This window comes from Glycine soja, chromosome 15 (assembly GCF_004193775.1).
Source record: "Glycine soja cultivar W05 chromosome 15, ASM419377v2, whole genome shotgun sequence".
NCBI classification, from domain to species: domain Eukaryota; kingdom Viridiplantae; phylum Streptophyta; class Magnoliopsida; order Fabales; family Fabaceae; genus Glycine; species Glycine soja.
Genome location: NC_041016.1, coordinates 46494827 through 46566915, shown reverse-complemented (window position 1 = coordinate 46566915; position 72089 = coordinate 46494827). Strand labels below are relative to the sequence as shown.

Sequence of the window (72089 nt, the reverse complement as noted above, 5' to 3'; positions counted from 1 at the left end):
CGTTGGACCTTGAATGAATTCAAGCGACTTTTGTGGATGAAAACTCAATTACATGTTGATTTCATCTTGGTTTCACTTATTTACTTTCAATCTCATTAAAAGGCGACTTGTGATGTAAATGATTAGTCAAAACTCATTTTACAAGAAAAAAAGAGATTACTGATGGTAGAGGAATGAGATGAAGATGTGCAATGCAACAAAGAGGACCCCTAAGGGTGCATAGATTGTATCCAAATACTTAAAATAAATACTAACTGGATGAGGAACGAAGAACACCGAATGAAGAATGATGTAGAAGTTGATTACGGTCACAATTCGGTAGCGCCTCGACCTCATTTTTCTCTTTTTTCCTTCAAATTTCACTGAAATCTTTCAATGTTTGAAAACTGAACCCTTTCTTCAACCCCATTCACTCCTATTTATAGGAAATGAGAAGGGTTTTGGTGTTCTGTAGTTCACCCATGCGAGCTGTTGCTTCATCCAAAAGTAACCTTGCTTGTCTAGGCGAGCTGGTTACTTCACCCCTAAGCTATTTGGGGGCCAGGCGAGCTATAGGCTAGCCTAGGCAAGCCGGGGGTTAGAAAAAGCTTTAAAATGACCCTTTTACCATATTTTTTGTGTATTTTCCGCATTTTTTTTACCGAAACATCGAATAATATTTCGTCTTGCGTAACAGCTGGTGTCGAACAACTTTATTCGGCTAGCAAGAATCAAAACGCTAGCGAGTGATAGTCCCCGGACAAAATTAGGGTCTAACAGTTGCCCCTCTTTACTTATCTTTTATTGAAAATGAAAAGGTAAGTAAAGATAAGGACTTTAATTTCATCCCAGCAATCTTGATATTCGGCCGGTAGTTGGCGAAAACCAAAGCAGTGAAATCTGTCAAAAGAATGAAATGTATGAAGTATCCAGAGTATCGAACAAAAGACCTTGAAGTCTTGAAATGTAATGAAGACGTTGAAGTCTCAACAAAAGACATTGAAGTTGGGAAATCTAAAGAAGACGTTGAAGTCTTGACAAAAGACATTGATAGTCTTTGAAAGGTAAATGAGACATGGAAGTCTCGACAAAAAACTCTGATAGTCTTTGAAAAGTAAAGGATACATTGAAGTCTCGAAAAAAGACTATGATAGTCTTCGAAAATTAAAGGAGACATTGAAGTCTCAACAAAAGACTCTGATAGTCTTTGAAAAGTAAAGAAGATTTTGATAGTCTTGACAAAAGACTTTGATAGTCTTTGAAATGTAAAGAAGACTTTGATATTTGATAGTCTTGACAAAAGACTTTGATAGTCTTGGAAAAGTAAAGAAGACTTTGATAGTCTTGACAAATGACTCTGATAGTCTTGAAAAAGTAAAGAAGACTTTTAGAGTCTTGACAAAAGACTTTGATAGTCTTGGAAAAGTAAAGAAGACTTTGATAGTATTGACGAAAGACTCTGATAGTCTTTGAAATGTAAAGAAGACTTTGATAGTCTTGAAAAAAAAGACTCTGATAGTCTTGGAAAAGTAAAGAAGACTTTGATAGTCTTGACAAAAGACTCTGATAGTCTTGGAAATGTAAAGAAGACTTTGATAGTCTTGACAAAAGACTCTGATAGTCTGGGAAAGACTTTGATAGTCTTGACAAAAGACTCTGGTAGTCTTGACAAAAGACTCTGATAGTCTTTGAAATGTAAAGAAGACTTTGCTAGTCTTGACAAAAGACTCTGATTGTCTTTGAAATCTTTCGCAAAAACATGAACACGCTTAGCAAAGAAACAAACCCCCAAACCGATCAGAACAACATACATTTTTTTTGAAGAAAAACAAATGTGACTAATGGGAAATGAAAGCATGCAGATATAATTTCTCATAACCACAAAAATGAGATTTAAGACATTAGCATTTCGTTTTTAAAAGAACATTAGAAGAAACACTGGGTCCAATCGAATAGAGGAAAACCACTCAAGGTGTATAAATTGAATTTGCAAGTCATTTCCCATCAAATCAAAGATAATATGCGTAATCATCATGGATCAATAGGACTTTATAAGGTTAGATTTTGGTAGAAAATTTGGCTTTGGTTGTTCTGGCCTTTCCCCTTCCTTTTTCCTTTTCTCTTTGGTTTGGTGCAAAACAAAAAGGGCATACACAAAGATTTGGTTTGTAACTAAAGTAGGCGATCACTTTACACATTCCCTAGGTTTTAACCAAGTTACTATTGCTTTTTTTTTCTTTTCCTTATATTTTTTCTTTTCGACAATTCTGCACATTGTTCAGATATTGTCTGGTCCAAAGAACTCATTCTTTCTTTTCTATTTTCCTTTGCTTTTCCTCTATCTTGATTGATTGATTCTTTCTCTTTCTTTTTTTCCTTTCTTTTTGATGAACACCTCTAACCCAAGATAATAGAAGCTTCGCTTGGAAGACCCTCCTACTTTCTCATCCTAAGGCAAGGTTGGAAATTTCGATCCTAGGTCAAGGTTATGGCAAAAAATCGATGTTTGGCTCAAAAGGCCTACAAATGGTGGGACATAATGTATGTCGGGATATTTTTTTAGCCAGTGGCTTAGAAAGAAGAGAATGCTCAAATCATTTCCACGAAACGCATATTATGACAATTAGAAATTCATGCAAAATTAATCATAGCACACATCCATGTGGACACTCAAATATAATGCTTTGTGGCCACGCAAACAATAAGGCTTAGGGTTCGTTTCCACATTTAGGCCAAGCCAGTGTTTCAACGATTGCACTTTTTATCAAGTAATACAAACATCCGAATCCATTTTGGCATTCAAAAAAATCTTTCATTGTTTTCACCCTCTAGGTGCACATTTCCTTTTTTTTTTTTTAAAAAAAAAACCTTTTGTGTTTTGATCCATGAATTTTCCAAAGAAAATTGGAGATCATTTATTTTTTTCAAAAGCGTGTTAGTTTTAGTTTTTTTTTTATAGAAAAAGTTCAAATCCTAGGCAAAGTTATAACTCGAGACCACACTTATCAAAGGGACAAAAGGACCCATGAAAGAAAGAAAACCATACACCAATCCCCTTTCTCTTTTTTCTTTGTTCAATTTTTTCTTGTTTTCAAAGCATCACAACGAAATAACACATCAACATATTGGAAGCGATAAAGTCAAGTTCTATCACAATGAGATAACAAACAAATACTGAAAGCGATAAAACAAAGTCAAGTTCCATCACAATAAGATAACAAACAATACTAAAAGCGATAAGAACAAAATAAAGACGAGTTCACAATTTTAAGCGATCTTGGTCAAATGGCTCAGCCTCCTCGAAGGAAGTAGTCCATCACATCGGCCATGTCATTGTCTTCCCGAGTTCCATCTTCATCTCTTGGGGTCACTGCGGGTCCTGCCCTTGCCTGAAAACTGGGCCTATCTCCAGGCCATGCAACTATGGCCCCGAACTGCTCGGGAGTAGGCCATGAGTAAGGGCTGGGATCCTGGCTTGGTTGATGCAAGGTGTACCGGTAAAAAATCTCATTCAATTGTGTCTGACCCTATGATTGGCCACTTGCTGGTCAGCCACATGCTGCATATAGAGTTCCATCCTTTGCATCTGAGCAAAGATGGACTCTAGGGATGGTGGCTGTCATAGAGGTGGTGATGGTGCATCTGCAGCTGGCTACTGCTGATGGTCTTGCCCCTGCTGCTGCGCTTTTCTTGGCATGCAGTACTTTTCTATGAAGGTCCTATTAATGGGAGGCCAGATAAGCTTTGTGGGTGTAACCGGCACCCATAGAACTGGCAAAGACCCATGATCAAGGCCGGAAACCCCAGTGCTCTGTTGGACTTTTTTGGGACCACTTGGAGGTGTGATCCGTGCAAATTGGTAAATGGCGTTCGAGATTAGCTGGGCCACATGAATACTAACCTGAGTCAAGATGGCATAGACTAGCTATCACTTCTACAAGGGAAGATTAGAATTATGATCGTCAGGAAGGATGTTGCTCAGGAGCAGCGTCATCCAGATCTATGTCAGGGTGGTCATGCTAGTGTGCATGATCAACACCTATCGAATTCCATCCAATTCTATATCCGCTTGTGGGAACGCAGTAGATCCTTCTCCCATGGCATCCTTCCTTGCCCTCTTTGAGAGAAGCTTCTTAGGAACTATTTCCTGTAAAGACACATCCATAAAAAGTTAGTTTGCACGAAACACATAACCATCATTTCACTTATCTTGAACAAGCAAAAGCCAACTAATTTTGGACGGTGTAAGTTTCTTTTTACTAATTTCAGGTGTTACCGTGCAACTAATTAAAACCAATCATACATTGGTGCACACACACACACACACACACACACACACACACATATAAAACATTTTAGCTACCTAGATGCAAGGTGCCTATCATAGTGTAGCAAGCTCAGCCAATAATTAGGCTAATTCCAACCAATCACTTTCACATATTTATGTAATTCATGTATTTTGCATTCAAAATAAAGTTTAGATTTCTATGCCTAGCTCATGCTCTTGGCATTTTGATCCAACCACTAAGTTACTCACACATTCTAAATGATGGTTGTACATGTGCCAACATCATTTCACCATTCAAATTTCACAACACATGCAATGGTCATTGAGGCATTTTATCGAACGATTGGTGGGTGCATGTTCAAGCATGTAAAAACGAGAAATGGAGAACAATATGGCATGCCAATCTACAATATGATCAAGGATAGGCCTAGGGCCATCCATTACAACCCCTAATCAAGTATTCAAGTCATGGATTCACAAACAATTTATCTCACAAAATTGCAAAGAACATAACAAATAAAGCACCAAGATACCACAATGGAAAGGTAAAATTTGAATGGAGATGGTACTTACTTGTATGAGATGAAAGAAATGCAAAAAAAATGAAAGCAAAAGTGGACAAAGGAAGCTTGGGGCTGCTGTCTATGGTGGCTCCCATAAGCTTTTGTTGGAGGTTTTATTTTAGGGAAGAATGGGGTGAAAATGGCTTCACCCCTCCCCTTTTATGTTTTTTTTTCTCATCGGACATGCTCGCCCAGGCGAGCTATTTTTTTTTTTTTGAAAAATGATCCTTTTCAAAGTTGTGATATTCATTGTTATACTTTCTCTCTTAAAATCCTATAACTGCATATAAACTTAGGCAAATTCAGGATATAATTTAAGAAAACGAACAAGTATGAAACAGGAAATTAAAGAGCAAAGTTAGAGATACTAGGCTGACTCCTAGGAGCGTTCCTTTAACGTCTTTAGTCGGACGTGGGGTGATGATCGATCAATCATGGGCCTAGCACCTGCTCGTACCTTCCTCTAATCTTGGACAAAGAAAGTGTCATCATGCAACAAGTGTGAAACAATACTACAAGATGCTTGTATTACCTTTCACTTCCCCTAGTGCTTACCCAAATTGGCGTCGTGTTGACCATCACTGAAAATGACTCTTTATTCATCTTCCGATTTGCAGGATCCCGAATGACAAGATGCAAATGTATGCTTGTTTATGATTGAACGTTAAATATAACAATTAAACACGTGTTATCGTGTGCAATTTTTACTTAAACGCTTATGACACCCCATTGATTGAGCCGGATGGCTCTGGATTTAGTGGGCAAGATCGAGATTGTAGTTCTTTAAAGACAATAAAAAGTAAAGGACACAACACTGGAGGTAGAGATGCAAATCATTAACCCATATTTATTAATTCTGCGATTTATGGTTTACAAAAGATTTCCAGACTTGGAGATTCCAATGAGTCCTTGAGGACGGTCAGAAGTTGAGCCTTCTGATTGCCCCAGGCATTATGCGTAATACTGCTTGATGATATCGAAGTTCGCAGGCAAAGGCAGCTCTTCGTCATCCATGTTCATAAGCAACAATGCTTCTCCCAAAAAAGCCTTCTTCACAACAAATGGTCCTTCATAATTCGGGGCCCATTTCCCTCTATGGTCCTTTTGAACCTGCGATACTTTCTTTAGGACAAGGTCTCCCACGCTGAACTTGTGCGGGTGCACCCTCTTGTCAAAAGCATTCTTCACTCTACTTTGATATAGTTGCCCATGACTCATGATGGCCAATCTCTTACCCTCAATAAGGTTCAACTGATCAAAGCGAGCTTGGGCCACTTCTGATTCTTCCAACCCCGACTCGGCTAGGATTCTCAATGAAGGAACCTCCACCTCAAATGGAAGCACAACCTCCATCCTGTACACCAAAGAGAAAGGGGTTGCCCCGGTAGACGTGCGCACCGAAGTTTGATAACCATGCAATGCAAAGGGAAGCATCGCGTGCCAATCCTTGTATGACACAATCATCTTTTGAACTATCTTCTTGATATTTTTATTGGTAGCCTCAACTGCCCCTTTCATCTTAGGCCTGTAAGGCGTAGAATTATGGTGTTTGATTTTGAAATCCTCACACATCTCTTTCACCATCTTGTTGTTCAGATTGGTTGCATTATCGGTGATAATTTTCCTAGGCAACCCATATCGGCATATTATCTCTTTCTTGATGAATCTAATCACCACACTCCTAGTCACACTAGCGCAGGAAACTGCATCGACCCATTTGGTGAAGTAGTTAATGGCGACTAAGATGAAGCGATGTCCATTTGGAACTTTAGGCTCAATGGCTCCAATCACATCTATGCCCCACATAGAGAATGGCCAAGGTGCTGCCAAGACGCTCAAAGGTATGGGTGGAGCATTAACATTATCAGCGAAGGCCTGGCACTTACGGCATTTCCTCACATGGATGCTGCAATCGCTCTCCATAGTGAGCTAGTAATACCCCGCTCTTAGAATTTTTTGGGCCATGGCATGTCCATTGGCATGAATTCCAAAGGATCCCTCATGCACCTCTACCAACATTTGCTCAGCCTCTCTGGCATCCACACATCGAAGTAGTACCATGTCATGGTTTCTCTTGTATAGGATGTCCCCACTCAGGAAGAAGCCAGCTGTCAACCTTCGCAACGTTCTCTTATCGTTGTCAAATGCCTCCTGTGGGTATTTCTTGTCTTCGATGTATCGTTTGATATCGAAGTACCAAGGCTTGCCATGCTTCTCTTCTTCTATTAAGCAACAATGTGCAGGCTTTCCGCGACATCTGAATTCGATGTACAACAAATCTCCGTGTGGGCTTAGCTAGAACATGGACGCTAGTGTGGCAAGGGCGTCGACCATCTGATTTTCCTCTCTAGGAATGTGATGAAAAGATATTTCATCAAAGAATTCTATCAACTTCCTGATGTAAGTTTGGTAAGGCACCAATTTATGGTCTTTGGTCTCCTATTCACCCTTGAACTGGCGAATTACCATGGCCGAGTCCCTGTATACCTTGAGCAACTTCACCTTGAAGTCAATTGCCATTTGGATCCCAAGGGCACAAGCCTCATACTATGCTATATTGCTTGTGTGGTCGAAACCCAACCTAGTCGTGAAAGGTATATACTGCTTGTCTAGGGAAACCAATACCACCCCAACTCCATGGCCTAGTGCATTAGACATGCCATCAAACCACATGATCCATTTGTCCTGGTCTTCATCCTCTACTTCCTCCTCAAACAAGGTCATGATGTCCTTATCAGGGAATTCTGGATGCATAGGCTGATATCCTTTGGACTGGCTCGGTTTAGATCCCGATAGTCTATGCACATTCGCACCTTTCCATCCTTTTTAGGGACCAGCATGATGTTGGCAACCTATTCCGGGTACCGAGAAATGGCTAAGAAGCCAACGTCGAATTGCTTCTTTATTTGTTCTTTTATTTTCAAGGACATCTCGGACTTCATCCTCCTCATCTTTTGCTTTATTGGGGAACACTCGGGATTTAGAGGTAATCTATGTTGCACGATGTTAGAACTCAAACCAGGCATATCTTGGTAGGAATAAGCGAAGATGTCTTGGTAGTCTCACAATAGAGCTACTAATTCATCTCGGATGTTTGCAGACATGCTAGTGCCGACCTTGACTTCCTTTCTTTCTTTGCTAACACCTAAGTTCACAACTTTCGTTTCCTCTTGGTGTGGCTTTACTTCCTTGTCTTCTTGCTCAACCATTCTTTTCAACTCTGGAGGAAGCCCCCAATCCTCATCTTCCCCTTTCTCGGCTTGATTTATTAGTTACTCAAAATCAGCATCCGGGTCCTCAGTATCACTACTTTCATAGGACTCATTGTTGGATATGTATCAAATCATTTAATCGAAACAAAAATAAATATGTAGAAGAACGAAAATAGACGAAAGTGCAAGATTAAACTCATCAAATGAAGAAGGGTTATGTATTTTATAATTTTGTGGGATAAAAAAGATATGCCCAAATAGAAAGCAAACCCTAAAGCCTAGAACAATAGGGTTAGAACTAACAAATTACATTGAATTTTCCATGGAAATCTCGGGCCGCTTGGTGACTTGCCAATTTCCCAATTCAAACTCTGGAGGACACGGTCGCACCCAAATTGGTTGGTCTTGAGGGGTTTTTTCACTTATCATGGAAACCCGTCCTTCGCACATCCACCCCACGCTGACGAAGCTTTCATCGATGTGACAAAAGGGGACTCTTCCACTTGTAGCCCTTGCGGCTGACCCATGCTTCTCTCCCTCCTTTCTAGGGCGATTCTCCTCATGTCAGCATGCATAGGCTCGTATCCTAACCTGAACCTTCTGCGATTCCCTATGAACTCCACCAAACTTGCTATGCCATTCCTGTTTTGGCCCAAACCCATTTTGGGCTCATCTCCGTGCCCCAACATCACCCGAGCCACCATCAACACGGCACCAGATAAAGGCAGCTGGACCCGGGGGAGACTCCATGTAAGCATTGCTCACAACTTCCAATTCCTAGAAGGATGTTTCCAATTACTCCTCTGTAGCCTCAACATAAGGCGTAAAAGATGTACAACTTACAAGTATGCCTTTTTCTCTCAAAACTATAATTAGCTACCCCTCCACCACAAATTTTAACTTTTGATGCAGTGTTGACGGGACCACCCCAATCGAATGAATCCAAGGCCGACCTAATAAGCAGCTATAGGCAGGATTTATGTCCATTACTTGGAAGGTAATTTGGCACACGTGGGGTTTGATTTGAATTCTGAGATCGATCTCCCCTCTTACATCCCAGTGACTGTCGTCAAAAGCCTGCACTACCATGGAGCTTGATCTTAGGTGCGATGCATTAAAAGGCAGCTTGTCCAAAGTAGCCTTGGGCATGACATTGAGGGAAGAGCCATTGTCGATAAGCACTTTGGCCACTATGTGGTCCAAACATTTGACAGATACGCACAAGGCTCTATTATGTCCCCTACCCTCGACGGGTATTTCTTCGTCGGAAAAAGTGAGGTAGTTGTTGGTAGTGATGCTATTAATTATATCCCCGAAACCCTCCACGGATATGTCTTGTGCTACATGGGACTTGCTCAAAATCTTGACCAACAACGCCTGATGAGGCTCGGAGTTCATAAGCAACCCCAATAGAGAGATCCTAACTGGGGTTTTATTTAGTTGTTCAATCACCTTGAACTCACTTTGTTGGATGATCATTAGGAACTCAGTCACCTCCTTTGCGGATTTTCCCTTCTTGCTAAAGTCGTCCCCTTCCTCAGCAATCTTTCCAACTGGGACCTCATTATTCGGGGTCAGGCACGCCTTATCACTCTCGCCCACATCCTTCTTTGCCTTTCTTTTTGGGTCTTTGGACCATATTGGTAGTTCGGGTGCCTCAAAGATCCATCTACTACGAGTCATGCCACTCATACCGAATACGTTTGTGACTTTAGCGAAGGATAGATCATCCTTAACATGCACAATAGACGCGTCTTTCCTTCCGTTAGGCCCTTATGTAGCGTACTTCCATGGCACCGCCTTATCACTTTTGTAAGGGAAAGGCGTAGGCTTCTTAACTGTGATGGGCTGGAAACCTCAAGGCTTTTGAGTGGTGACATCCCTAGTGAAGTGGATCACCAAAGGCTTGGGCTTGCTTGGTTTCTTATCATCTGACTGCATGCACATGTCCCCCTCCCATTTTCTAACATTGCTGACTTCAATTTGCCCTTTATCCATCATCCCTTGTAGCAACTCTTCTGCCATCGAGCACGTCTCCACATCGTGCGGTGCCCCCGAATGCATTAAATAGGAATCTCCCTTGTTCCAAAATGAACCTTCTAGAGGTTAACAAGTCTCCCATTTTCTTCAACCCCTGAGGCTCCCACTCTTCCACTACATTAACAGCTGAGCCTTCATGACTAGCGAATGGATTAGTCCTCACATTTGGACTGCCCTCCTGAAACGTCAGCCATCCTGCATCAATCAAGCTTTGTACCTTGTGCTTGAAGGCCACGTACTGCTCTATAGAACGCCCCAGAACTCCACCATGATAGGCATAGGTTGCATTGGGATTGTACCATTGGGGAAGGGGGATTGATAGATCTTACCGGGTTTCACCACATCCATTTGGCTGCTGATCAAAGATGGAAGTAGGTTAGCATAAAGCATTGGTATTGGAGTGAACTCCGAGGGCTTTCTTTCCGGGAAGTTCCTCCTCAGGTTTGTGTTTGTGTTAGGATTGGCGCTTCTAGCTGGTCGAGATTGTGTGGGAAAGGAATTTTGTGGGGGAGCCCTTTGTGGTTGAGTGGGCAATCTTTATTGGACGGGCGCCAGATTAAGAGGGGTTCCAACATTGGCTGAATAATTTGGTTGATGTGGGGAATATTGGTAGGTGGGGTTGTAAGGGGTTTGTTGGGATTTAGGCCATGTGGGAGCTGAAGTCATAGCATGGGTGTCCCCCTCCTTCTTCTTGGCTCCACCCGCTCCAGACCTCCTAATGCTTGTACTTGCTAAAGCGGCATAATCGAACTTCCCCATTCTTAAGCCCACTTCAATTCTCTCGCCCACAAACACCAAATTTGCAAAACTAGAGGGCATATAACATACCATTTTCTCATAGTAGAACACTGGTTGTGTCCACTATTAGGGTTATCATCTCCCTCTCCATCATGGGAGGTGCTACTTAGGCTGCCAAATCCCTCCACCTCTGGGCATACTCCTTGAAAGACTCATGCTCCTTCTTGCACATATTTTGTAATTGGGTTCTATCGGGAGCCATGTTAGTGTTGTATTGATACTGCCTGATGAAAGAAGCCATCAAGTCCTTCCAAGAACAGATCCAGGAAGCTTCCTAGTTAGTATACCACGTGATTGTCGTCCTGACCAAACTCTCTTGGAAAAAGTGCATCAAGAGTTTTTCATCTCTTGAGTATGCCCTATCTTTTGACAATACATCTTTAAGTGGTTCCTGGGGCAAGTGGTCCGTTTGTACTTGTCGAAGTCTGACACCTTGAATTTGGGAGGGATGATGACATCGGGTACTAAGCATAGCTCTGCCATGTCGAAAAATGGATAATCATTGATCCCCCAATGGCCCTCATCGTCTCCACTATGAGATCAAACTTCTCTCTTTCTTCTATGGCCGGAGGTAGTCTCCTTCCCGAGAAATGCAAAGGTTGCAGCGGGCGGGGTTGAATGGCTCCCACAACAATAGGCAGAGGCATGCCACCAAACATTGGTCCCTCAATGACATATGTAGGGTATGGTTCAAACTCACCCAGAGCGTGATCCCAGAGCTCTTTACGGGCTTCTTCCATAGGTTGAACAAAGGGTGCATGCCCCAACTGGGGTTGCTGGCCCTCAAGCAGAACGGGAGTGGAGTGGTTGGTGTTCTCGTTGGGCATGTGCACTGCATTGGGTGATGTATAATTAGGTGGAAAGCCATATGGTGGGAACAAATTTTTACTTTGCACCGTATGTACTGCCCAACCATGTTTAGGGCTGGATGAACTGTTTGGTTTATGCCAGATGGGTGAGTGGGATCCGCCTCATTGACGACTATTAGTCGTCTTATATGACTAACTTTTGTATAGAAAACTTTTACAAAATGCATATATTTTCCTCAATTTAGTGTCCTTTTTGTAGGATTGTAAATAAATTTTGCTTTGTTTTTATCTGTGCTCAGTAGAAGCCTTGCTCATGGAATTAATGTCAAATTCTCTTCAATTTCAGGCAAAAAGGAACTATTTTGAAGAAGTGCTAAAGTTGATGTCTCGCTAAGCGAGCTCAATGCGCTTAGCGAGCACCATCCGTTAAGCGAGGCATCAGTGCACTTAGTGAGTAGGAGGAATCTAGAAGGGAATCTGTCACGTAGGCACACGCTCAGCGCGTCATCAACTCGCTTAGCGAGTCATTTGTCTCTTTCCAGGCTTAGCGCGAGTTTGGCGTTGAGCGAAAATTCACTTACTTGCGCTAAGTAGGAAAATGGCGCTAAGTGCGACGTCGAGGTCAGAGAGCCCTTTTTAAGCCTGATTTGTGCAGAATGACAAAGAAAGAGGTCTGAATAAACTATGAAGAGACTTGTAAGAGCTTGAAGAGTGAAATACATAGAGGCAAAGAACAGAGCAAAGAAGCCAAGTGTTGATCTTTTTGGAAGATTTGTGAGTTTTTGAGTGATTGTGAGATTCCTAAAGGTCGAGGAGACATCCCCACTCCTTTGTAAGCAAGCAATTCCTCTTAATTCCTCTTCTTCAATGTAAAAGGAGCCTCCTTGCTATGGAAGGCTAAACCCTCAGTTGGGGATTCTTGTTGAGTAATTGATGTAAATTCTTTCCCTATCTAATTAAGGTTGTTTTATGTGTTCATTGTTTCTATCAACATTTTATTATTTCATTCTTGTGGCTTGATCACCCATATGTATGTACTGTTAGGGGCTTTAGCATTGAAAGATGTATTTTCTCCTTAGAACTTGATAGAGGAGGATTAGGTTATCGTATGTCAGGACACGGAGTGCGGTAATTTAGTTTTTATTATGTTGTGATCATAAAGCTGTTCAATTAAGCTAAGTTCAACAAGGGACATCTAGGAACGAAGTTTAATCATAATTAGGCTAAACTCACAAGACATAGATGTTTAGTACTTGAGCCTTCAACATAGAACACAAGAGCATCTTTAATTAGAGAAACATCCTTAATTGCATCAATTTGCTCAGTAAGAGGACCCAACGCCTTTAGATATCTGTTTTCACACTTCCTTGCTCACGTTTATTGCTTTGTAACTAGAATAGAACATACTTTTACTTTCATTCAAAGTAATTATTTCTGTTTGCAAATGCCTACTTATTGAACAAACCTTTACCAAATAAACAAGTTCCTTGAGTTTGATATGTTAGACAAGTGGCCTCAGATATCTTAAGAAGGGGGGGTTGAATTAAGATATTACAAACTATTTCTCCAATTAAAATTCTATCAAGTTATAAATTCCCTTAATAATGAACTTCTTAAATATTGATTCAAATAGAACAATTTGAATATGAATATAAAACAATAATAAGTAAAGGAGTTTAAGGGAAGAGAAAGTGCAAACTCAGATTTATACTTGTTCGGCCACACCCTTGTGCCTACGTCCAGTCCCCAAGCAACCTGCTTGAGAGTTCCACTATCTTGTAAATTCCTTTTAGAAGTTCTAAACACACAAGGACAATCCTTCATTTGTGTTTAGAATTCTTTTACAACAAGAGACCCCCGGTCTCTTAATCCCTTTTCAGAATAAAGAAGAAGAGAAGAAGAAATCTCTCTTGAAAGAGATAGATTGAACAATTTGAGCACTCAAATAATTCCTTATTGAATCACAAGTGTTTTGGCCAAGGAATTTGTAAGAGGATAAAACAATTTTGCTTTTTAAGAGGATAAGACCTTTTTGTTCAAAAAACTCTTTGTAAATTCGTGTCTCAAGTCACATATATATAGGCCTTTGATAGCCATTCAAGAACCAAATGAAAAGATGTGACAGTTGAGAATATTTTCTGAAAATCTCCTCTGGTAATTGATTACAGTATGTGTGTAATCTATTACTAGCTTTAAAATTTGAATTAAAACGTTCAATAACTGCTGGTAATCGATTACCATATATGTGTAATTGATTACACAGTGCAAATTTTGAATTCAAATTTTAATAGCTGTTGTAAATCATTTTTGGCCACTAGTAATCGATTACATCCTCTGGTAATCGATTACCAGAGAGTAAATATCTTGAAAAACACTTTTTAACTTAAATTACTTGGCCAAACCTTTTGCTACTTCAGTTAGGAATTCCCTTCCTATTTAATATACCCTTCCTAAGACTCTAGAGACTGTCTTGATCATCCATCTTGAATATCTTTAATTTCTTTGTCTTGAATAAAGCTTTGAGAATCATGTGATCCTTTGGCATCATCAAAACATTCAGCTTGATCCTTTGTCTACACGATACTCGGTTCACACCATTTTAATTATTTACTTGATGACCCGGTGCACTTGCCGATAGATTTTTCATCCACACAGACAAGTAGTACACCCAGAGTGAGAACAAGTATTTTGGTGTTGTTGTCGGGGAACTTCTTCCTTTTGGAAAGTTTAGTTCAGTTTGAAGGCATTAATTTATTATTTTTTGATCCATTGATTTTTGTTTTTGTTAATATTTGTTTAGTTCAGAATCATTGTTCTTTGGAATTGGTTAACTACTATTTTGCTTGTTTTGCATACAAAGAAGGTCTTCTGCAAGTGTTTTGATTCCCATAAACTTGGAAATTAACGCAACTTGCAGGAAAGGAACGCGAAAAGGAATAGAAAGTTTTTGCAGGACATTGAGGTAGCAACAATTCAAGAAGAACCTCTATCTTCTGAGGCATCTTATAGTTTTCCAAAACAAGGGGAATCTCACACAGTATTATTTGAAGCCAATATTATGGCTAATAAGCCAAGAAGAGTTACCCTTGAAGATTACTCTAGCTCAAGTATGCCACAGTTCTTTACTAGCATTGCACGACCGGAGGTTCAAGCACAAAATATAACATATCCACATTCATTAATTCAGTTGATTTAGAACAATTTGTTTCATGGTCTGCCCAAGGAAGACCCGTATGTACATCTAGCCACTTATATTGAGATTTGCAACACTATCAGACTGGCTGGTGTACCTGAGGATGCTGTTAGATTGAGCTTGTTTTCATTTTCTTTGTCTAGAGAGGCAAAAAGATGGCTCCATTCATTTAAAGGTAACAATATTAAGACTTGGGATGAAGTGGTTGAAAAATTCTTGAAGAAATACTTTCTAGAGTCCAAGACTGCTGAAGGAAAGCTGCCATCTCATCCTTTCATCAATTTCCAAACGAGTCCTTGAGTGAGGCTTTGGAAAGATTTTGTGGGTTACTAAGAAAGATGCCTACTCATGGATTTTCAGAACCAATCCAGCTCAATATTTTCATTGACGGGTTAAGGCCACAATCCAAGCAGCTTTTAGATGCTTCTCTAGGGGGAAAAATAAAATTGAAGACCCCTGAAGAAGCCATGGAATTGATTGAGAATATGGCTGCTTGTGACCATGCAATCTTGCATGATAGAGCATACATCCCAACCAAAAGAAGCCTGCTGGAGCTCATATCAAAAGATGCATTGTTGGCACAGAACAAGTTGCTATCCAAGCAACTTGAAGCATTAATAGAAACATTGAGTAAGTTGCCAACCCAATTACATTCTGGACAACCTTCACCCTCTTCTGCTTTGCAGGTTGCAAGTTGTGTTATATGTGGTGGAGCACATGATTTTGGCTGCTGCATTCCCACAGAAGATACAACACATGAAGTGAACTATATGGGGAACCAGCCAAGACCAAACTTTAATGCATGTAGGTATTCCGGATTTCAACATGGCCAACAATATAATCAGCAACAGGGACAGTGGAGAACTCACCCTAGTAATCAGTTCAATAAAGACTAGGGTGGGCCATCTAACAAGCCACATCAACAAGGGCCTAGTCTTTATGATAGAACGACGAAGCTTGAAGAGACACTTGCTCAATTCATGCAAGTATCCATGTCCAATCAAAAGAGCACAGAGTCAGCCATCAAGAATCTAGAAGTCCAGGTGGGATAATTGGCAAAACAACTGGCAGACCGATCGTCAAGCAGCTTTGGAGCCAACACATAGAAGAATCCAAAGGAGGAGTGCAAGGCTGTTATGACTAGAAGCAAAATGGTGAGCATGAACGAAGGTGAGAAGAGGATAGGTGAAGAAAAACAACAACTGGTGACTGAACTAGCAATTGACCCAGTGGTGGAACCTTTGAGTGAGACTGAGGAAGAAGTGGAAGCAGAAGATGATCAACAAAAGGAGATACCAATAATTGTGAGTGAAAAAGAAATAAGTGAGAAGGAAAAGAAAGAAAAAGAAAAAGAGAAAGAAAAAGAAACTGAAAAAAATTAAAAAATTGAGAAAAAAAAGAAAAAGAGAATGAAAGAAAATAAGAGAAGAAAAATACCAAGAATGAGCTGGCTAGAGAAAAGAGAAAGGAGGCAAGTCCAGGAAAAAGGGAGGAGGTGCCATATCCATTGGTACCAACAAAGAAAGACAAGGAACGACATCTGGCTCGTCTCCTTGATATCTTCAAGAAATTGGAGATCACTATGCCCTTTAGAGAAGCTCTTCAACAAATGCTATTATACTCTAAGTTTTTAAAAGATATGCTCACACGGAAGAATAAGTACATTCATAGTGAAAACATCATTGTGGAAGGAAACTACAGTGCCGTAATTCAGAAGATTCTTCCACCTAAGCACAAAGATTTTGGGAGTGTGACTATTTCGTGTGCAATTGGTGAAGTTTCTGTTGGCAAGGCTCTTATTGATTTGGGAGCTAGTATTAATTTGATGCCGCTTTCCATGTGCCAGAGGCTTGGAGAGTTGGAGATAATGCCAACAAGAATGACTCTTCAATTAGATGATCGCTCCAGAACCAGACCTTACGGTGTTATTGAAGATGTTTTGGTTCGAGTTAAACACCTTATCTTTCCTGCTGACTTTGTGGTAATGGACATAGAGGAAGATGAAAATATTCCCTTAATTTTGGGTCGTCAATTTATGGCTACTACAAGTTGTGTAGTAGACATGGGAAAGAAGAAGCTAGAAATGGGTATTGAAGACCAAAAGATTAGCTTTGAGTTGTTTGATGAAGAAAAACATTTGTCGAACCAAAATGTCTGCTTACAGGTGAAGGAGTATGAAAAAGAGGTTATGATGGAGGGAACCAAGTTTGATCCGGACCCATGAAAAAGCTACGCGTCAAGCTAATGACATTAAATGTGCGCTTATTGGGAGGCAACCCGACCCTTTTTAATTCTGTTTTTCTTGCATTTAGTTAAGTTTGATTGCTTGTAATTGTTTGAATTTAGCATGTTTAGTATTGGAAAAGGGGTTAAAAAGCTTTTGTGAAGTTGTGGACAGAAAAATAACTTGAAAATTTTTTTTTATTGTCCACTCGCTAACTGAACCACTTGCGCTAAGCGAGCTGTTGTTCGCACTAAGCGCATTAACCCTTGATAATTGGCTGAATGGTCACGCTAAGCGAGTGACTTGTGTGCTAAGCCCAATAAAATCTCTGTCCATTTAATTTTTGGAATTGGGCTAAGTGAGTCATCTCGCTAAGTGCACAAGTCTAGTCTCACTAAGCGTGCTGACGCGCTATTCTGGAAATCGTGATGAGCGCAATAAGCGCGGCTGTACGCTAAGCGAGTTCATCATTTTTGTTGAATATCTGGATTTCCAGATGAACTCGCTAAGCACAACCCTGTCTCACTTAGTGCGTTCGTCTTCTCTGATGAAAGTAATTTCTTGAACTTGCTAAGCGCGTCTACGTGCTAAGCGAGTGCTATGTTCTCAGACACTTAGAAATTTTTGTGTTTTGTTGTGCGCTAAGCGTGCCCTGTCACGCTAAGTGAAATTATCTCTCTGTTTTTCAAATTGTTGGAATTGGGCATAGCGAGCCTGCTCACTAAGCCAGTTCTGTACAGTAGAGTAGTCGCGCTAAGCACAAATCCTTATCTATTTGAAAATTTGTGAAATTGGGCTTAGTGAGCCTACTTGCTAAGCCCATTCTGCAAAAAAAATAGATTTTGTGTTCACTCGCTAAGAGCGTAGCTATCGCGCTTAGCGCATGAGTAGATTTTCCTAAGGCGCGCTAAGCGAGTCATTTTTGCTAAGCGCCCAGTCTGATTTAGTTTTATTTTCTGCTTTTCAATTTGAATAAATTCCTGTCTAATCTTGTGCTTTGATTATTTTGTATTGCAGATGGCTTCCCGTAAGAGAAAAGCCACAACTTCAGTGTCTCAGGCCAGTTATGATAGATCAAGATTTATATCATAGGAGGCTTGGGACCGTTACTCAGATAATGTGCTTGCCAGGAACATTTTGCCAGAAAGAAATGTCAAGCTGTATATCATAGAGTTTGATGATTTTAGAAGAGAATTGATTAGAAGAAATTGGCATAAATAGCTGACCAACTTGACTGAGGGAAGCATTGATTTGGAAATTATGAAGGAATTCTATGCAAATCTATATGACCCTGAGGACAAGTCTCCTAAGCAAGTTTGGGTTCGAGGGCACCTTATAAAATTTGATGCTAATTCCCTCAACACCTTTTTGGAGACTCTAGTGGTCTTGGAGCAAGGGGAAAGCTTACCTTATTACTCCAGGTTTGCTAGACTGAGGCCTGATCCTTAAGAGCTTGCAACTCGGCTGTGTATCCCTGGGAGGGGATTTGTACTTAATGCCGAGGGTCTACCGTGGAAGTTCTTGAGGAAAGATCTTACCACTCTGGCCCAAACTTGGAATGTTCTATCTTATTCTAACTTGGCCCCGACATCCCATACTTCTAATCTGAATCTGGATAGGGCCAAGTTAGTCTACAGGCTTGTAATGAAGATGAACATGAACTTAGGATCACTTATTTCTGGTCAGATTTCACTCATTGCTCAATCCAACTCCTCGCGGCATGGATTTCCAACCCTGATTACTACCTTGTGCAAGGCCCGAGGAGTCACCTCAGATTCTCTTACCTTTGAGTCACTCAGCCCAACCATTAATTTGGCCTATATTAAGAATAATCGTTGGAACCTGGATAACCCTTCGGTCACTTTTTTGAGGACTCGCAAATCTAGGGCTAGAGGATCTGAGGCACCATCTACCTCAGCTCCCTCTACATCTGCTCCTTCTACTTTTACTCTTCCTTCACCACCAGCAGCTCTAGTTCTTCCAGGTCTCTTCGCTCAGAGCTCATAGCCTTTCATGTCTATGCTACAGAGCCTGCATTAGGGTCAGCTCCTGATCATGCAGAGTTTGTAGGATGTGGTCCAACAACGACCAGTTATGAGCCTAGAGGAGTTTGTTCAGAAGGTGGCCTAACCAGGAGTCTAGCCTTCTCTTTTTGGAGGGGGTGAGGCCTCTGTAGCCTAGGAGCCTCAGCCGGACTAGGAGGAGGACATTCTTGAGGCCTCAGAGCCCATCCCACTTGAACCATTCACTTTCGAGTCTGATCTAGTTATTGTACAGGAGGATGTTGCAGCACCAGAGCCATCTCCTCAGCCTAAGCCATCTGCACCAGTGTCAGACCTGCCCTTTCCTCATGATTCATCAGTTGGCACTTTGGCATTGGATTTAAATGAGCATGCCATGGACCAGGATCATTGATAGGATCGGGATTTTTATTTCCTTGCTTTTTGAATAGTTTTATTATAATCATGTCTTTAGTACATTTTATAATTTAGATTTATGTTTATGTTTTAGTTTTTAAATTTCAGTTCAGTTTAAAATTTCAGTTTTTAGTTTTTAGTTATTTGGCAACTTGTATAAAGCTTGATTGAACAGTGCATTTATATTATCCAGTGGTTGATACTTGATTTTGGAATTCAGTGTTTGTTGATTGGTTTGAATTGATCAATTGTTTGAATTCAGTGAATTGAAATGCATAGATCATATGCCTAGAATGAGCATGCAATTATTAGAAGAGAAAGAACATAGAATTAGGATCATGATTGAAAATGTTAGTTGGTTTGTCAGGTTGATTGTGAAGGAACGCATTAGCCGCAACCGGTGAGAGTGTGATCTTTAATTGTGAGAGAACGACTAACATTGTGGTATTGTGTCCTAGACATGGTTTTTCACGTTTACTTGTAAGCAAGCAGTTATAGCTTACAGATTTTGTAGAATAATTGATGTGATTTCTGGTTTTGCAATGACTTTCTACACAATTTTAGTTGTATTTTCTTATTTCACAATTTCATACTTTTGCTTCATCAGTAATAGATGGCTTAACTCATATAAATAAGGGGAGGAAACCCCTTCACTTTTTGCCTCTGTTCTCCTTGATTTTTCTGGAGGGGTCTTTAATTATTCACAAATGCCTGTGCAGTCCAAAGATCAAGGTTTGTGAAGTAATTATGAGTTAGAATCTGTCATCAGATTTTATCCTTGATTTCAACTTTAATGATGAATTTCAACTTAATTATCTAAATCTAGGTTCCTGGGTGAACTTCTATGGAAACATTGGGAAAGTTTTATATCCTTGGTATGTAATCCCTCTCTCCTTAATTATTATATTTTTTCATAAATCTATTTTTTTATAAGATTTTTTTAATTTTTAGATGTATTAATTATTTTTTTCCTATATATCCTTATTTAATTAGTCACTCTCTAAACATAAGCAATCTGTAGATGGATAAATATGTATAAGATAGTTTTAAAATAATAATATAAATAATTAGCATATTTAATTTAGTTGAATAAATTAATTATTATTCCTGTAAATTAATTGAAATCATCTGAAAGAGATTTGTTACATGAGCTATGTAGTAAACCGTAAAGCCCGTTAAAGTTTGTGAGTTTCTTTTTATGACTATACCTAGCTCACTAAATTTAATAAATGAATTCTGATTTGTTTCCTTTTTTTTTTTTTTGGAAAAACTAAAACCATTGCAGGTATCCATATTATATGATTCTATTATAATGGGTCAACATTATGTAATATACCCTGACAACAAGAAAGGGCTTACTTCTATGTACTATTATGTCGTTTTATCTGATTTTTACCCCATCCTAGTGGTCTAAGACGGCTTGGGTTGTAATCTCATTTTGCTATTGTCTATATATGATTTTTTTTTTCATTTCAAAATCGTGTTTGCACCACTTCTTTTATTTGATATTTAATTTTATTAATGTGATTGCGGAAAAAATATTGATATTAAATTTTATTATGAAAATTAAGATTAAAACATATAACTTGTATGATTTTTTTAATAAAAAAAACATATAGTAATTTTCTTAAGTAATCATGTAATTTTAACTTTTGACCATTAATGTAGGAAAATATTGAATGAAAATTAGTTTTAGCATTAATTGTAAGCAGTAAGAATCAAATTAGTATTGAATGAAAATATTTTTTAAATTTTATTTTTAACAAGTGATATAATTGTGTATATTACAATGGCTTTACTGACCCTTACGTGTAGGAATAAAAAATATTTTTTTTATTAAAAATGTACTATTTAACGTTACTAATGTATTAAATATCATAATTTTTAATAAAATTATTAATTTTTTTAAGTTTTAATCAAATTTTTTAAAGATTTAGATAAAATATGTCCATGATGTATTTTTTATATTTTCACCTAATAATAAATTGCTATGTAATTAAACTTAAATTCATAGCATATCTGAAGTATTTTAAATTGATGAACAATAAAAATTTACAGCATATCAAAATTAAACTGAATTCTTAAAAATAATTAAGAAAATTGTAATTACAATAACGTCTGTCATTGTATAGTTTTGTACAATGAGACAAGGTCAATTGGTAGCCAATCCTAAAAGTGGAGTAAGTAGCTATCATGTTCTCATGCCAAATTAGTTTTCTTGGAGAGAATTTTGGCCTTGCCTTATCTTATTAATATTCAAGAGTGTATTTGGTACGATATTTAAATTAATTGATAATTTATTTGATTAGATTAAAAGTATTTGATAAACTAGCTTCTTTCACTAGCTTATGACTTATAATTAATTTGTTGAGAGAGACCAGGTTTGTGATAAACTCTTACATGGATATTGCCTTCTCCTCTTCTTCTCAAAAGAGCAGTGGTCAAAATTGGTTGAGAGAGACAAGGTACTATAGCAATTCCTATATTTTGTATTTTGTGCTCATAAACATTTCTTTGGAGTCCAATTAATAAGGTCAAATTTGATGTTTTCTAACCTGGTTGGGTTCAAGCCAACTTGAGAGGGTTTATTATTTTGTGAAAAAAGTTTTCTGTGAAAAAATATTTTGATCCCTTTATCTGTTGGGTAATAGTAAAAATATTTTGGTAACTTGTGCTGCTATTCAAATGTTATTCTTTTTTCATTTCATACTAAATTTACAAGTCACTAATACTGCTAGGTAAGGAATTACTTAAATTATAATTTTAGACAATGCCTCGCTTTCTATTTCCCTCCTACTATTTAAGCTAAGCCATAAGGCAATTTTTAACTAAGTACTAATAACAACTATAACTAATTCTACAACTGTTCTTACTACTTTACTGGATCCTATCAAATTATTTGGCTGTTCAATAAATTAAATTGACATCATATTATCACACAGCTCATACGGGAACTCAAGTACAATGTGTTTGGAGGATGGTCAGAAGGTGTGTTAAACTTTCCACCAACTTATAAGTATGAGGTTAATTCAGATAAGTATTATGGAGAGGATCCCAAGGTTGGAAAGTGCTCACCAGCATGGTATGCTTTTTTTCTGAGATTCTGCTTCCATGTTTGCTAATCCTGCACCATTATGTTTATTTATCTATTAAAACCATTGTTTTTTTATGTTTTCAAATTTCTTAGGAATATATAATATTAATCATTATCTGTATTGGTGTTTATTCTTGATTTTACTATATGTACTTTAAATACACACCTAAAAATAAAAACGAGGTGTTTTAGATCAGCTGGTATCTTGTGTAGGAAACAAGTTGAATGATTCAAGCTTTCCTCACAGGAGACAATTGGTATCAGATCCCGGTGCTTAAGGGTTAAGCGCTCCCGGTGCTTGCTTTTTTCATTTTCTAGGCTTATTATCAATTGATATCAAATCTGGTATTCTTGTAGATTTTTTTTCTCGATGAAAGAATAAATTCATAAAGACCGAATGAAATCAAATACGGTAAAAATATTTCTAGGATCATTTAATTGTTTATTTTTAGATAACCTTACTTAAAATTAAGCCTTGGTTGTTTATAAGTAAAAATATATTTCTAGGATCATTTAACGAAATAATTTAATTGTTTATAATTATAATTATATAATGAGAGCAAAATATACATGAATTGTTTAATTATAATATGATATTATAGAGATCAATTAGCATAAGGTAAAGAAGTCAAAATAGGTTGCTTAAATTTTATCCATTGAAGATGCTCTTAAAAAAGTCTAAACGAGTTTCTAATTCCATTTTCAGGTTTATCGCTTAAGACCCAAGAGCTCACAACTTTATTCCTAGCAGCAAGATTAAGTTGTAGCACCTTGACAGAGGCCAACATACACACCGTGTTAAATCTGATCTCTCTTTTTTCGCAACATTATTCCTTATATGGATCTTGACAACCTGTGTTTGTACTTTGTGGTAAATATAGTTAACTGTTGACTCTCGTGTTAATTTAGAACATACTTTGAAGTTTGCTTTGTTTGCATTCAATGAATATATTGTATGTCCAATTTGAGTAGGCTACATTGACTACTATGATTCAACGAATCAAAGTTTCCTTTGTATGTTTTCTTCCCAGCTTTGGGTCTGTTTCTTGTGGATCTTTGTTATGTCATTATATTTGTAAACATTAGTATTTCTTCTGGAGAGCAACATTAAAAAAAATGCAACCAAAGAGCAACACAAAAAAAATGCAATAAAAAACGCCAAAAAAAACCAAAAGAAAAAAAAAGAACATACTAAGACGGTTCCGAAAACTGTCGTAAAATGGCAATACATATTAAGACGGTCTTTGAAAATCGTCTTTGTATGTAATCTTCGAGCATGGTCTAAGATGGTTATCGAATAAACCGTCGTAAAAATCCAGCACATACTAAGACGGTTATGGATGACCGTCTTAGTATCCCATAGAAAATAATCACTTTTTAAGTCGGTTATTGCAATAACTGTCATAGATATACAGGACATGCTAAGACGGTTATTTCGAATTAACCGTCATAGTAAACAAGATAACATGCATATATAGAGATGATTTTGGAAACCGTTGTAAAAAGCTCCACTTATAAAGACGGTTACAAAAACCGTCGTAAAATCTATTTTATCTTTTACGACACTAGCATTTACGATGATTCAAAACCGTCTTAAAATGCTCTTTACAACCGACTTAAAATACGTTTTTTCTAGTAGTGTAAAGCCACATGATAATAGCCCAGGACCATACTTATGAGCTCCTCGTGATATTGTAACCACAAGGCTAGGTTGGCCGAAACAGCTCACTCGCAAACAAGGTATGTGACAGACATAGTTTAAGCATAATAAACTTCAACATAAGCCACATTTGATAAATCTACTCTTCCAACTTGTTATCATCAGTGTTGCCATAAATCCACCACCAGCAGTGTATCCGCCTATAATACATGAAGATACAAGCAGACCATCAAGAAGAAACAATTGAATTCCAAAATATGCAAATTGACCCAACTCCAGATTTGATAAACCTCCTATTTCGTACCACTACCATATACATATATAAGACATAATCCTGGTTGATAGACCACTGAATATATGAATAACTAAATCCCTTACTTCAGCTCTTCAATCATGGCCATGCATGAATTAAACATAATGTTCTGCACAATTAGACTTTTATCAAATGTCCCTCCCCTGAAAACACTATCATTCTGTCGCACCCAATATACTTCACACTATGACACTCCACATCACATACCACTTTTCGATGTTGCTATTGGACATCATGTAATGTTTGTGTGGCCATAAATGCAAAATGGGATTTTGTCAGTAATGTTTTAGTTTCTTGTAGTATACCTCTCCACAAAAATTTCTTTGAATTTTTTTTCAACTTTTTCATTCACCCTATAAGGATAATCCGTCCAAAACCATCCACATTAAGCTCAGTAAGTGTCACTACTACATAAAAGATTTTTCGAATGGTTAAAAATGACATTTTAGAATGATTGCATGCTGCTCTAAAAGTCATGTTATAACAAGTGATGAGTTTTTAGATAGGTTTTTAACTAGTCTTCATAGTAACTTTTTAGATAAGTTATTTTGTAAACCGTTTTAAAAAGCTATTTTAGATCTTTTCATTTAGATAACTTGTCTAAAAAGTTATCTTTGAAAATAAATTATATACAATGCTTTTATTTATTTTCCTTCCTATAATTTGAAAAACACTTAATTTGATCATAAATGGCCAAATTGAATATTGAAAATTTATAATATAATAATATATTTTAAAATTTATTCTTGTAATATATCATAATTATAGAGGTTTAAAGTGTAGCATGAAACAATATAAAAGGATAAAATTGTACTACTACAAAAACAAGCTTTAAGGACACAGATTCAATGATGGTTCTATCAAAATTGTCGTCATTAAAGATGTGGTGACATTTTTTAAATAGTAGTAATATTTTAACAACCATTTAAAAAAAAAAACATCATTGAAATCGCAAATTGACGACGGTTTTTAGGAAAACTATCATTGAAATAGATAATTCAACAATAGTTTTAAAAAATCATGTTTGAAAGTGAGGAGTTTTGACTTTTGAGTCTCGTGCCCTTTAAGAGTCTCACTCCATCTACTGACACCCTCTTAGAGTCTCTTTGCGCACTCTCTCACTCTGTTTCAATTGCACCCTAAAATGTGTCACCGTCGAAGCTGTCTAGCATTGCCATCGATGCTTATTTTCGGTGGCAACTGTAACAGTCATAACTTTTAATAAATAAATAAGGAATCAATAAGTTAATAAATAAATAAATAAGTAAAAAAAATAATTAGGTCATAAATTTCCACTATATAAACCAAATGTTAACCTAGAGTAGCTTTTATGAAACACTTCTGTTCCTTTTTCTTCTTCTGACGCACAAGAACCCTAACAGGGCAACCGGAGGAGGAGCTCTAGAGAGCACCAGAAATGCCACAATTGCTAACAAAGAACGCTTGGGCGACTACATCGAGGTAAGGGATGAGTTACTCACGCTTGGAGATTAGAAAGAACATGTATAGGGATCTCTAGAGGATCAATTTTGGGGTATTTTGGGTTGTTTTATAAAATGTCAATTCATGATTCTTTCAAATTGAATAATTCTTGCGCTAAATTGAGTGTGATATCTATTATTATAAAATTTTATGATCCTATTAGTGTATATTGATATGATATTTTCTTGGTGTATATTAGATTTTTTTTAATTATCAATTGTTATTACTTGATTTATTTGGTATATTAACGCGCATGATTGTTCGTTGTTTGGTGCTTGTAATTTACCTTTTTTTTTAGAATGTGTCAGTGAATTGTTATCATTGGAATGAAAAATTTGATCCAAATAATTTTATTCTTTTTTGTTTGTAATCAAATTGTTTTGAACCACGCTTACGTACTCGGCTTTGTTGAAATATATATATCCTTTTTGCTTGCAATTCATGTCTTAGCACGTTGGTTTTGTACATATATATAAAGCATGTTTTTTTTGGGTGAAAGTGTCTGTACGTTGGTTTTATATATATATATATATATATATATATATATATATATATATAGAGTAGATATTAAAGCTTTTTGGGTGAAAGTGACTATACGTGATTCCTCGAGGTATCATTTTACTGTTTGAGATTTCTATAACAATAATAATAATAACAAATAAAATAAGGTTATAGAAATTATTTTATTTTCATAAATAAATTAAATATTATTATAAAATTTTTATTTTATTTCTTTTCAGTTATATGTTATATAAGCTAGTAATTACAATTTTTTTTTTATAAATGGCTATACAGTAGTTATGTTTTCCGTTTTAAATATGTTGTAAATATTCCTTCATCATTGGTTGTGTAGTAGTTACGGTTTCTGCTTTAATACTATTGTAAATATTATTTTATGTAATTATATCTGTTAATAATTGCAAATATTACTTCATAAAGGTTGTGCAACAATTACGGGTTCCGCTTTACAAATTTACATATATATACATATTTGTTAATTCATGTAACTGTACTATGTATGACATATATTATTACATATAAATATATTTATACGCTTTAAGGTTAGATATATTTCAATGATTATAATTTGTGCTTACCTATTAGTTAAATTCTTACTGGTTAATTAATCGAGACTTAGAGGTACATATCATTATTTTATCCCTAAATGTTTTGATTTGGTTAGTGCGTATATACTACCTGGAATTCATATTATTAATATATTTTAGTTTAATTTATATTTTTGTTGTGTCAAGTAAATGTTACTATTGAATAATATGTGTAGGATGCATGAGATGCAATAAATTATTTTATTATGAAAATGTGATTGAGATGATGTGTAAGTGATAATCATTTGATACGTAATGGATTGTGAATTACATGACTCTTGAGATGTTGTATGTTTTGAGTTGTGAGCCATGAATTATGTAATCACACAATTGTAAGATCCTTTAAGAGCGACGAGTTAATGCGCGATGAGTTGTGATGAGATCCACTGTGGGAACCTGACAAGTTTAATCACTTGAGGCGCACTGAGTTAAAATATTTTTTTAAAATATATATATATATATAATTGAGATTTTGAAAACAATTGAGTAGTTGTGTGCATTGCATAATTCATAAGTAGAGTCTGTGTGTTCAAATGTTTTTTTTGGGTTGGACCTGAATCAGGAGGGAAAGGCCCTGACGGACACTTTGGAGTGTAGGCCTTGGGGGTCATCCGACTTGAGTGCTCCTGTAAGCCTATGCCAATCCCACATGGTTGGAGCATTCTCACAAAACAGCATGACCTTGACTGGTTTCCCTATGATTTCACTTAGTGAGAGTGACCTGACTTACCCATTGTGAGGCATGTCCTATCATGTACTCCTAGGCGCCCGACGAGGTTTTTCACTGAAAAATGGTACCATATTGCATGTAGGCTTGAGTCTAAAGTATTTGTTGCATAACGCATGTGTTTGACTTTCATTGGGTTAACAATTGTGGTTTGATGTTATTTTCTGGAGTGGATGAACTTGAATGGATGTGCATAAAGTGTGTGATTTTGTGAAGTGGTGTTAATTATATAAATTCAGCTATAAGTATTATACGTTTTACATGCTCTAATATTTTATTATATATAAATGTGATAACTCATTCCTAGTGTGTGTTTGTGTTTGGGCTAATTGCCATTTGTTCAGGTGAGCTATCACATGATGAATTCCATGTTAGAGCTGGAGAGACTTAGTCTGTGATAGAGACATGCTCTGATTGTGATAGAGATATGCTCTGATAAGTGTGACATTGGGGCACAGGATTTACTTCACATGCTATATTTTCCGTAAACGATATGATTGTGTTATGTTTTCTGTTTTAGTTTTTTATTATTCATTCAGTATGGACGACCTTGTTTTGAGCCGAGATAACTTTGTTGTTTTTATTCGAACAATTTCTACTTTTTTTCATTAAGTGAATGCGAATCCTTTATCTTTTGAAATCAATTTAAAGTCAATATGTTTTAAATAAAAAAAAATTCTGCATGATTTTATTTCCTTTTATTCGTTATTTGTGAGGGTAGAGGGTGTTACATTTAGTGGTATCAAGAGGGTGTTACAGCAACTCTCTATCCCAGTCTCTATTTCCCAACAATCTTCTTATCCTTCTTCTTTTTCTTATTCTCCCCTATAACCACCACGGCCAAAATGCACCATTTTGCGTAAACCATCTCTCCCTCTACCCTGGGCCTCAATGACTAGCAACAGAAACTAAGCCACCTCCACTTATTCTTCCACGATGCCTTTTCTACTTGTTAGTTGCTACTACTCGAAACAAATTTTACTTGTTTTGTTTCCGGTAACTATGTTAGTATAACTTTTCATGGTGTCATGTATGATGTTATTGATTAATTTGCTCTCATTGTTTTAAATATGTCATTAATTTTAATTAGGTTAAATTAATCTATTCCTTGTAGTTTCATCAAGATGTTAATTAAATCCCTTAAATTTTAATTATGTTGTATGGCATTTTCATGTCTCTGTTCATAGTTATTTAAGCTATGCCAGATTGGTAGACAATCTCAGGAATGAACTAAAACATAGGAGGTGTGCCAAGGTGAAGGTGATTGAATTGTAATATTTTCAGTATGTTCTGTTTTTAAACAATATAGGAAGTTCTGTTTTTAATGAATTGAGAGGAGTTGCTGTTGGAGAAAAGAAAATAGAATATAATAAAATTCAGTATGTTTAAGAACGTTTTATCCCTTATATGCTAAGAAGGTTTCTTTTGGTGTCCTGTCATTTCTTATAAATTGGTTGTTTGAAAAATGTTTTGGGGCAATCTATGATAGAAAACAGTATATGTGAGAAAGGGATGGAAAGTGAGAGAGAAAAAAGCAAGAAAATATTTAGAGATAATTTGGGAGCTTTCTATTGCTGAGAAAGTAACCAATTATATTGACATACTTTACAATGAAAACTAGAAATACATTTATATATGGAGATAGGAATTGACTTCTTTAATTACGACATGAGTGGTTACTCTAATATTCCTATCACACTCAAGAAGTGTGGATTAATGAAAATTGGTTGGATACCTTAAGTTTGTCACACAACTCAAAACTGTTCTACTGAAAGAGCCTTAGTGAGAACACCAGTTAGATTATGTGAGTTGTTATGTGAGACAATGGGATTCATGTTGATGACCATCTCTTGGACATAAAACAAGTGTAGTTCCATGTGTACTTTTAAGGTATGAATGATGGTATCTTTAAGTATACAATTTACAACTTTCCAGTTCTCCTCAGGGTTTGTGAAAGAATTAATAAACGACCTTGTTCATTGCCTGTAAGGCTGTAACTAATCTCTGGTCTTGTGAGTGGCATATCGCAAGGAACCTAGTATGGACTGATAGAAGCAAATATGCCTTTATCATCTTCCATGTTTTCCTTGTAGAGTAGGTGACAAATATGCTTGCATTAAGCAGCACTGTACCATTGGGAAGGTGCTTGACCTCGATACATGAGTAGTCTGGCAACACTTCCCTAATGTAAACTCATTCTGAACTTCAACATGGTAGAGATTATTTTTACAATTTGGTTGAAGAAGAGTAGTGCACTAATTCTGTTTATACTTATATTGAATTTATTTATGTGCTGGGATTTTACTAGTGATAATATACTGTTTAGTTCTATCAATATAATGTTGAACTAAATCAGTTGCTTTGTTGATTTTTTTAATTGTTGATGTTTTGTCTTTCAAATACTCGGATGATACTGACTTGCAAGATATTGTAAAATATTAAGTGATATAAAATATTAGTTCTAGGACACTATTCTATTTATACTTTTGCATTTTTAAATTCTAAGTTTCTTTCTTGCTGACAGAAAAGCATGGTATAATTATTGAATTTTCCGATCCTGTCTATAACACAAGGCATAGTGCTACATACCTGCCTAAATTGGTGCCAATGAAGGTAACCTATGTTCACTATTGAATATTGTTTTACATTTTAGAAATGATATCAGAGTCATCAAATTGAGATGCCACAAATAAAAGTTGTCATGCGTTACATCCTCCACACCTAGCTCTCTAAAATTCATTAGAAAGAAATTAAGGAGAGGAAGTTCATGATTAGGAGGACAAAATATACTCTAGAACATATAAGTAACTCATTAAAACATAATTATAACAGTAGAAGCTACCAAATGTCTATGTGAAATGGTAACTTGCTATGGTACAAGCACTACTAGAAAAAAAAAATTTAACATCAGCACTTTAACATTGATTTTTAATAAAATCTATGTTAGAAAAAGGATGATGGTATAATTGTAAATAAAATGAATTCATTAACATCGATTTTCCAAGAATCAATGTTAACATTGCCACGTTAACATCGGTTTTCGAAATACCGATGTTAACACCGAAAGTCAATGTTAGTAAAGATGGAAGGATCAACTAGAGCATACTTGACATCTACTAGACAATAATGACAACATGCACTTTGTTACATTCAACTAAGATCTAGTGAAGCCAACCATATTGGCTAGATGGACATAACTCAGAGATTTCTATAAACTCAAAGAAAATCATCAAGTGACCATGATCCATTTTGGATATAGTGTTTTCTTCCTGACCATCTTCGAAAGCAGCTCTCAACCAAAAGTTTATCCTAAATGACACTCATTGTACTACCAAATTTCTAACTTAGCCACGTTTAATGTCCTCTTGAATAAGTACAAAGTGACTTGCAACAGTTTGGTGACTAACTTAGTATTGTATATAATCAGTACAACAATATCTTTGTCTGTCAAATTTTAAAATCATATACATATCTGAGCTGAACTTAATGTTTATTTTTAGGATGTGTCGAGTACCATGTACAAAGTTACAGGATTCACCATATGAATTTGGAAGGGATTATAAAATGCAGAATTTTTTATAATCATTGGAGGAAATCTGCAAAAATTGGTCATGGATGGAGGACTTTTGTATAGTCACAAAATCTAGAAGCTGGAACTCAAATTATTTTGAGTTCCCAGATGTAACATCTAACTTTGTTTTATTTTGAATTTTTTTTTTTTTGTAATTTAAGTACATTATACTATACTAATATCTATAAATTTTTTGTTTATAACTCTTGGTGGTATATTTTGTAGGAAATGATGCTTGGAATGTTTTTAATAGGAATCTTTTGTCAACTTACCGTTTTGTGGATAGACAATTTATCATATAAAATATATTACATATTCTAATTTTATTACATTTAGTTTTCATTTATTTCTTTTCAAGGATGACTTATATTTATTTTTAGAGTTTTTACAACTTTGAATGATAAGTTGTGCTATGTATAATTACAATTTTTCATTTAAAAAATAGACAAAATATTAATTTTTTTTTCCAAAACACATGTTGTTGCTTAAAAACAACATAAGTTTTTAGGAAAACCGGTGTTCTCTACCAAAAAACATCATCGTTTTTTTTGTAAAAACCGATATTGTGGTTTACTGACAACAATAGTTTTTTTAAAAGCCGATGTTGTTGAGTAGAAAATAATATCGATTTTCTGAAAAATCGATGTTGTGTAGTTTAGTTTAACATCGATGTTATCATCGGTAGTTTCAACATCGATTAATAACCAATATTAAAAGTCCTTAATAACCGATATTAAAAATTTATTTTTTAGTAGTGAAGAATTGTAGTCTATAATATTATAGGATACAATCCTTGTACCATAGCAAGTTGAGGGACAAAGAGGAGCAGTTCCTATCTTACTTGGAAGTATACATCAACTGTGAATGGCTAACGTTTAACTAAGTCAGTGAATTATAACATGTCTCACTTGGTATGACTTGGATTTACTACCAGCAATATGTAAATTATTAAGTAGAGAGACTCCATTAAACACAAAAGCATTCTATTCCAACCAAATGCTAAAAGACTGCATAAACCACACGTTGCCAAAAACATATTGCCTCATTTTTCCCCCCAAGTCTTTATCGTTAATAATCAAAAGCTATTTCAAAGTAAAACAACACCCAATATTGACTTAATATCTAAACAATTATAAGAAGCTACCGTACAGTGTAAATGCAAGTTCCCTTCTGCTTATGAAGAATAAACATTTCCAACCATAAAGAAATAGTATTTATCCTAGTAAAGTTACTTATTTGCCCCTCTTCTCTTTCTATTTGTCTAACTAACTGTTACTATTCTTCCAAATGCAATTACTTGTCCCTCTTTTTTAATCGTCCTTTCAGCTAATTCATACTATAAACATTTTTAACCTTTGATTTGCTCAATTTTTAAGCAACTATTTTTTTATCTAATTATCTTTTGGAATAAAATTTTTTCAAAAGCTAAGCACAATTTTACGTGGGTTTATAAATTATAGTTTTATGATTAAGTAAGAAATTTGCTCAACTTTTATCCCAACTCAACAGATTAAGTTGCTCTGCTAGGAGCGCTAGTTAGCACAGTTTGGACTATTAAGCTGTTGACTTTTACAGAAGAGTAAACTTCTAATTTCATCCTCGAAGTATCTCAATCTCTCTAAGATGACACAAATATAATAAGAAAACTTTGTGGGGTCTACTTTGATAGTTTGAATTCCTATATCGTTCTTAGTCTTACTTGACAATTAGTAATTATAAGTCTTTCATTGTTGCTGCAAAAGAATTGACTTGTGAGAGATCCATGTCCAAGAATGTTATTCTTTGAATCAAATTGGGGTTGAATCAGAGGAAGAAGATACTGAAACCCTCCTCCGGTGGCTTTTATATCTGTTGCGGCAATCTTTCAATATAAGCCCACCAGTTTACTATTCATGTTTGTTAGTGAACCTAAGTAATATGATACCTTCTAGTTGATAATAATTTTTAATATTCATTTTAGTCTTAGCAAGAGCATTGGATTGAACGAAAATAGTCATTAATTGTATATTACAGAAGAGAGTGAGTTTAATTTATGTTCTTTAATGGGTTGTTCTCAAGACTTGAGGACCGTGTAACACGTAAGGCGATTAAGGATAGTGCCTTAGGCTCCTGATTTTTATTTATTTATTTCTTTTGTGAATAGGCCCTTAGTTATTTAAATGTTTATTCTATAATGTTCAAAAATTTTACTATTTCAATTCAGGCACCATGTTTATTAAAATACTAGAAATATCACTCATTAATTTTGTGCAGTTTGTATCTATTGATCATTACTACAATAAATATTGATAATTTCATTATTCAATTGTTCTCTTGATAAAAAAATTATGGAATAATACCGGTAATTAAAACTAATAATTGAATATAGTAATTTTAAGATAATTTAATTAAAATTAATAATATTTTTTTAAAAAAATTCAATATGGAATTATTTTTACCTTTTATTTTGCATCTATAAATTAAACTTTTAGAAGAAGAAGAATTGAAAAATATTGTACTATTCATGAATTTTACCTACAGTCAAAATCTATCATTAGAAGTCCAAAATCCGTAAGTAGATGTATAAAGGACTTTGTCCTACAGACGTTTTTTGCGTCAACTTTGAGGAGTATACAGTGATAACTAATAGTCTGTCACTATAGGCTTTACCTACGGATATATTTTTATCTACAGTCAAATTTAAATATCACTATAGGTAACACCTACTATTTCAAATGTGTAGGTAAAAAATATTAATTTATACCTATAATCTCTAACTGTAGGTAAAAGTCAATTTACTTGTACCTACGGTCTTCTGTAGGTAAATGTCATATAATAATAATAAAACTAATTCCTAATTACACTCTTTGTTGATTATAATTTTTAATTAAATATACATGAGCTTATTATTATGCTGTACAAAGTTAGAGATCTGCTGTAACATGACCTTTGAAAAGTTACAACAACCTGCAAAAGGAGTTACATCATGTATAACATATAAGAAACTGAGCAAGTGGACAATTTCCATTCAAATATACATAATGTTCAATAGAAATAGGAGAGAAAGAGAACCTTCTCAATTTGTGTAAACAAGCAATCTAGCAGAAGGGTGCGATCATCAGCATTTAATGCTTGCTTAAGCAAAACATGTACAGAGTCTGCACTTGGAGGCTTTGTTGGGATAGAAGATTCTTGCTCTATATCACTCCTTGATTTGTTCCCATCCAGAACACTTAGACTGGCAAGTTTCTCTCCCATTGTTGGCTCATTCAAATCATCATCAAGAAGGACTCCTTCAGCAGCCTCATGTTGATCTACATTAAATGATAGTACAAAAAATACCAATCAATTCTTAAATATACTCAGATGGTGGTACCGTGGTAGTACTACTGCTCATCATGCCAAAGAGTAAATTTTACATAAACTAATGGAGGATGTCTTATGGGAAGTGTAGGACCTCTACACAGACTTCCTGAATTTAAATCACACTTCCAAACTTGAAGATGTTTACCCTTAAAATCTGATGTAACTAAATTTTTGGCATCACTCGATATAGAAATATGCTCTACATTTCCCTGTTGAGGAATAAAACTAAAATGTAATGATGCTTTTAACTTCTAAAGACAAATATTCATATCCAAAATAAGTAATGAAGATTACCAAACCATTAGGGAATTTCAGAATCTCTTCCCCAATTTCCCAACTTATAACCCGTGGTCTAGAGTTGACAATAACTAAATATTTTTCATCTACAAAATTAGAAAAGAAAAAACAAAATAAGGTAACAAAATAAGGATTGAAGAGTGCCATTTACGATTCCCTCCATCCTTATTATAAAAGAAAGATTTGATAGCAGATACGAAGGTTGGCTGTTCAAGATAGACTTTCCAGTCCATGCATCACTGAACCATCTTTCTCTAAGAAGAAAAACAACAACAACAACAGCAACTGAATGATGATACCCATTGATGTTAAAATTCAAATCATAGCATCTTTGCAGGGACGGGGACTTGCAGAATTGAAGAGCACACCTGGGAATGTGACAACAAGTTTTCCTCATTAGGAACAGACATGAATGAGTCTTGACCAAGGCTTTTGGATCCTAATTTACACCAATTATTGGCGAAAGTCAGAAATGTCCACAAAAGCTTTATGGAAGTATAAATTAAAGACAACAACAAAATAACCAAAAGAAAATAACAAAAGGAAACAATGTAGAGATCTACATGACCTGAACCTATTGTTAAGAATTAATTTGATTTTGAAATTTCAAAATATGCTAAGTGTGACACCCTCTACCCCTCACATATATACTAATAAGGAATAAAAAAATTCAAATATTAATTAAAAGTAATTTTAAAACATTTTTTTTAACAAGTCTTTCAAAAGGGAAAAAGGCTCACATTCATTTTCTTCTACATCATATTCAAACTTGTCCAAATAAATAATAAAGTATTCTCGACTCAACAAGGTCGTCTAAGCTTCATACAATTAATATAGAACCTATATCCTAATGTCACATCCTATCAGAGCGTTGTGTTCCCGTGTCTTCTAGCATGAGATTCTTCATAGTCATCCACCTATTCATCTGCTCCCCCGAACACAAGTTCAAGATCATCACAGGATCCAAACACAACAACACACAGGGAGTGAGTTATCACATTCCTAGCTAATAGAGAAACAAGACAATTAAATATACATATTATATAAATGAGATACCACTTGCTTAAACATAGCTCACGTAACTTCACCACTTCATCACTCAAAATTGACTTTTCAATTATCAATCACATTTCACAAGAATCTCACACTTCGATCAAGATATAATAACACATCAATTAGAAAGCATATGCAATATTTATGCTAAGACTCAATCCTATATGCAATGTAGTACCATGTCAGTGAAAAACCACCCTGGGGCGCTTAGGAGTACATAACAAGACACACCAGACAATGGGTTTGTCAGGTCACTCTCACTAAGTAAGATCATAGGGAGACCAGTCAGGGTCACGATGTTTTGCGAGAATGTTCCAACCATATGGGATCAACATAGGCTTAAAGGAGCACTCAAACCCGGTGACCCCCAAGGCCTACACTCTGAAGAGTCCGTCAGGGCCTCTCCCTCCTGATTCAGGTTCAACCCCTAAAATAATTTTTGCATGCAGACACTGCTCATGAATTATACAATACCCACGACCTTACACTCGTGTTTTAAACACATTCAACACAATTGCGCTACGATTTAACACTGGTTCCTAAATAGGAAACCTACATTTTCTCTTTAACACTGCGCATCAACGCTTTTCTCAAGATAACGCTGGTTGGGTTATTGTACAATTCATAGCTTACAACAAAAGTGATTTCACATCAAGTGTTAACTACACACTTATCCACAACTAGAACTCATTCACAATTTCACATCTCATAGTGTCACAATCCACCATCACATGTTCACATGTATCTCACAAATTAACACATGTTCAACTTTGCACTTATACTCAATCTCAATAACAATATTATAATCTCAAAGCAACATGTTATTCTACAATTCATCACATACTCACAATTTGAATCATCATTTCATATCCTCAATATAACAATTTATATAAAAGACTATCACAACATGAGGACTAAAACCCCTCAAATAATATTACACAATTATATCAAAATCATAGGTCGAAATATACAAATATCAAGAACACAATTTATCAAGCAATTTTCATTAGGACATCAATATTTTATTTATAATCATAAAGGAAAAATTGCAATTTAACAAACATCCTAAAATAAAACCTCAATTTAATCCTCTAAGGATCCCTACACATGTTCTCACTAATCCCCAACTGTGAATAACTCATCCCTTACCTCTGAGCGGACTCACGTGTCTTCAGCCAGCGATGGCAACATCTCTAGCGGTTCCCTGAAATTCTTTCAATTATTCATCCGACTGCTCCGATAAAATTCCCAAATGTCAGAGAGACGGAGAAGAGATTGAAACCTCCACTTGTACTGTCTTCATGCGATTCCTTTTTCTCCCTCCGAAAATATTATCTCGCAAATCCCAACGGTGGAAGCGTGCGGAATTTAATTTCCAACAACATATCCAAATTTCATCAAAATCCAACGGCTAACGAAACCGGGATCGTAGTTTTACCGAGACAGTTTTGGGTTTCTGCGGGAAATTAAAATGCTACAATGCGAAGGGTTTTCCTCTAATCACAGATATGATTTTGAAATTCTCAACGGTAAATATGTTTGGAATTGGGTTGCGAACATGATACTCAAATTTCACGACGATCCAACGGTGAACGGGTTCGAGATTGTCATTTTTCTGAGACAGGTTTGGTGGGCTGCGGGAAAAAGAAAGGGTTTTGAGGAGAAGGGGAAAAACGAAAATGAAGCCAAAAAGGAGGCAGCTGACTTAACATAACTATTTATACCTAGGGTACTCAGTCTATTATTTGCTCTATATTTATTTATTTTTTTTTTTACTAAAAAGCTTTTTAAATTTATTTACGAAAAATTGGGATGTTACACTAAGACATCATTAAAGAAAATCTAAAGATAGTAAGACATTGAATATGCTTAAGTAATTACTGATTAGAACTTAACTCATTTGATTGGTATATATATCATATATATTGTGAGAATTTTTATAGGTATTCATTGAATATGGTTCTAAATTGTCGTTCCTACATTTTTTCTATCAGCAAATAAATAAATATTTCTAAAAATGGGGTACACGGGTACTCTAACTCAGGTACAAAAAAGTTTTGGAGTAAACCAACTGAAATGTGCTCTATGACAAAATTTTTTTCTCATCCTACTTTAGTCCTCTAATTTTTTTTCTATTTTTTATTTTTTCTTTTTTAATTTTTGTTCCAATATTTTTCTCATTGACACTTCCAACTAAACAGAGTTGTCCTACATAACATTCTTTTTCTATTTTTCTTTTACCACACCCACTAAACAGACTTGTGTTTCATTGATATATTTACTGTATATTGAAATTTAATCAATTAAAAATAAAAATATAAGTTATAAAATTTTAAAATTTTTAGTTTACTTATTACTAGTTTTTACATTTTATTGTTTATTCTTGGTCCACAAGCTAGCCTATAAAATCGTGGACTAAATAAGGCAGGTAGGCACAAAAGAAAATGGAACCCATTTATGTCACAAACAAAGATGGTCCAACTTATTGAAATTGAAAGCTAAAGAAGATAGACCTTAATAATAATGCCATCAAATAATAATAATTATTATTATTATATCAGTAAAAAAACTGCTCATGTGCACTAAAAGTGAAAAACTTGTGGCATACCTTGGGTTGCCCGCATAATTACATCAAAGCTTTGTGGCATACCTTGGGTTGCCCGCATTATCCTCTTGAATTTCTGAATAGAAGAAAAAGTAAAGCCAAAAGTCAAAGGAAGAAAGTAATAAAATTGCTCATGTGCACTAAAAAAACAAAATAGAGATCGAATAGTTCCATCAAATAAGCATCATGATAAATTACACTCTTTCTTTCTTATATAAATTGTCTCCTTGTAATTAAAAGGTGTGCCACAAGCAAACCAGGACATGCACTGCTATTTTTTTTAATTTTGATTTAATTAATGTTGGAGAATATGCACTGTCAAAAATTATAAAATCTTTTTAAAAAAATTATATGCACTGTCAAAAGAGAGTTGTGATAATAAAAAGTAAAAGAAAATAGAAATACCATTGAGCTTGGGTGGGAACAAGCTCTTTGGTGAAAATTCTTTTGTAAGTAAGGCATTTGATACAAAGAAATAATAGTCTATTACCTAGGGATCAAAGACCGTAGAAGCTTTTGAAAGTCTCATACGTCCTTCTGTCCAATAACAACCAAATAAAAGATGTAAATCCAAAGAGCAAAAACAACTTTTTACAACAATAATCTGAGTACCCTTTAGATGGTACAAGTGGAATCTCAGTACCCCATTAATCAGAATCCTTCATGTATTAAGCTCAAGAGCTTGCTGTAAAATATTTTTTAAAAAAACTACATGAATCCAAAGGTTAAACGTGTCTGTATGCCTTCAGATTCCAGCTACCTTGCAGCCTCTATTCCCTAAATAAAATGCAAGCAGCTCATCAGTACATAAAGTAAATAATCACTCATCAGTATTTCTGAATTCAGCTGGCACTACAATAAGTAGACAAATAAGTAGACAAATGCAAAGTACATGACACAATTGAAAAAGTAAAGCAAAAGTGAACATTTATTATTTCACAAGCCTCAAGTGTTGGAAAAGAAAAGAATGCATAACCTATCCTTAGATCCCTTAGATCCAATAAACTTTCTGAACCATTATTAGAGTGCCAAATTTGGTTCACATTTTGATTTATTAGTTAGATATGGACACCTTTGCATGCATAAACCTAATAATACATTAAGTAGTTGAGGTACCATGAATATGTGTCTTGAACCTTGATTATTGATAGGATATATTTGGTACTTACAGACTGTTTAACATGGAAAATAAATGACAGGATATACAATCTTTCTCGCCCAAGGCGCCGTGCCAGCTCTTCCGCTAAAGCTTGACCTAGTGGATCATTATCAGTTGTCAGGATAATGTGAACTGCCTAAAAAAACAAAGAGAGGAAACCAAACTACTAAGCAGTTCACTTCTGTGTTAGAAAGATCCAATTGAATGGGAAGAAACCAAATGTGTGTACCTTATCCAAGTACTCTTTCCAGTTCCACAGGTATCAAAATGCAGTGTCCTGACTTCATAGAGACAAGCTCACACAAATTAACATATTATAAAAGCTAGAGTAACATAAACAGAATTTATACATAACGGCAATATAACACATTTTCAAATAATAAGCAAGCTATATTTGGACAATTTTGCTATAAAGGAAATTTGCTATGATTAGTAGGTAAAAGGAAAAAACAGAAATCCATTTAGATAGATTCTTCTTTCCAAAATTAAGAATTATAACTTATAATGTTTCTTAGAATGAAAGTGGTTCCAAAACACAAAAGATCTCTCTTGAAACAATTAGTATCTAAGTCAAAAAGATTTGTACTTTGACTCTTAGTTATTACATTTTCAACTACCCCAGACTCAGTGGAATAAAAATGAAAAATTAGAAGAGCAAATTAGTTATTACCTGTGGTTACACACTTCTTTTGGCCACCAGATACACCTCTCTGCATTTCATCACCCACAATGGTATCTTTGCAAATATTAAGCCCCAATATCTATTCATATAGCAAACAATGAATATGTGATTTTTTATAACAAAATCAAAGTCGTTAGTCCGGAAATTGGAAATAATTATTTTGTCTATCACGCCAATTTAATTTAATATATTAAAATTATTTACAATAAAAAAATTATTAATTCTTTGAAAAAATATCAAAGAACAAGAGGTCCTCTTCTCTACCTAACCTTAAACATAATGTTGAGTATGAAAAGTCACTTGCTTTGAGTGTATAGTCAGTAATGAGACTCTGCTTTCTATTCCTTCCATTGCAATAGCCCTAAAATCCAATCAAAACACATAAATTAAATTAAACGACATCATTTAGAGTTGCATTGCGCTCAAAACTCACTGTTTTTTTTTTCAATCTCGCATAACAGCGAATGATTGAGAGAGAGAGAGAATAAAAAAGCGTCGAGTGTTGAAGCTGGTGAAGTTTCAAAATGGAATTTGGAGTGTGAACTTGCTTACCTACTACGAGAAAGAAGAACACGGAGTGAGAGTGAAAAGAAAGAAGATTGAGACGAAAATAAGAAGAAGCAAGGGTTCTAAGTTTTGAAAGTGGGCAGCAATTTTGAATGAAATAAAGAGAAGGTGAACAAAACTTCTTATAAGTTTAAAATTTGGTCACATTTTGTAGGGGCAATTATTTTGTGAAAATATTTAATACTATTGAACAATTTCTGGATGTTTCAATTTCAGGGACTTTGGGGAGTGAAATTTGGAAAAGAGTTTGGGTTTAGGGGAACATAAATTGGTGTAGAATGGAACCAGAGGTTTGATAATCGTGTTTGTCATGGCCACCGCTTGCTTGTTGCACTCCGACATTGTGACATTTTCACTAATACTTTATGTGCATGTGCGTAAAGTGAATCAATGTTCTGAAGGGTAGCATAGGACTGTGGGGCAACAGGGGTTTTCAACAAGGAAACAAGCAATGAGTAAAGATGTGTGCGTGAGAGGGAGGTTGCAATTGGTTTCAGGAGTTTTATTATAAGTTTTTACAAGGGGCGCTTGTTTTGGTTCATAGTCAAGGGGGCGCACAATTGGACAATTGGTAATTTGCTTTCGGCATTCTGCTTACAAAATGTTTTTTTCATATTATCACCGGTATACTTAATATGGTATGGGACTAAAAACTTAATCAGAGAATAGTTTAAGGATCATGACCTATCAAATATTTGTTTATGAATTTTAAAAAATTGAGAAAGGTTAATGTTTTACTTCTTCTTCTACACTTTTCTCTTTGGCGAACAAGTCACGATTTTTGTTATTCTTCTTCAATCACAAAATAAAGAGAAAGTTGTGTTGGGTTAGATTAAAGTGGATTTGAGAAAACAACGCTTAGGTCCGAAGTTCAAATGGGAAATTTGGTCACACACGTGTCACGTGTCCCGAAGAATGTCAATGAAAATTTTGAATAATTATTAACTAAAAATTAATTTAAATTGAATGATTATTTTTTGAGATTGAGTATTTACTAAAAAAACAAGAGACTAGTATTCAAATTCAAATAGTCTTAAAGAGTTTTACCTACACCAACAATCGTAGGTATAAGACTTTTGAGGTTATACCTACACCAACCAATTATAGGCACAGATTTTGTGAAGTTTTATCTACACCACATAGTTGTAGGTATAAGTTTTTTAAAATTTTGCCTACATTGTGCTTCTGTAGGTAGTAATTCTTTTGAGTTTTACCTACACTAATCAACCATAGGCACAAGTTTTTTGGAGTTTTACCTACACAACATAGTTGTAGGTAGAAGTATTTTTTTAGTTTTAATGAATTTGCCTACACCAAATAATGGTTGGTACAAGTGATTGAGTTTTACCTTTATTAGTCAGTTGTAGGTAAAAGTATTTTTGAGATTTACCTACACTAATTTATGTCTGTAGCAAAAAAGCGTCCGTAGGCATAGGTTATTTTCTTGTAGTGGATCATAAAGGTATTATTATTTTTTCCTATTCAAAATCACTCTTCCTTTTCTTTCCCTATGTATTTTGAGATTTATTTGGTCTTGGATTGTTGGATTTTGGTCTGGTCTCTTATTTGAAAGTTGTCTAGGTGAATTTTATAAATACACTAATGTTAATTGTTTATTTAATAAATACACAAATGTTAATTGTTTTCCTTTTTTAACCATGGGGCTGAGTGGTGGATACATTAAAGAGGCCACTAAGGCGCTAACTCATTATGACAACTATATTAAAGAAATTATTTCATTAATTTTTATGTGTTTTTGTTCCTTCATAGGCTTGGTTTAGAGAACTACCAACTAGAGTATTGGACCCTCTTTCGCCAGAGCAGGTGATGCAATCCCAGTCAGAAGAAGAATGTGCTCAGCTTGTGAGGCTTCTTCCTCCAACAAAAGCTGCTTTGCTAGATTAGGCAATAAATTTAATGGCAGATGTTGCTCAAATGGAAAACTTAAACAACATGAATGCACGTAATATTGCAATGGTTTTTGCACCAAACATGACTCAAGTAAGACTAAATCATTTTTTGTTGTAAATGTAGTATACAATTTTGCTCTTAGCTCCAATTTTTGTTATTGAGTTCATACCAGTCAAATTCTTCTTATTGGATATAACATCAATGAGTAAAACAAACATTTTGATATGTTTTCATTTATGTAAAAGTCTTCTATTGAAGGAATAAAAAGAATTGGTGAAAAAGATTTACATTATTAGTTTTTTCACCCTTAACAAGGGTTTTGGAGATTTTTGAAAATCTGGGAGAGCATACTAATGTAAAATGGGCTTGTAGTTTTAGGATTTTAATTTTGAAATTGAGTCTTTTGTTTCAATATTATTTGTTACTTTGGGAATTTATTGTATGTTGGATTATCTTAAGGTTAGCTTGTTATGTTGAGTCTCTAGATCAGTGTTGTTAAATGGTGGCGCTATGGCAGAATGGCTTGGCTTTTTTTTTTGCCAACTGCCATAGGTAATTTGTGAAGGGAAACCCGCCACGACAGCACCATAGGCCACAATGGTTGTATTGTAAAATGAAGTAGGGAATAGGGATATGTAGTTATCGTAGAAAATAACTTTTTACATTCCTAAGAATCAACAAATCATAAGAATAATTTTTAATTTTCCTTTTTTGTGATGCATTCATATCTAAATAACAACTTTCAATTTCTCTGTTAGGAATCTGCACACCATTGTAATAAGCAACATCAAACATTTTATGCTAATTAAACATATAAATATAAATATACACAAAATTTCAATGTAATTAGCATCTGTAGTTGTATTTTTAGCTTTTTGTAGGTTGCTATGATCAGATTTCTCAAACTGAACTCTCTTTGGATGTTATAGTTAAAGTTGAGCTATTATCGGAGTCCACTGCTTTCCTTGTTCAGCCCCTTGATTTAGTTCAGATGAATTTTTAAGATAATTATGATTATTAAATACATACTAATAGTTGAAACTGCTTGACAATGATTCAACATATATGGTTATTTGTGGTAAACCTGTTTATTGTACTACTCCATCTAAAATTTGGCATAACATTCAAAGACGGTTAATAACAATTAACCATCTTTGAAAGACACAACATTCAAAGACGGTTATTAGCAAATAACCGTCTTTAAATGCCTATTTTGACACAGCATTCAAAGACGATTATTTGTTAATAACCGTTTTTGATTGTAAAGTCTGATACACCTTTCAAAGACGGTTATTAGCTAATAACCGTCATAAAAAGTCATTTTTTTAGTAGTGAATTTACCATTTCATATAGCTTTGTTATGATAATGCAACAACATGACAATCATATGATATTGAGAGGAAGTCAAAGTCAACACTTGGTATAAAGGATGAGGTATATTTCAATCTCTTTTTCTGTCATTCGATATCCAGCATGGTGTGATGCTATTTATGAGTTGTATAAGTTGGAGTCATGCGAAGAATTTGAGCACCAATGGTCAGACGTTATTGCCAAGTATAAGTTAGAGTCCAATAAACTTGTGAAAGGATCATATGAAATAAATAATTATTGGTAAATTGCTTATGTTAATTCATGATCATTACCTAAGGGGATGACAACCACTGGATTATTGAAGAGTATTAATGCATTTATTAAAAGATTCATCAATTCTCACATTTATACTCTAGAACATATGGTGTTTTGGGATAGTAAATTAGAAACTTGCAGTTGTAAGAATTTTTAGTTTTGACTATTTTTTTTAGAGTTCTAAGTTAAAAGATAAGTTGCATGCATATTGAGAATTAAATTTTTATCACTAACACTATTAGAAAATAGAGTTTTAACATCAATTTTTAAGAATTTTTAACATTGGTTATTAATCGATGTTGAAACTACCGACGTTTAAAGTAATAATGTTAATATTGATTTTCCAAAACTGATGTTAACATAAAAATGATAACATTGGTTTTTTAAAAAACCAAAAAACCAATGTTATATAGTAATAATTATAAAAAAGGTCATATATCTTAACATCAACATCGATTTTTTTTACCAAAACTGATGTTAACAGATACATACAATTAACATCGGTCTTTTGAAAAATCGATGTTATATGTATAAGTTAACATCGGGTTTTCCAAAAATCGATGTTGGCAGTCATCCAACAACATTGATTTTACAAAAAACTGATGTTGTTGTCTGATTACCGACATCAATTTTTGGTAAAAACTGATGTTGTATATTCAACAACAACATCGGTTTCTATAAAATTGATGTTGTGAATGAGGCTTAGCATCGATTTTAGAGAAAACCGATGTTAATATATACATACAACATAATGTGTTGTTACTAAAAACTGATGTTGTTTTGTGGATTTTTTTTAAGGTGTTGTCTGTTTTTTTAATAATTTCAAATTAACATACAAATTTAAATGCACAACCACAACAGATAATATTCATTTTATTTCAAACAGTTTTTAGCAGAAATTTAATAAAAATTGAATATTTACTATGAATTAAAAGAATATTTAATGTGCATATCAGCTACCTACCTGATGTCATTATTGGTCGCATTCTCTCCTTTTTGCTAACTAAAGAAGCAGTTCATACTAGTGCTTTATCCAACAGATGCATATACCTTTGGACATTCATCACCAAGCTAGAGTTTGAGGATAGAGACACATTCTACCACAAAATTAGAATAAGGAAAGCGCCCTTTTATAACTTTGTGGATAAAGTATTACTTCATCTAAAGAGTTCAATCATCCAAAGTTTCCTTCTTTTTCTTACATAAAGTTATTGTAATCGTCGTGTTAATAACTGGATATATAACATTATAAATCAGAGAGTCAATAAATTTTTTATCATTCCAATGACAACACAAGACATCTCCCCTCATTCCCTTTGGAATTCCCTATTCTAGAAATAGTTGATTTTCTTTCCAAAATTATTGTTCCCACCTTTGTTTGTCTTTCATCATCCAATATCCTCAAAAGGGTGAAAGATAAGCATGATTGTGGACAACTTGAGGATAATGAGGGATGAAAGATAAACAAAGGTGGGGACCTTAACTCTAGTAGGAAAATCATACATTGATCAACTCCCATTTCTCTAAGAATTGGGAATTCCAAAGGAAATATATGTGTGGCAAGGTCTTGTGTAGTCATTGAAATGATATAAAGCTTTTTGACTTTTCGGATCCGATTTATAATATTATATAACCACTTATCAACATGATGATTATTAAAACTCTTTGTAATAAAAAGAGAGAAACTTTGGATGATTGAACTCTTTAGATAAAGTAATACTTTTTCCATAAAGTTATAAAAATGGGGCTTTCCTTATCCTATTATTGCTACGGAAAGTGTCTTTATCCTCAAATAGTAGCTTGGTGATGAATGTCCAAATATATCTTCATCTCTTGGATAAAACACTAGCACAAACTACTTCTTTAGTTGGTAGAAAGAAGAGAATGCGACCAATAATGACATCAGGTAGATCATTGATTTTGTCTGGACCTTCACAATTGCAGTTTTTGCTTTTTTCAATTTCATCTCCCCAAATTGAGTCTATGATTGCTTGAAGTTGCAACAAAAGGTTAAACAAATAAAAACACAATTACCATGCATTGCCAAGCCATAAAACATAGTCTATAAATTGATACAATCAAAGTTTGAATTGGCAGGTGCATAAGATACTCTATCATACTAAGAATGTTTTCTTGAGGCCAGATTTTAAAGGAAACAATAAATCTCAACTAATAGATGGTAGAGACACAAATAATGGAAAACCAATGGTCAAAATGTCCAAAATGATCACCAATTGAAGTTAAAAAAAATGGGACCCTAAATCTCATGAGTGAAGAACATACCATAGGGAGGTAGTCCGTAAAAATTTTCTACTGGATGGAACCTTTTACACATGAGAGGAGGCTACACAGAAACTCACAAACACTACCAAAACCTAAGGCACCATAGTAAGAGAGAGAAAGAGAGTATGTGACTGAGAGAGAAAGAGTGTGTGACGCTGTTGAGTGAGAGGGGTAAATGAAAAGTGTCAATATAAAGAGGTCAATGATGACTACAATAAGAAAGAGACGTTACTAATTAATATAATTCAATTTTATTTTAATTACATAAAACAATGTGGGTTGACTAGCTTTATGACTTTTTGCAAAATAAGAAAAAAGAGTTTTTGATTAGTAAAAGAAGTAAAGTTTATTTTAACCAAATAAATACAATTTGGCGTGACTAGAATCGTTTCATGAAAACCATAGTAAAAAAATACCAGTTTCACCATTTAACTACTTGATATGAATTATCCAGTTGTATTAATTAAATATGCATAAAAGAATATATGTCACTCATAATAGTTGTATGAAGCTCAAATAAAATAGCTTTTAATGAAAAAATAATTTTAATTTGTAAAAAATATCATATAAAGATCTCATTTAACATAACATTAATTAAGTATTTAATTGCATTCACTATTTTCTTGATGTAACTTTTAGAAATGCATGAATAAAACTTGTTCCCCTTATATATTTATAATATCATGTATCTAACACCAACACTTAATCAAATGATTCTATTTAACAGGCACACTACTTTTTGTGTTTGTGGTATACATGGAAATTTTATGTTGCATGTAGATCATAATTATTATTAAAATTATACTTTATATTTTATGTGGATATATTTTGAAATACATTTTGTAATTAAATATCATTGATGCAAGACAAGAAAATAATTATTTAAATATTTTTTATTGACTATTTTTAATTAGATAAAACATATATTTTATTTTTAGTTAAAATATTTAATGCCTTAATTGAATTGACTTTATTATATATATATATATATATATATATATATATATATATATATATATATGTGTGTGTGTGTGTGTGTGTGTGTGTGTGTGTGTATAATATTGTTTTCTTTTAAAAATATTAAGGCTAAAATTATTTTGATAAATGAATGCATAATCTTCTATTAATGAAAAACTAAAGTCAAATATTCATTAATGACATTATTAAACCCCATTTTTGTTCTCCTAATAACTAATAAACAATATATATTTAAAATCTACTTTCTATTAAATCTCTAATTAATTAATATACTCCATTTGGTTCATAATTTATGACACCATTGAGAGGAATTGATGGCCTTTCTATAAGGCATTTTAACAAAAATGAAGGATTTTTTCATTATTTACCCTTATAAAAATACTATAAGTATCTTTTTTTTTATTTAAGTGATGTATAATGCTCTTAGACTTTATTCTTTTGACACAGGTGTTGAGAAATGAAATTATCATCTCGAAACTCATAAAAAATACTACCTTTGGTTCTATTTATAAGCAACATGTGTAGTGTAAAAATGCTTCATTAGATTTGTAAAATGAAAACTAATTTAGAACAATTTTTTTTATTAAAAGATATCATATAAAGAATGTTATATAGGGTTAAGGAAAAATAAATGAATGCATAATAATCAAATAATGAAAACCTGAAGTCAAATATTCATTATTTATACCATTAAAATTCATTATCCTTCTCCTAATAACAAATAATAAATATGTATTTAAAATCCACTATCTGTTAAATGCATCACTAATTAATATAATTTATTAAAAATACTACAAATAACTAAAAGAAATTTTCTAAAGTACATTGATTTAATTTGAGAGTGAAAAGTGTGTAAAATTCAATTATTTTATATTGTAAAAGATGAGGAGTGCTAGGAGCATGGCTTTTAACACACTCCTTCAAATAGAAACTTTCTAACTGGTTAAATTTAATTGAAATCCACAAAATTAGGAGAAATAATAATTAAATATCATGTGTGATCAACAAATTCTTTTAATTTTAACCAATTAAAAAGTGTTCAATATAATGTGTCAAAAAATGTATTCTTGACATTTTTCATAGGTACATATTTGGGTATAGTGTGAATGTATGAATACAGGTTTTTGATGATGCCAAAGTATAATCAAATAAGATTACTTCAAGAAACATTCAAGGTCAAGCAAACAGAGATTGCTTCAAGATTAAATCAAGATCAAGAAAATAAAGATCAAGAAGAAAGCTAAGTTTTAGTCTATCTTTGTTAAAAGAGTCTCTTAGTGATTGCAAAGGTTTCGCCTCATAACCAAGTTTTTATATTGATTATAAAAAAGTTTTAGAATATTTTTAACATTGTCTGAAAAAGGAATTTTCCACTAGAAATCGATTACCAGGCATTGTAATTGATTACCAGAAGTAAAATTATTTTAAAAACCTTTTTCAGAAAGTTAGAAATTTGAAATTTGAAAATTTCAAAAAAGCTTTTTGAAAAGACACTTATCTTCAAATCATTTTGAAAAGGCACAATAGGCCTATATATATGTGTCTTTGACTTCGAAAAGCAAGAGAGAGATTTTTCTAAGAGAACTTAATTGTCAAATGCTCTCTAAACAACTAATTGCTAAACACTTGCAAATCGATTGAGAATTCTTCTAGGAACTTCAATTTGTATCATCTACTCTAAAGGAGATGAATCTTTCTATTCATATCTTAAACTCAGTTGTAATCAAGAGACTGATTGTCTCTTGAATTATGATAATCTTGAACACAAGGGTGAGGGATCCCAAGGTGTGTTTAAAGTTTGTAAAGGATTTACAAAAGATAGTGAAAAATCTCAGGTGGGTTGCTTTAGGAATTGACTTAGGCATGGGAACCAGTATAAATTAAGTTTGCATTTCTCTCTTCTCCTATCTCATTTATTTTATTACAATCAATTTTGTCTTGCACGTTTAAAGAACATCAATTAAATCATTTAAAATAGGGTTAAAGTTTGTTAGTGGAATAATTTTGTAAGACTTAATTCACTCCCCTCTTAAGTTATAGAGGCCACTTGTCCAACATAAATGATATAAAATAGGAAAAACAAACAAAACATGGTAGACCTATTTCACTTGTTTCCCTAACTTAAATAATCATCCTATGAAAATTCAAAAATAGCAAAAGAGAAACCTTTCTTTGATGAGAATAGATTCTCTTTTTAATTAATCTTCAATTCTCCTAACCAATGGTTGGGAAGGTAGAAACAATTTTGTTGAGTCTGACTATAATAATATAGTAGTATATCACTCATTCTAGTATAATAGAAAAACATATTAGTAATCATACTAATAATTTAAATTATATTTCAACAATTGATCTCGTATTTTCAATATTGACTAATTATATTTGTTTTTTTTTTATTAGAAAGCTCTTGTTTTAATGTAAAGTCATGATTAAATTGTAACCTAAAATTAAATTTAAATTATGTTTTAAATTTAAAATTAATTTTTAAAATCAATTCAATCGAATTTTACAACAATCGTTTGCCTTAACAAATTTAGTGAAGTACATTTGGATAATATAAAAAATGTAATTTTCATGATGCATAAATAGTTATATAAAGCTATAAATGTTGGCAATGATATAATATATAGTGTTCACTTGGTGTGAGGTTTGGCAACAATTTGTTGTCTTGTGCTCAAAAAATATATGAGACAAGCCAACATCTCAAATGCCATTTCCCATTCCACCAATTCCTATTCCAACCCTTCCAAATTCTTCCACCTCTCCTCCAAACACCCCTCTTTCAAAATCACCTTCCTCTTCCTTACCAATACCAATCTCTACTTCTTTGCCTTATGGGACCAATTCTTTTCTTCCACCCCTTCCAACCTCTTCCACATTTACATCCACATAGACCACTTCATCAACATCACACACCCTCCCCTCTTTTTAAAAACAAATACATCTCCTCCAAACGCACCCTCCCCACCTCCCCAACCCTTATCTCTGCCCTATGCCTCCTCCTTGCTATCGCACTCCTCGAAAACCCTTCCAACGCCTACTTGCCCTCCTTTCCCATCATTATATCCCTCTCCACTCCTTCAAATACATCTACAACTGCCTCTTCATATTATGCAGCTTCGTTGTTGACGTTGACAATTTACAAGCATTTAAGGTGGTATCTCAGGTGGCGCCTCCTTCAAAAATACAAAAGACCACCAGGAATTGCCATCTTAGATGGTGCCTCCTCCTGCCTACATGGAAAAAGAAATCCTTGCTAGTAAATAGTTTTTTTCCTACACCTATTTGATATATATATTTTTAAATAATGCTTGTTTCTTCAAAAAGCCAAATCATTTTTTATGTCATTCAATGGATAATTATATTTTGGAGCTTTATACTGAAAGGCATTATTACTTAATTTCAATGAAAATCAATGTGCTTCTAGAGACAACTGAAGGGCATAAGCGAAGATATTGTAATGTATGAAAATGATGAAAATTCTTCATGCAATCCTCCCAAGTAGGGGACCTATCACAAGATCCATGGCTACGAGAATCCAAGAAGATTGGGCCAGAGATGTAAGAGTAGGCCCAAGGGTTCTCATGAGCCTTAGGATAGATTTTGGGCTCATGGGCTAAGTATGAACCCACTTATCTTTTTACATATTAGATTAGAATTTCATTATTTTTGGGACTTGTATTTAGGGATCCATAATATAGGGAGAGTACCCTAGCAATATAGGATTTTTTAACCCTTGTATTCTAGGGCACCTAGACTAGTTTTTGTATTAGGGGTAGTTTTGTAATTTCACAAGAATTAAGTGCACTATTTCAAAATTTGTAAAATTATTTCAGATAACAATTTGGCCACTGGTAATCGATTACATCCTCTAGTAATCGATTACCAGAGAGTAAATATCATATTTTTGAAATCTTAAAAAGCTTTTTGGAAAATATCCTTTGGCCAAACCTGTGCATCATCAATTAAGAAAATCTTTCTAAGATTCTAGGAACTAAGTTCATCAATTATCTTGAATTTCTGGATTCTTGACTTGGATCAAACGTGAGAAGCGCTTATCTTTGGCATCATCAAAACTTCATATCATATATGCTTCTACAAAAGTGAAGATGAAGTAAGGGGTGAAGAGTACAGTGAGGAAGTCTACCCCCATGAAGAAGGTGACCTCCTAATGGTTAGAAGGATATTTGGAGGTCAATCTTGTGATCTATCTCAATCCTAAATAGAGAACATCTTTCATACAAAATGAAAAATTTTAGATAAAACTTGTTCTCTCATTGTGGATAGTGGACCTTGTTGCAATTGTTGTAGCACAAGATTAGTTTCCAAGTTGAACCTCACTATCATTCCCCACCAAAAACCTTATAAACTTCAATGGCTCAATGGGAAAGGGGAAATGATAGTTAACTAACAATTCAAGTTACCTTTCTCCACTGGGACACATAAGGATGAAGTTAATTGTGATATAGTTCCCATGAAGGCATGACATATTCTTTTAGGAAGGCCATGGAAATTTGATTGGAATATCATTTACAATGGCCTAACTAATGAGATTACCCTCACCTATTTTGGCACTAAATTTGTGTTGCATCCTCAAACACCTTCACAGGTAGCTAAGGATAAACTTACAATGAAGGACAAGAGGGATGAGGAAAAGTTAGAAAAACAAATGAAAAAAAAGGATAGTAAGGCCTTAGCTCCAAAAGTCAAGGAAAAGGAAAAAGAGGGAATGTGTTCCTCTAAGACAGTTGTAAAAAAAAGAAGAGTCATTTTGCAACAAAAGGAGATGTTAAGAAAGCTCTTCTTCTCAAGCAATCTTTCTACCTTTTCCTTTCAAGGGAGACTTCCCTTAGCACTGCCACAATTCCCCCACTTGAGACCATTCCCCTAAAGGTCCAAGAACTCTTACAGGAATTTGGTGATGTATTTCCCAAAGAGATACCCCTGGATTACCTCCTCTTAGGGGAATAGAACACCAAATAGACTAAGTCCCAGGAACAAGCCTTCCTAATAGGCTAGCTTATAGGACTAATCCTCAAGAGACCAAGGAGATTGAATCCCAGTTTAAGGAATTGTTGGAGAAAGTTTTGGTCCAAGAGAGCCTAAGTCCTTGTGTTGTGCCTGTGTTCTTGGTGCCAAAGAAGGATGGTAAGTGGAGAATGTGTACAGATTGTAGGGCCATTAACAACATAACTATGAATTATAGGCACCCCATTCCTAGGCTTAATGAGTTGCATGGTGTAAGTATATTTTCCAAAAATTGATCTTAAAAATGGTTATCACCAAATAAGGATGAGAGAAGGTGATGAATGGAAAACCGCTTTCTAGACCAAGTTTGGGTTGTATAAGTGGTTAGTGATGCCTTTTGGACTCACTAATGCACCAAGAACCTTCATGAGGCTAATGAATCATGTCCTAAGGGAGTTCTTAGGTAGGTTTGTAGTTGTTTATTTTGGTGATATCTTAGTCTATAGTAGGGACCTAGATGATCACCTAGGACATCTAAGGCAATTTCTTTTACTTCTTAGGAAACACACTCTCTTTGCTAATATAGATAAATGCACCTTTTGTGTTGATAGTGTAGTCATATTAGGTTTTGTGGTTAACAAAAATGAGGTCCATGTGGACCCTAATAAAATCAAGGCCATCCAAGAGTGGCCCACCCCAAAAAGTGTAGGAGATATTAGGAGCTTCCATGGGTTGGCAAGTTTCTATAGAAGGTTTGATGCTAATTTCTCTACACTTGCTTTGCCACTCAATGAGTTGGTGAAGAAGAATGTGGCATCACATGGGGAGAGAGACGAGCAAGCCTTTTCTTTGCTCATAGAATAGCTCACCAAGGCACCCGTTCTAGCTCTCTCGGACTTTTCTAAAACTTTTGAGCTAGAGTGTGATGCCTCTGGTGTTGGTGTAGAAGTTGTGTTGTTGCAAGGTGGGCACCCTATTGCTTACTTTAGTGAGAAACTTCATGGTGCCACTCTCAAATACCCCATATATGATAAGAAGCTTTATTCCTTAGTTAGAGCCCTCCAAACTTGGAAACATTACCTTATTTCCAAGGAGTTTGTTATTCATAGTGATCATGAATCATTTAAGTATATTAGAGGGCAATGCAAGTTAAACAAGAGGCATGCAAAATAGGTAGAGTTCCTAGAGAATTTTTCATATGTTATCAAATACAAAAAGGGAAAGACCAATGTGGTTATAAATGTTCTTTCTAGGAGACACACAATAATTTCTTCCCTTAGAGCTCAAATTTTAGGATTTGATAACATAAGGGAATTATATGTTTTTGATGATTACTTCTCTCCCATTTATGCTAGCTGTGGGCACAAGGCCCAAGATGGATTCTAGATTGCTAAGGGGTATTTGTTCAAGGAGGGAAGACTTTGTATACCCTAAGGATCCATTAGAAAGGCGTTGGTCAAAGAGAGCCATGAGGGTGGGCTAATGGGACATTTTGGAATTGATAAGACTCTTGTCTTCCTCAAGGAAAAATTCTTTTGGCCAGATATGAAAAAAGATGTCCATAGGTATTGCACTAGGTGTGTGGCTTGTTTACATGCCAAGTATAGGGTGATGCCTCATGGGCTATACACACCCTTACCCATTCCATCTACACCCTGGGTAGATATAAGTAGGGACTTTGTCCTTGGGCTTCCTAGGACTTAGAGAGGTGTAGACTCTATCTTTGTGGTGGTGGATAGGTTTAGCAAGATGGCACATTTCATACCATGCCACAAGGTAGATTATGCTAGTCACATCTCAATACTTTTTTTAGAGAAGTTATGACGTTTCATGGTTTTCCTAAGGCTATTGTGTCTGATAGAGATGCTAAGTTCCTTAACAATTTTTGGAAAACTTTATGGGTTAAGCCAGGAACTAAGCTTCTTTTCTCCACCGCTTGTCACCCACATACTGATGGGCAGATAAAGGTAGTGAATAGATCTCTATCCATATTGTTAAGGGCTCTCCTAAAAGGTAATCACAAGTCTTGGGATGACTACCTTCCTCATGTGGAGTTTTCCTATAATAGGGGGGCAGGGGTTCATAGAACTACCAGGCAGTTACTTTTTGAGGTTGTCTATGGGTTCAATCTTCTCATACCTTTCGACCTAATTCCCCTTCCACTTGACACTTATTTTATACATAAAGAAGGGGTATCTAGGTCAGAGTTTGTGAAGAAATTACGCGAGAGGGTTAGGAACCAAATAAAAATGTATGCAACTAAAGGCAATAGAGGAAGGAAGGAATCAGTGTTTAATAAAGGGGATTGGGTTTGGCTCCATCTTAGGAAGGATAGATTTCCTACTAAGATAAAGTCCAAACTTATCCCCAAAGGTGATGGCCCTTTTTCAGGTCTTGGAGAGGATCAACAACAATGCTTATAGGCTAGACCTCCCAGAGGAGTATGGATTTAGCAGCACCTTTAACATTACTGATTTGGTTCCTTTTGTAGTTGTACCTGATTCAGATGATGAAGGGTCTACAAATTTGAGGACAAATCCTATTCAAGAGGGACAAGATGATGCAATCCTCCCAAGGAGGGGACCCATCACCAAAGCAATGGCTAGGAGACTCCAAGGAGATTGGGCTAGAGATGCAGGAGAAGACCCTAGGGTTCTCATGAGCCTTAGGGTAGATTTTGGGCCAATGGGATAAATATGAGCCCACTTATCTTTGTACATATTAGATTAGGGTTTTATTATTTTTGGGCCTTGTATTTAGGGCTCTATAATGAAGGGAGGGTACCTTAGTAATATAGGATTTTTTAGCCTTTGTATTCTAGGGCACCTAGACTAGTTTTTGTATTAGGGGTAGTTTTGTAATTTCACATGCATTAAGTGCACTATTTGATGTGTGTGTGTTGGGAGAGAAATTTAATTGAATTGGGAGAAGCCCAATCCAATTAAATTTTGGACCATCCTTAGGGGGAGGTGAACATTTGCTTGCTACACCCTATTGTCACATCATATAGTCACACTTTGCGCATGTCCTTCATGCTTTACATGTCTCATGACACATAAGCACACTTAGTGAAGAATCATGGACTTGATTTTGGATTCGTGGGTTGAACCATAGCTAAAATTCACTATAATCATAAATAGTAAGATTTTGGCTCCAAATTTTGCTCCATAAATTCAAATTCAAATTCAAGTGAAATTTGAATAGAAATTCAAATTTTCCTCCAAATTAGGCTATAAATAGAGGCCTTGTGTGTGTATTTTTTCAAATTTTATCATTTAAGAAATTAGACTTCAAAGTTCAAACCTCATTTGAGGCATAAAATTTGTCCCCATTTCTCTCCCTCTCCTTCCTCTCATCTTCTCCTACCTTCAACCTTTTATCCATGACCTCCTATGGTGGTGAGCCTGTTCTTGACTCATCTTCTCCTTGAAGTGGTGTCTCCAATCACCTTTTCTCCTTCGCTATTCTGCTACCACTGATCTTCAAGAAGCAAAGGACTCCATTGATGAAGTTGATACTAGGCCTACAAGCTCTACATAGAGCTACATCAATTCTGTAACTGCAAATTTGTTACTTCTCTCAAATGAAAATATCATCTCTTTAACATTTTCATCCTCTCTAAAAACTTGAGTATTTTCCAATACATGTTTAGAAAAATGAAACTCATGCTCATCATCACATACAAACCACAAAAATTTATCACTTGAAGTTTAGATATTAAACAGGAAGGCACATAATCAGGATTTAAGAGCTCTTCATGAAATTCATTTAGGCCTCGGTGATAGTTAAAGATAAAACTAAACAATAGTTGTGAGAAAATTCCTTTGTGGAAAATGTTGACAATCTACACAAGTATTTTGTAAATTTAGTTATTATGGGGTCACATCACCAGTTTCAATCAATCAACTACCAACCTTTAAAATAAGTATCTTCAGACTACTCAACATTCCAAAATGTAGGAAGATCATTTTTTTTTTGCTAGTGCGAGAACATGGGTGACAAAAAACCATTTTTCCTTAGTGGGATTTTGTTAGAAAAAAAAATTCAAAGCAAATTTTGTGAAAAGATGGTAGGAAGGCCGGGTTAGTGAAGGTATAAATGACAAAGGGAATATGCATAGGCTAGATCATTGAGCAAAATGTTTAGCTGGTCAAAATTTGCCCAATCTACTATCATTTAGCCTCGAGTGGTTGACAAAATAGAGGAGACGTATGAGACAACTCAGAAATTGAATGTCGAGCTCATGGCAGAGGGAGATAAGGAGATGACACTTGAGGAACCTATGGTGCAACAAATGCATAAGCATGAACAACAAAAAGAGAAGATTCGTCAGAAAAATGAGCAAATGCAACTTATATTACAACACTTTAATATTATGTCTCTCGTGCTAGGTCGTATACTATGTCGAGTACCATTGCATATGACACTAAGAAGCACATGCTAATTGTAGCACCCCATCTTTCGTCAAATAAATAAAATTTTATTTAAAAATTAATAGAGTTTTTAGAAATGAAATAAATGAGAAAATTGTTTTGGAAAATTAAAATAAATGTTTCATAATATTAGAAAATAAATAGAGTAAAATGATTTTTTAGAAAATAATGTGATGTTTTAATTGGTTATTTATTCAATGAAAGAGTAAAATATAGTTTTTTTATACAAATTAAAAACTAAAAGTAGAGTAAATAACAGGCTGAGTACCTTAGCTATAAATAACGACATATTATGTCAGTTTTTACATTTAGGAAACGTCTCTACGATTTTTTTTTTCCTTTCAAATTTGTTTTCCCTTCTTCGTCTTCCTAAAATCCATCTTTTTCCCGCTTACACCCAAACTTGTCCCAGTAAAATTATGACCTCAGACTCGTTAACCTTTGGATCATCGTGAAATTTGGCTCCCCCTTAGGGACTCATGTTTTGACATTCCCACCATTGGGATTTGTGACATAATATATGTAGGGAGAAAAATTCCCTTTGCATGGAGACAATGAAATTCAAGCTCCAATCCCTTCTCTTTCCCTCTAAAGATCAGAAGAAAAGCTTGATGTCATTATCGCTGCCGGACTACACATGTGAGCCCACTTTGAGGTAAGGGATGAGTTTATCGCAATTGGGGTTAGAATGAACATGTGTAAGGATCCATAGAGGATCAAATTGGGGTTTATTTTGGGATTTTTATGATTATAATTTTCTCTTTATAATCATAAGATTGTTATGTTTGAGGGGCCAATTGATGTCCTACTGCAAATTGGTTAATAAAATTGAGTGTTCTTGGTGTTCTTTTTTGTGTTTTTGAATCTATGATTTTGATATGATTATGTGAAATTGTTTGAGGTGCTTTATTCCCCATTTTGTGAGAATAATTTTTGTATAATTTGTTTGTGTTTTGGAGAAGATTTATTAGATTAACGTGATAAATTGTTATATTGGGATCATGAAATTGTGATCTATATTGTCTGTAAGTGATAAATTGAATATCTGATGAATTGTGAGATACATGTCTATTAATATATTGTATGTATTCAGTTGTGAGCAATGAACTTTGCAATCACACAATTGTAAGACCGTCTAAGGGCGATGAGTATTGTGATAAGATCCACTATGGGAACCCAACGGTTGAATCACTTTGAGGCACGACGAGTTAAAATAATTGAGTAGTTGTGTGTATTGTATAATTCATATGCAAAGTCTGTGTTTGCGCCATGTGTATATTAATATTCTATGATGAGTATGTGATTCATGAGGTGTGATAACATGTTTCTTTGGGATTATAACATTCTGATTGAGATTGAGTTTACATTATAAGTTGAGTATTTGTTAAATTGTGAGATCACATGTGTATTGAGATATTGTGTGCATTGAGTTGTGACCTATGAATTGTACAATCAAACGACTGTAAGGCCCTTTAAGGGTGAATATTTAATGTGCGATGAGTATTATGATGGGGTCCACTGTGGTAACCTGACAAGTTGACTCACTTTGAGGTGCGATGAGTTAAAATTATTTTGAGAACAATTAAGGAGTTGTGTGTTTTGTATAGTTCATAGATAAAGTCTACGTGTTAAAATGTTTTCTGAGTTAGACTTTAATTAGCAGGGAGAGTCCCTGATTGACTTTTCCGAGTCTAGGCCTTGGGGGTAAATGCACCAGGTTTGAGTGCTCCTTTAAACCTATGTCAATCCTACATGGTTGGAGCAGTCTCGCAAAACAACGCGACCCTGACTGGTCTCCCTATGATTTTACCTAGTGAGAGTTACCTAACTAACCAGTGTGTGGTCTGTCTTGTCAAGTACTCCTAGGTGCTCAATGAGATTTTTCACTGACATAATATCACATTGCATATAGGATTGAGTCTTAGTGTATTTGTTGCATGACACATACGTAATGACTATTGTGACTTGTTACGTGATGATGGGTAATGCATTATGTGAGTGTGAGATGTTGCGTTGTACTTGAGATGTGTTGTTCTAAACACATGATTAATGTGAAGGTGTGGAATGTGATTTTGTGATTAAATCCTTGTGACAAGCAATGTTACAAAATGAGTCGTAAAATGATGCGAATTATGCTAAGTTGAGCTTGTTGTACTTATATTACATGTATGTGCTTTTGTTTATCTCTACCTGTTTAGGAATGTGATAACTCACTCCCTGTGTATTGTTTGTGTTTGGATCCTGTGATGATCTCGAACCTTGTGTTCATGGAAGAAGATGATTAGGTAGATGACTTTAAAGAACCTCGTGCTAGAAGATACTTGGACACGACGCTCTTATAGGATATGACATTGGGACATGTATTTCTATATTTTTTGCATAATTTTCTGAACATGTTACTTTATGTTATTTCACTCCTTAAATTATTTCCTTTTGTAAAAATTAGACGACCTTGCTTTGGGCCAGAGATATTTTTATACCCTTATTAGATAAGTTTTTAATTTGATTATTAACGTGAATGTAAACCTTTTACCCACGTGAACTCTTTTATGTTTATTAAATAAAATCTCTTTAATTAATTCCACATTTTCATGTACTATATTATATAAATGTGTATGTCAGGGTAGAGGGTGTCACATTGGTGATGCTAGAGTTAACTAATTTCATGACATACCATAGGATTGTTCATTTCAAATTCATTTTAATTTTATTCACTATTAGATTTTTTTGTGGGCACTTATTTATCAATTATAAATTTTCACTTTATTTTTCATTCCATTTTGATTCTTTTTTATCAGTTTCATAACTTGATGTATATTTTGTTGGCACTTTTTGAGGTATGAATATGCAATTTTGTCATACATTGTGTTTTGGTACTTTTTATAGGTTTTGAAGTTTCAATTTATTATACATTTTGTTTATGGAGAAACTATATATCATACTAAGTTTGATTATGATAAATAAATATTTTATTTGTTATTTATAATTATTAAGTAGGTTTAAAATTTATTAATTACAAAAGTAATGCAAAGGCAGTCATCGAAATGTAATTTAGCAATTGAGATAGAATCTGAACTGTCCGGCTTAAAGTACCCTCTTAAAATACTCCTCCGGCCCCTCTTGTTTTGATAGTTGTCAATAGCTTATCATGAATTGACCTACATGTCATATATAACATCCTTGTTTGAGCTATGCTTGTTTTAACAAGAATAAAAAACATGATTTGAATTGATTTCACATGTTGGAACATGAGAGATATCTTTAATTATGTTGCTATACTGTTTTGTTTTATTTGTAAATATTTTTTATTCATAGAAAAATGTAAGGCAATTCTCAGAAAGTTGTGTTGTTTATGTTTTGTTTTTAGTTCTTGAACTAATATTTTATCATGTTTTTTTTTTTTACAAATTGTAGGTCTTCAACAATCTAGGTCCAATGGCTAAGGAGAATATTGCCAACTTTCAACAATGTTAGGCAAATATTTTTCATGAAGTTGCCGATTTATAAACTTATTTGTTTAGGATTTTTGTTTAGAACCCAACGAGTACTTATGTTTTAATGTTGACATATAAGGTTGTGATAAATCAATTCGTGTTGTGTATATGAAAGTAATGAGCAGTATAATTTGCTTAGAAGGTCTTACTAGAATTTGTTTACAATGAGTATGTAGTACATTTGCTTATATATGTCATGGAAACATATTAAGTTGAGAATCAGCCTGATTTTGTTGTCTTTTGTGTGACTCTGATGTCTATATTTATAGGGAGGAAATAAATAAAACATTATATTAAAAAATTAAAAAACTAGATCAGCTATTGTCATAATCGATCTAAAAAGTTCACCTTTTAGACCAGTCATGGCAAATAATCATTCTCCAAAGTTACTTTTTAGAATGGTTATGGCAATGCAATAGCAATGATATATCAAGGAACCATTCTAAAAAGATTCGTGATGATATATTTGACACTCGAAGGATCTGTTTGGTGAAGCCAAAATAGCAATGAAATAAAGATCGAGAAAGAAAGAGAAATGGGAACTGAGTTATATTAAACTTTCATAATTTGATTGGATTGAAATACCATTAAAAAACGGTGTGGATGTCACATAAGAACCCTTTCATGGAAAATTTTGAAGAAAAGCCACTGCGTTTCTTTGATCAAACTCCATGGATCCAAGTATTCCTTAAACCTTTTTCTCGATAATATGACTTAATGTGTTTGAGGTATTCCTTAAACTCCACTGCATTTCATAATATTTGTCAAAATTCCAACAAGAACTACAACTCTCATTCTTCCAGTAACATCCAGAAACTATAGAATGTGACTGAAATAAAGGGCTTCAAATGCAAGAGAAATGGAAATTAATGATTTGCAAAGTGCCAAGTGCCAAATGCAAGATAAAGGGAAATTATTAATAAAGGTCGTGTGGATTAATAAAGTCGATTCCGCCTTTTGCTTTTTCTTAGAAATTACTAGACTAGAAAGTTTCTTTGCATTGTAAACAACCTGCAAATGTCCTTTGTTGGATAAAACACAATAACAACCTACTCTAATTATGCTATGAGATTGAAGGTTTAAAACGAGTTGATCTTAATATCCTAGAATCATTATATCAACAAAACAAATGAAGCTAATTGGCAAGGTTTCCTGTTGATAACGAGACACCATCCTGTTGAGTTTAAGGTCTATCCTAGACTCATAGATAAATCTGTTTCAACATGGCACTTAACATAAGAAATATTGGCCATTGACTTAATCATGCTACACAACATTGGTTATAAGTTATTATGACAAACATATATTAAGACTAACCTGATTGGGATTAGCTACCTTAGGAAACACAACACAAGTGTCCTTCCTGATTTATACCAAAATTTTGTATTAAAAAAACGGAGATTTGATGTGTATCAAAACATACAAAAATAAACTAGGTACAGTGCAAGAGCAAGAGAAAATATGAAATTTAATTAAATCAATTTTATTCAAATTACTTAAACTAATTCATGTGGGTAAAAGGGTCAGATTCGATTTGCTATTGCCAAATAAAACTTATTAAAACCATATTCAAATCAAAATAAGGTCGTCCAAGTTTACAAAAGAACTCAAGTTAAACAGTGGAATAAAATAAAGTAAAATACATGTTTGCAACATCATGCAATTAAAATAGAAACTCATGCCCTAATATCACATCTTATCAGAGCATTGTGTCCTAGTGTCCTGTAGCATGAGGTTCTTTAAAGTCATCCACCTAGTCATCTGCTTCCCCGAACACAAGGTTTGAGATCAACATAGGATCCAAACACAAACAACACATAGTGAGTGAGTTATCGCATTTCTAAATAAAATACAGAAAAACAAAGACATAATAAAAATACATTATAAAAATATTTATAACATAGCTCGACTTAACACAATCCACGTCACTTCACCACTCCATCATTTAAAATTCATTTTTCAATCACCAATCACATTACACATGAATCACACACTTGAATCAAGACGCAACAACACTCTCCAATTTCATAATAAACAATTCACATATATTATGTAACAATTATACTAAGACTCAAACTTATATGCAATTTGGTACCATGATAGTGAAAAACCACACTGGGCGCTTAGGAGAACATAACAAGATACGCCACACAATAGGTATATCAGGTCAATCTCACTAAGTAAAATCATAAGGTGACTAGTTAGGGTCACTCTATTTTGCGAGAATGCTCCAATCATATGGGATCAACATAGGCTTAAAGGAGCACTCAAACCGAGTGTATTTACCCCCATGCCTAGACTTCAAAGAATCAGTTAGGGCCTCACCTTCCTAATTCAGGTCCATCCCCTAAAACAACTTTTGCACATAGACACTGCTCATGAATATACAATACCAATGACTTTTAAAACATGTTTTACACATTGCACTACAATTTAACACTTCATGTTCCTAACTTGGAACCATACACTTTTCTTTTAACTCTTCACACATAAACATTTTTCTCAAGGTAAGTATCAGTCGGGTTATTATATAATTCACAATTCACAACATTAGTATTTTCACATCAAGTATTAACCACACACTTATTCACAACCATATCCTATGGCCAAAATTTAACATCTCACAATGCCACAATCCATCATCACATGTTTACGTGTACCCATAAATTAACACATGTTCAAATTTGCACTTATACTCAATCTCAATAACAATGTTATAATCTCAAAGAAAATGTTTTCTCACAATTCATTACATATTCAATTTATCAATTACTCATAATTTCATGATCCCAATATAACAATTTATCATGCAAATCTAGTAAATCTTGTCCAAAATACAAACAAATTATACAAAAATGTTTCGCACAACATGTGGAGTAAAACCTCTCAAACAATTTCACGTAATCATATCAAAATCAAAGAATAAAAAATCATAGGTCAAAAACAACAATATTGTAATTAAAAGCATAAAGGAAGAATTATAATTCGCATCAGGACATCAATTCATCTGTCAAAAACAACAATATTGTAATTAAAAGCATAAAGGAAGAATTATAATTCAATAAGCATCCTAAAATAAACCTCAATATAATCCTTTAATGATCCCTACACATGTTCATTCTAACCCCAACAATGATAAACTCATTCCTTACCTCTAAGCGCGCACACGTGTGTAGTCCGATAGTGATAGTGGCATCTCTAGTAGTTCCCAAAGATTCCTCAAGTTTTTCCTTTGGTTTCCCTGCTAGGGTTTCTGAGCATTAGATCATAGTTTTGTGAGGAGATTAATGAGTCTCAAATCATAGTTTTGCGAGGAGATTTCTGAGTGTATGCGGGAAAAGAGATGGGTTTGGGAGAGAGAGAAGCGAAAACGAATTTGAGAGGAAAAAAAAGCATAGAGACGTATCGTAAATGTAAAAACTGACCAATGTGTCTTTCTTTATAGTGAGGATACTCTCAACCTATTATTTACTCTATTTTTCTTTATTTTATTATTTTATAAAAAAGAACTCTATTTTACTCTCTATTAAATAAATAAATAAACAGTTTTTTATTTTCTAAGAATATATATTTATTTTATTCACCTTAAAACCATTATTTAATTAATAAAATTATTCCTCCTTATTTATTTAATTACAAAAACCTCATTATTTTCCTAAACCCTATTTATTTTTAAATAAAATCTGTTTTAATTTATTTTACAAAAAATAAGGGTGTTACATAAGATGACTATGACAACGAAATCATCTTAGAATAGCTCCCATTCTAAGACAATTACTAGGTCTAAAACATAAAAAAAAAAAAAAAATCATAGAGAGCCTAGAATGAGTCCTTTTCAACGATGGTTTTGAGTAGATAACCCTCTTAGAATGAGAGTTATTTTAAGATGGTTTCATCATCATAACCGTCTTAGAAAATCCTCCCTTCTAAGACGAATTTCATGCTATTAAGTAGTCCTTTACAATTCTCAAGCTTTCATCCAATGAAATAGAATGCAAAGAGGTATATCTTTTCAGTTGCTCTTCACTCAATTCTCTGTGATGATTCATCCATTAAATGTTGAAGTTATAACATAATAGTTAGCTTACTCAAACTTTCAAGTTTCAACAATTGGAATAAAAACCCCTTCCATCCAAAATGCTTCAATTTATATAGCTTAAATTAAAATTCAATTTAGAGAAGAAAAAAAATTGATTCACCTAACTTGTTGGTCATCATAACCATAGTAATCAATTCAAGGCAAGCTTAGCTGCTAAAGACAACATTCATATACACGGGTAAGATTATTGTGACATTACATGCTTCAAGCCAACCAACAAACACCAGGTATTGCTCTCTATTTTAACAAAGCCACTAATCCTACTCATTACACTTGACGAAGCTAATATGTGATAGTTCCATCAGTAACCGAAAAGTGGTACAATGGATGGACTCCATGGAGGGAACCTTCTCCCCCCACCTCAACTTTTGGAAAGTATAAACTAAAATCAAGCTCCGATATTCAATTATATGTGTACACTATAAGGCTAGGTACTAGTAGTTCATACAAATCACTCACACCAACAAATACTCATGGTACAATTGTGGGCTTGTCAGGTTCAAGGAGTTTAATGGGCCAATTGAATCAATAGGGCATTGGGGTTGTACACACTCATGACAAGAAAAGCCCTAACCTAGCAGGTCAAGGAAGAGAGCTCAAGGATTTTAATGGGGACTTACCTGTATGAAGATGATGACACATAATAGGCAGCACGACACACGGGAGACAGTTCAACTGTTGGTCAGTTGGGGGGAGTGAGGGCACGACACACACGACACATGTGAGTACATAAGCTGAGTGAGGTAGGGCATGAGGGAGGGATAGTGGGTGAGGTCAGACTACGCGGTTAGGGAGACCACGATGGACAGGGTGGCAATTTTCTAAATAGAGTTAACAAATACGATGATTGTTTTATGCAAAACCGTCGTCATTTTCATTCCCTCTATTTACAAAATTGTCACTGTGTTGCATTCTAAGATGGTCCACATAATTGTCGTCATATTCAAGTCATTTTTTTGGGTATTCAAATGGCAACTAAAACAGTTTCAACTAAATCCGTGGTCATTTTAATTCCACTAATTACAACTTTACCACCTAGTGACATTCTAAGACAGTTCCACATAACTGCCTTAGAATGTGTGTCGTAAAAAATATAATTTTTAGTAGTAAGCCACTTGTGGATCTAGATGAGCATGCATGTGTATCTACAGTTCAAAACATCAAATTAACTTAGAAGGCATCACTATCTCCACAAGTTCAGTGGAAATTAATAACAAAATCAAGGTATTGGGATAGAATCCAAACAGTCCAAATTAAAGTACCCTATTAAAATACTTCTTCAACTCCCCTGTTTTGATAGTAGCCAATAGCTTATCATGAATTGACCTTCATGTCCTATATAACATCCTTCTTTGCGCTATGCTTGATTTAATGAGAAAATAACAAGAAAATGTTGTTAGCTGATTGTGGTATAGTTTGGTAAAAAAAAAAAAAGAGAGCTGATTTGAATTGATTAGGCATGTTCAGACATGAGAGATATGTTTAATTATGTTGTTTCCCTGCTTTGTTTTATTTGTTTGAAAATTTATTCATAGAAAAATGTAAGGTTTTGGCAATGCAATAGCAATGATATATCAAAGAACTGTTCTAAAATGAATCACAATGATATATTTAACACTCAAAGGATCTATTTGGTGAAGTCAAAATATCAATGAAATGAAGAGAAAGAAAGAGAAATGGGAACTTAAGTTATATTAAACTTCCATAATCTGATCGGATTGAAATACCAAAGAAATCTTTAAAAACAGTGTGGGTCTCACATAAAAAACCTTTCATGCAAAGTTGTGAAGGTAAACAACTGTGTTTGTTTGATCGAACTCCATGGATCTAGGTATTTCTTAAACTCTTCTCTCGATAATATGACTTAATATGTTTGATGCTCATTTGGTATTTTATATTATTTGTTAAAATTCCAAAAAGAACTACAATTCTCAAGCTTCCAGTCACATCCAGTTTAAAAACTACAGAGTGTAACTAAAATAAAGGACTTCTAATGCAAAAGAAAGGGAAATTAATGATGTGCCAAGTTCAAAATGCAAGATAAAGGGAAATTACAAATAATGGCCATGTGGATTAATAAAGTCGATTCTGCCTTTTGTTTATCTAAGAAATTACTAGATAACAAAGTTTCTTTGCATTGGAAACAACCTGCAGAAGTACTTGATTGGATAACACACAATAATAACCTACTATAATTATGCTATGAGATTGAAGGGTTAAAACGGGTTGATCTTGATATCCTAGTATTATTATATCAACAAAATCAAATGAAGCTAATTGGCATGGTGTTTGGTTAATAATGAGACATCATCCCATTGAGTTAAAGGTCTCTCCTAGCTAAATCCATTTCAACAGTGCACTTAACATAATAAATCATGGCCATTGACTTGATCATGCTACTTACCATTGGTGATAAGTTATTGTGACAAACATATGTTAAGACTAACCTGATTTGGATTAGCTGCCTTGGGAAACACAACACAAGTGTCCTTCCTAATTTATGCCAAAATTTTGTACAAAAATTGGAGTTTTGATGTGTATCAAAACATACAAATACCAACTAGCTGTGGTGCAAGAGCAAGCGAAATCATACTTTTAAAGCTTGTCCAAAACCAGGTAAAGATGTTCAGGGTCCAGAATCCAATTAATTAAGTCCATGCAAAGATTAGATAACACTATAACAGTCATGAAGCTCTCATAATAAAATTACCTCTTTTGTTTATGGCAGATACTTTACTATCAAGCAAACAAGATAAATAAAATTAGAAAGATACCCACGAAAGATGAAGAAACACTTGAGAATTTTCGTTCTAGTAACTAATTTGTTAGAAGATTTGCACTGCTAGATCCTCCCATAACCAATCTTTCCTGAAAAAGCATTAATGATTTACCATTCTTATTTCAAAAATATTAAGGTTAACTTTTATGGACTATAATAATGGATCATGTTATTCGAAAGAAAATTTATACCATCATCAAGAAGGAGAATGATACTTTAATAATGATACTTCTAATTGTACCATCAAAAGGCAATTTTTAAGTTTGTAATGATTGAATATTGTGCAGAAGTATTAATGTTAGTCTTGGAAATTATGTTCATCTACCTAGAGAAGTACATGTATTTAGAAAATATGTACCTAGGTAATGAGAGTTCATGCACTAGTGAATTGATACTCTCTAGAAAGTTCATTACTCACTATAAATATGTGAACTCACTAGTTGCATCATCAACCCAACTGAAGCCAAGAAAAAGTTGAAATAAAATCCGAGAATTATTCAGCCCCAAATAATCTTCCTCTTATTCTATTTTGTGTGAGTTTGCACCTCCAGAATACCACCAATGGTAACACTATAAAATTTCAACAAATGACATAGAAGTTACAAGTAAGAAACATATGCCAAACCACTATCTATTGTGATACATAACCTGCCCCTTAAATAGCACAACACCCTTAGATCAAAACATTTGCAAAATCAAATGAACATCAAAACCAATTATCTACTATGATATATAAAGAGAGAAAATACCAGCAACTCCAACTACATCCTTGCCAACATTGCTGATGGAATAAGCACCAAACAAAGACATCAGTCAACAAACAACAAAATTAATGTGCATCCTTAATTTAGTAACTAATTGGGATAGTTCAATATCTAAATTAAAATTAATTCAGATTCTTACCGGAAACACCATCAATTAAATGAAGTAAAATATCTGGAAGAAAAATATATGATCATATGGGTGGTAAACACCACCTGAAACACCAATTAAGATAGAAATTATATCTTCTTGTCTCTACACCAAAACAGATTCATATGATATCATCAAATATAACTAACAAAAAACACCTTACCAATGTTCTTCAAATGATAAATCTATAAAATTATACAAAACCAATGAAAGCTCAAAGATTCCTAGTATGATTGCATATCAAATGAAATCCATAACATGCTCAAAATTCACAATTATTTTATTTATTGCACTTGTTTTCCTTATATTCTATAAATCAAATCCCTTTGAGCAAGGACCTAAAAATGAAATATCTAACTTTTTTCACAGTTGCTAATTTACTCTTAATGGATGTAGAATCATGAACAAAAAATGAAAAAATAGGGTGAATTTTATAACTTTTGTCGAAGCCATGTAACATTCATTAGCGGAGGTCACACTAAGACAGTCACTCTCAATATGTTCTCAGCATGCAAATTCTTTCAGCGACACATTCAAAGACTAACTCATGTCCGTTATTCGGTTACAGTAATCAAACATCAAATACAATTACATTCACCACTGAATACTGATTTGAAAAAATTACAAAACTCCTCATTCACCACTTCTAATAACTCCAATTCTCAATTCTTATCAACCCTCGGGATTCGAGAACATGAAAGGTGACCAGCGCCTCGATGCTGAAGCACGCAATGAAACAGACGTCAAGATTCATAATGCTACTCTCAATGAATGAATAAACCACTAGCAAAAGGGAAATAAGGCACGCTGATAAAGAGATTGTGATTGTGAAATCAAAATCCCTAACAATAAAGGGTGAAATCACAATTGAGGCGCAAAAATATCACTTGAAGCCACATAGTGAGGGTGGCATCACACGTGCGCTCCATTGTAGACGAAGATAGAAATGAAAAAATAAGACTCTAAACAAGCACAAACAGAGGTGGTGAGAGAGCTCCGCTGTGAAGGAGCCTCAGTTGAAGCAGCGAGGGTGGCATTGTGATGGAGTTCCTCTTTGTGTCTCGGCAATGGCACACGACAAAGATTCAAGAGAAGCAACAAGGAGAGTGAGTGATAAAAGAGCACGAGTGAGAGTGAGTGTACTTACTGGATTTTCTTGAGTGCTAAATTTTTGAAATAGTTTAACATATAGTCTTTAAAAAAAATAACCTTTTAGAATTATTTAACATATAACCATTCTTAAAAGTTAACCTTAAATGGTTTACTTTATAACCGTTCTAAAAGAACTTTTAAGAGCAACTTCCTTACAACCTTTTCTAAAAATAATGTTTTTATTTATAAAAATAAAATACCATCACATTTGTTTAGAATGGTACTTTAATAACTATTCTAAAGTCTCTATTTTGCATCAGTGTTACTTTTATCAACTTGTTCACACTTTTATGGTATCAATTTTTAGACTATGTTTTACGGATTTGAAATACATGCTAATTGTGTTTTTAATTTTTAAAACTTTTGTACAAACTCCAAAAAATCATGGACTCAATTTGGGTAGCGGAAATTAAAACGAGCAAAAAATCCAATTATGAAGGTTCAAACGAAATCAGCTACCTACCTGATGTCATTGTCGGTGGCATTCTCTCCTTTCACCAACTAAAGAAGCAGATCGTACTAGTGTTTTATTCAAGAGGTGGATATACCTCTGGACATTCATCACCAAGCTAGAGTTTGAGGATAAAGACACATTTTACCACAAAATTAGAATAAGGAAAGCCCCCTTTTATAATTTTGTGGATAAAGTATTACTTCATCTAAAGAGTTCAATCATCCAAAGTTTCGTTGTTTTTCTTACAAAGTTATTATAATCGTCGTGTTGATAAGTGGATATACAACATTATAAATCAGAGAGTCAATAAACTTTTTATCATTTCAATGACAACACAAGACATCTCCATGCATTTCCTTTGGAATTCCTCATTCTAGAATAATAAGAACTGAAAATGTTTGATTTTCTTGCCAAAATTAATGTTTCCACCTTTTTTTGTCTCTCATCCCCTACTATCCTCAAGTTGTCCACAATTAGATATATCTCTGACCCGTCTGATTACACTCAAAATCTAGCAGGAAACTCATACATTTTCACCTCCAATTTCTCAGAGAATTGGGAATTCCAAAGAGAATATATGGGTGACATGGTCTGGTGTAGTCATTAAAATGATATAAAGCTTTTTGATTTTCTGGATCCAATTTATAATATTATATATCCACTTATCAACACGGTGATTATTATAACTCTCTGTAATAAAAAGAGAGAAACTTTGGATGATTGAACTCTTTAAACAAAGTAATACTTTATCCACAAAGTTATAAATGGGGGCTTTACTTCATGTATGGATTTTTTGCTCTTTTCAATTTCACCTTCCCAAATTGTGTCTATGATTGCTTGGAGTTCCAACAAAAGGTTAAAAACATCAAAACACTATTAAAATGCACTGCCAAACCATAAAACAGTCTAGAAATTGATACAACCAGAGTTTGAATTGACAAGTGTAACATCCCAGTTTTTCGTAAATAAATTTAAAAAGCTTTTTAGTAAAATTAAATAAATAAATAAATATAGAGCAAATAATAAGCTGAGTACCCTAGGTATAAATAGTTATGTTAAGTCAGCTGCCTCCTTTTTGGTCTCATTTTCGTTTATTCCTTCTCTTCTCAAAACCCTTTCTTTTTTTCGCAGCCCACCAAACCTATCTTAGAAAAACGACGATCTCGAACCTGTTCACCGTTGGATCGTCGTGAAATTTGAGTATCATGTTTGCAACCCAATTTCGAATATTCTCACCGTTGGGAATTTCAAAATCATATCTGAGCTTAGAGGAAAACCCTTCGCATTGTAGCATTTTAATTTCCCGCAGAAACCCAAAACTGTCTCGGTAAAACTAGGATCCCAGTTTCGTTAGCCGTTGGATTTTCATGAAATTTGGATATGTTATTCGAAATTCAATTCCTCACACTTCCACCGTTGGGATTTGCGAGATAATATTCGTGAAGGGAGAAAAAGGAATCGCATGAAGACCGTACAAGTGGAGGTTTCAATCTCTTCTCCGTCTCTCTGACGTTTGGGAATTCTATCGGAGCAGTCGGAGGAATAATTGAAAGAATTTCAGGGAACCGCTAGAGATGTTGCTATCGCTGGCTGAAGACACGTGAGTCCGCTCAGAGGTAAGGGATGAGTTATTCACAGTTGGGGCTTAGTGAGAACATGTGTAGGGATCCTTAGAGGATTAAATTGGGGTTTTTCCTTTATGATTATAAATAAAATATTGATGTCCTAATGAAAATTGCTTGATAAATTGTGCTCTTGATATTTGTATATTTCGACCTATGATTTTGATATAATTGTGTAATATTATTTAAGGGTT

At 34.4% G+C, this 72089-nt stretch overlaps 2 long non-coding RNA genes across 2 annotated transcripts; one reads left to right on the top strand and one right to left on the bottom strand.

Moving 5' to 3' along the window:
* The first annotated feature begins 22412 nt into the window (after nt 1–22412).
* LOC114387452 lies at nt 22413–23647 on the top strand. Its single transcript, XR_003661317.1, has 2 exons — nt 22413–22605; nt 23324–23647. It is a non-coding gene; the product is annotated as an uncharacterized LOC114387452 (long non-coding RNA).
* A 16086-nt stretch (nt 23648–39733) lies between these two features.
* Nucleotides 39734–40674, bottom strand: LOC114385780. Its single transcript, XR_003661013.1, has 3 exons — nt 40606–40674; nt 40165–40216; nt 39734–40071 (listed from the first exon to the last, which is right to left on the bottom strand). It is a non-coding gene; the product is annotated as an uncharacterized LOC114385780 (long non-coding RNA).
* Between the last annotated feature and the right edge of the window lie 31415 nt (nt 40675–72089).